Source organism: Balaenoptera acutorostrata, chromosome 1 (assembly GCF_949987535.1).
Source record: "Balaenoptera acutorostrata chromosome 1, mBalAcu1.1, whole genome shotgun sequence".
NCBI classification, from domain to species: Eukaryota; Metazoa; Chordata; class Mammalia; order Artiodactyla; family Balaenopteridae; genus Balaenoptera; species Balaenoptera acutorostrata.
Window position 1 is genome coordinate 10,071,815 of NC_080064.1, and position 71,752 is coordinate 10,143,566.

Sequence of the window (71,752 nt, forward strand, 5' to 3'; positions counted from 1 at the left end):
TTGACAACACCTAGTTTCATGAAGACATTTGCTTCCCCAAACCTACGACTCCATTAACTTGGACATGCTTGTTTCCTCCTAGGTTTTGGCCAGCTTGCCTGGGGCTCACCCAGCCCTTTGGGGTACATTTTGCAGCCATCCCCAGTCCTCTGACTTGGGGCCAGTCAGTCCTCTTCTTTTGTTCAAGTCAAACAGTTCTTCTTCTGACGTTTCTCCTTGCCTGTTTCCTTTGAGGAAAGACACCTCTGTTAAGTCATTATTTGAGCCAGAAACATGCAATTTGTTGGCCCTGATCACTGGACTTCCACCATGGGAGGTAGATGGTTGGTTCTGGGAGGTTAGTTTAGGATGAGAAAGGAATGCCTAACATTGTACATATTCAGTTAAGTGTCAGAGTCATCAACTGACATCGTCGTTAAACTTGGACTTGCCCTTGAATTCATTAGGATCTTTATTGTGTTTATATTAGCGAAACCAGACAAGATCCAGGGAGTTTTAGGTGTGCCAGGGTCTCTCTCTCTCTGTTTATTCAGATGGAAGAGTGCAGGACCTTCTATGGTCCTGGTCCTTACTCTTAGTTCCTCCTTCTAGCGCTTTTCTGTTGTTGTTGTTAGGGGTCTTCCGTGTCCTCTCCTTCCTTTCCAGCCTCCAAAGTCTTGTCTTTCCCTCCTCCCTGTCCAGCAGACCACCCTCCATAGAGTTGGGTCAACAGGGATAAGCTAGTATTTATAATTTTAATAATTATAATAATAACTCAAGTATGGAAAGACAACTTCGGAGAGGGATTTGAAACATAGTAACAGTTCCTTTTAAAATTATAGCATCTTTTAAATCAATGAAAATGTATATGGCACCCTGATGTATAAAACAGAGAAAAGCAGAGTTGTCTGGTTGAGGTAGAGAGGGGAGGTCTATCCACGTAGCCTCTCCCTTGAACTCATGGTGTATAGTCACCAAAAACATCTATCCCCAGGACAAGGTGAAGCTAGGGGCACTCAGTTCCATTTCTACTCATGGAAGAGCAAAATTCTTTTCTGTTTAAGTCTTAGGTCCTTGTCTTTGGGTTTTCACTGCAACTACTTTCTCTACAACCATCTAATCACGTACTGGCCAAGAGTCCCTGTGCTCTACGCTTAGATCCCCGGTCATCTCCCTCTTTTCACTCCTTCATGGATGGAAAGAATAGACATAGCCACACTTGAGGCTTGACTGCCACTTGGTGGCAGCATACTCAAAACAATAGGTTTAAATTTCTAAGAAGCACATGCTTTTTTTTTTTTTTTAATTGTATAGCTACTTTATTTATTTATTTATTTATTTATTTTTGGCTGTGTTGGGTCTTCGGTTCGTGCGAGGGCTTTCTCTAGTTGCGGCAAGTGGGGGCCACTCTTCATCGCGGTGCGGGGACCGCTCTTCATCGCGGTGCTCGGGCCTTTCACTATCGCGGCCCCTCCCGTTGCGGGGCACAGGCTCCAGACGCGCAGGCTCAGTAGTTGTGGCTCACGGGCCCAGCTGCTCCGTGGCATGTGGGATCTTCCCAGACCAGGGCTCGAACCCGTGTCCCCTGCATTAGCAGGCAGATTCTCAACCACTGCGCCACCAGGGAAGCCCGAAGCACATGTTTTAAAGGTTGACTCTTCAACCTCAAACTAGTGGTAATAGCGGCACGATGATAGATGAAATGAGACACAAAGCAGACAAGTTTTGGCAAATGAGACAGTGTATAGAGGAAAGAAAATTTCATCACCTGAGGAAGGAGCCAATTTTGATGGAGGGAATCCAGGTGACTATGGGGCAGCGTACAAGCATAACAAAGAAGGCAAAAGGTCATAGATAAGTTTCTAATTCACAGTTTTGTTCAAGATCAGCCATGTGTGCTGTGGGTTATTACACTGATGCAATAGTAGCCCCAAATACTACCAGGCAAGGTATTCTGAAGGTCACTGAACAGAAAGGCTCACAGACCAAATTAAGATGGTCTAATCACAAGGCTTAAGTCCATTTTAAAAACAGCAAGAAGCAAGGGGAAAAGTGATGAGGAAATTAGACCATGTAAAGTAAGGTGCCAGGGGGTGGAAGGTTCATACCTGCTCCATATAGGATTGGCAATATTGACATGTCCTCTCTCCTCTGTTGCATGCACCTTCCCCTCTGTTGGTGTGTTTAAGAAGACCAGAGGGGTTCCAACAGATGGAGGGTGTCTGGAACCAACACACATGCTTACTTCATCAGAGAGACACTGGAGCAGGTACACCTGGCCACAGCAGCGGTTCACCTATTAGCCTGCTGGGTATCTGTGAATTTTATCTGCATTCTTTGGGAGACGATGCCTAGGGCCAGAATGGGGCCATACTGGGTGTTACCAATGGTTGGCCAATTTAGGATGACATGGCTATCAGTGCACACATGGCATGCTCATGACTTCTGACTTAATCTTTCCATCACTTTCTTTCTATAAGTGGTACTCTGTTTGTTTCACTAAATATTGTTTCATAAATACTCTATTTTTAATATGGTGTGCTGTTAATATCTTACTGTATATCTTAATGCATGATATAATTTCTTTCTTTTATTTTAACATCTTTATTGGAGTATAATTGCTTTACAATGATGTGTTAGTTTCTGCTTTATAACAAATGGAATCAGCTATACATATACATATATCCCCATATCTCCTCCCTCTTGTGTCTCCCTCCCACCTTCCCTATCCCACCCCTCTAGGTGGTCACAGAACACCCAGCTGATCTCTCTGTGCTATGCAGCTGCTTCTCACTAGCTAGCTATTTAACATTTGGTAGTGTGTATATGTCCATGCCACTCTCTCACTTCGTCCCAGCTTACCCTTCCCCCTCCCTGTGTCTTCAAGTCCATTCTCTACATCTGTGTCTTTATTCCTGTCCTGCCCCTAGGTTCTTCAGAACCATTTTTTTTTTTTAAGATTCCATATATATGTGTTAGCACACGGTATTTGTTTTTCTCTTTCTGACTTACTTCACTCTGTATGACAGACTCTAGGTCCATCCACCTCACTACAAACACCTCAATTTTGTTTCTTTTTATGGCTGAGTAATATTCCATTGTGTATATGTGCCACGTCTTCTTTATCCATTCGTCTGTCGATGGCCACTTAGGTTGCTTCCATGTCCTGGCTATTTTAAATAGTGCTGCAATGAACATTGTGCTACATGACTCTTTTTGAATTATGGTTTTCTCTGGGTATATGCCCAGTAGTGGGATTGCTGGGTCATATGGTAGTTCTATGTTTAGTTGTTTTTTTTTTTTTTTTTTTAATGAGGATCTTGAATCAGATGCGTATGTTTGATTGATTGATTGATTGATTGATTTTGGCTGTGTTGGGTCTTCGTTTCTGTGCGAGGGCTTTCTCCAGTTGTGGCAAGCGGGGGCCACTCTTCATCGCGATGCGCGGGCCTCTCACCGTCGCGGCCTCTCTCGTTGCGGAGCACAGGCTCCAGACGCGCAGGCTCAGCAGTTGTGGCTCACGGGCCCAGCCGCTCTGCGGCATGTGGGATCTTCCCAGGCCAGGGCTCGAACCCGTGTCCCCTGCATTAGCAGGCAGATTCTCAACCACTGCGCCACCAGGGAAGCCCCTATGTTTAGTTTTTTAAGGAACCTCCATACTGTTCTCCATAGTGGCTGTATCAATTTACATTCCCACCAACAGTGCAAGAGGGTTCCCTTTTCTTCACACCCTCCCCAGCATTTATTGTTTGTAGATTTTTTGATGATGGCCATTCTGACCGTTGTGAGGTGATCCCTCATTGTAGTTTTGATTTGCATTTCTTTAATGATTAGTGATGTTGAGCATTCTTTCATGTGTTTGTTGGCAATCTGTACATCTTCTTTGGAGAAATGTCTTTTTAGGTCTTTTGCCCATTTTTGGATTGGGTTGTTTGTTTTTTTGATATTGAGCTGCATGAGCTGCTTGGATATTTTGGAGGTTAATCCTTTGCCTGTTGCTTCATTTGCAAATATTTTCTCCCATTCTGAGGGTTGTCTTTTCGTCTTGTTTATGGTTTCCTTTGCTGTGCAAAAGCTTTTAAGTTTCATTAGGTCCCATTTGTTTATTTTTGTTTTTATTTCCATTTCTCTAGGAGGTGGGTCAAAAAGGATCTTGGTGTGATTTATGTCATAGAGTGTTCTGCCTATGTTTTCCTCTAAGAGTTTTATAGTGTCTGGCCTGCATTTAGGTCTTTAATCCATTTTGAGTTTATTTTTGTGTATGGTGTTAGGGAGTGTTCTAATTTCATTCTTTTACATGTAGCTGTGCAGTTTTCCCAGCACCACTTATTGAAGAGGCTGTCTTTTCTCCATTGTATATTCTTGCCTCCCTTATCAAAAATAAGGTGACCATATGTGCGTGGGTTTACCGCTGGGCTTTCTATCCTGTTCCATTGATCTATATTTCTGTCTTTGTGCCAGTACCATACTGTCTTGATTACTATAATTTCTTTCCATGTCTCCAAACTCCCTGTTTATTCATGATCTGTATTTGACACTTCCTATGTGTTTTGTCTATGTCTTGAGCTACCAGCTTACTTTACTTCTATGCTTAACACTTATTATGAGTTTCATTCATCCTGTTTTTCTTTCTTTCTTTTTAGGATTAGAATTGAATATTCTTAAATAATGAAGCAAGCACCCATTACCTCAGGCTTCTGCTTTCCCATCTTTACAATGAGTAAGAATTTTTGCCCCATCTTTCTCTCAGGAATGCAGCTTCAGGTATTTTCAAGAACCATATGATTGGAAATCATTAAAGTGTGAGTGGGTCAAGAGACGTAAAGGGAGAGATACTCGGGGGTTGCTATAAGCTTTGTGATATGTGGACTGTGGTGGTTTGTTGACAAGGGATGAACTTGGCCTTGGAGTCAGATTTGAATAGACTTGGATTTAAACAAAATTGGATTTGAGTTGAATTGGATTAGAACCCGAGCTCTGTCTGCCACTGAATGTGGGCAAATTGCTTAATTAAATGCAGCTTCTGTTTTTTCATCCATAAAAATAGAATTAATAGTGTTTCTGTTTCTGGAACTCTCCCTACCCAGCAGTCAAGCGCTCTTTGGGACCTGGGATAACATAGTGGAGACAGAGGCTGTAGAATCTGAAGAGATTGGAGTCCAAGATGGTTTCAAAGAAATAAACTTCACACAGATTTCATGTGTGTTTTCTCCAGACTTTTTGCAATTCCATCCCCTCTCATTTCCACCAGCACCTGTAACCAACAATACACACAACCAAAGCAGCAAGAGAACGAGTTGTCTATATTACCCTTGTGAAAAAAATGAATACACAGAAACCTCAATTAAACAGAGTCAGGAGACCAGAAGGGGAAGCTCTCACACCCTGTGATGATAGTAGAGCCCAATAAGAAGAAGGAGTGCTTTTCTTTCCTGGCAACAAGCCATAGACTCTTTGTTTACTATAGCCCTCCCAACTTCCTTTTCCCTGCTCTAAAATTTTGAGTTCTCTTTCCCTTGTTGTGTGGAGTTTTGCTCATGGCTCACCGTGGTTGCAGACCCTGAGTTGCAATTCTTTGCTGATCCTGAATAAACCCACTTTTGCTGGGGAAATAACTGGCAGTCTATTTATTTTGGTCAACAGTATGGTGGCCAGTATGGGGATCCAGAGAATATCCCTGATGATTCCAGGGCTGGTGGGTAAACTGGTGCAGTACCCACACTGAGCCCATTGTTGCTCTCTGCTTTTCTCACCAACCCTGGAGTTGGAATGCTCCTCTTTCTCCTGAATCTGAGCTTCTGCCCTCTTTGTGTTTGGAAGCTCTCCAGGTTTAATTCGAGATCTATTTTAAGATTATGTCTTTTCTGGTCAAGGTCTTGTTCTGTATGCAAGTACTGGTTTGGCACTTTGGTCTGATTTTGAAATCAGACTGTTTCATTGGAACTGGCTGGCCTTTGACCCATTCCTTCAGGAACAGGGGCTGTTTCATTGGAACTGTGCTGGTTCAGCCTTGGGCCCATTCCTTTGGAATAGGAGCTGGTCTGTGGGAACTGGGCTTAGAAACCTTCAGCCTGGCTCCTCAAGGACCACGTTGTTCCCTTAGAACTGGCTGGTATTAAGCCTACAGTTTGTTTGAGGTATTTGAGCTACTGGAGTTGCACACTATTTCTCTTATTTGAGTTGTTTAAACTGTTTTGAGATGTAAGCTATTTATGCTGTTTGAAAATTATTCTCTTTCTCTAGAGAAAGTCTTCTGAGAAATGGGATCCCAGTTATCTACATATTTTGAGGGTACCCTCCCTACAGGTACTCTAGCCTATTATATATTTAATAACCACCATCCTTCCTCATTCACATTTCTAACTAAATGGACTGACCTAGCCAAAGGCAATTTAGACTATCAATGGCTATTACGGGGAAGTTGTGAACACCTCAAAATTACTTTTCTTAAAACTGAATTGGGGACTTCCCTGGTGGCCCAGTGGTTAAGACTTCGCCTTCCAATGCAGGGCATGTGGGTTCGATCTCTAGTTGGGGAGCTAAGATCCCACATGCCTCACAGCCAAAAAACCAAAACATAAAACAGAAGCAATATTGTAACAAGTTCAATAAAGACCTTAAAAATGGTCCACATCAAAAAAAATCTTAAAAATAAAAACTGAATTGGACTACCATAGCTCTAAAATTTCCAAAACTGAATGGAATGCCTATTTCAGTTGGTATTTTGAGGATTCCATATGTTATCAAAACCCAAAATTGCCTCTCTGCAAAATTAGATTTTAAGATTAACTGAGGCAAACAAACCATGAAAGAAAGATAAATGGCTTCTAAAGTCTCAGGCTCCATTTCATTGGCTTTTAAATCTCAGGCCACACCTCCAGCGCTGTCTTCCTCCTTCCCTTCTATGCTGCCTACATCGCCTCTATACCCTCATCTCCCATTACTAATTCTCTCAGCCAGCCCTTCTTTTTCTCTGAAACTCTTCCCATTCCATTTTCCTGTGAATTTATCAGAGCCTGTCCTTTTTTTAAAAAATATTTTTATTTTTTAAATTGAAATATAGTTAATTTACAATGTTGTGTTAGTAATGTAATATTTTTATTAATTAACTGCCAAACATACATCTTTGATACTTTTTTCTTCTAAATTTCTTGACTGCATACTCTTTGTTTTTTTTTTTAATTAATTTTTATTGGAGTATAACTGCTTTACAATGTTGTGTTAGTTTCTGCTGTGCAGCAAAGTGAATCAGTTATACATATACATATATGCAGTCTTTTTTAGATTTCCTTCCCAGTTAGGTCACCATACACCATTGAGTAGAGTTTCCTGTGCTATACAGTAGGTTCTCATTAGTTATCTATTTTATACATAGTAGTGTATATATGTCAGTCCCAATCTCCCAATTCATCCCACCCTCCTTACCCCTTTGGTAACCATAAGTTTGTTCTCTACATCTGTGACTATTTCTGTTTTGCAAATAAGTTCACCTATACCATTTTTCTAGATCCCACATATAAGCGATACTATACGATATTTGTTTTTGTTTCTGACTTACTTCACTCTGTATAAGAACATATAGGTCCATCCACGTCACAGCCTGTCCTTTAAAATGAAGCCTTCCAAGGATACAGAGGCTAACCCCTTAATTTCTTATACTCCCAGGACTAAAGCTGAACTCCAACCATAGTCAAAGATTTTCCCAAAGTAACCAAAGATCCTCACAGATTTGCTGAGGAATTTAATATAGTTTTTCAAACTATCAATCTGGTTTCTCTGACTTATATCAGCTAGTTCATATACTTGTTGGTGAAGGCCAGGCCAAGCATTGGATGAAAACCACTAATGGCGAATATCCTGAAAGGTCTGTAAGTACAACCAAAAGACCAGCCCACTAATTTATATGATCAGGCTCAGGGAATTGCTAGGCAACTTCACTGGGAAATTCCTGGGGATTTTCCAAAGCCTGTGGATTGAAACCAGATTTAGACTTCCTCATAAAAATCTGATGAACCCGTTCATGACTATTACAATGGATGTCAGATTATTTTAAAAGTCTGGTCTTCCTTCAGATATTGATTCCACCTGGATAGCTTTTAACCCTGTGTTTATTGATGTGCTGAACTGGGACCTTTTCCTTCTAGTAAAAAGGATCAGGATGGAATGGAAACTATGTCCATACCAGGTTTAGTTAATTTGTCAAACCAGCTCTCTCTCATTCTAGATGAATCACCTCAAAGGAAGACTACCAAAATTCTTAATCTTCAACACCAGCAAATGAAGGCACCCCCCCCCCCCCAAACCCAAAGGCTTCTAGTTTCTGCTATTATTGCAAAGAGCCAGGGCATTGGAAAAGAGATTGTTATAAATTCAAATGCTTCAGACACTTTCAGTCTTCTAACCGCACTTTCCAATGTCCTCCCAGTTCTCAATAATGGGGCTCTGAGGAACTACAGGGGCTCTTTCCAGTCCTTCATCTTAATCAGCCTGGAGAACATTTCTCCAAGTTGAAGATGAATCTCTTCCAGTCCTAACTGACAGTAGAGCCACACTATCAGTGCTCAACCACACTACTATAAAACAGTCCCTGCCATGGAGTCCTAAAAGAGTTCAAATAGTGGAGATCTCTAATAAATCTGAAGAGGTTCCTGTCTCTGAACCTATTCCCTTTGGTTTAGCCCTTTGAGAGATGCACACCCTTTTCTCCTTAGTTCTTCTACCACTTTCCATTTACAAGGCCAAGACTTCTTAGAGAAGTACCATGCCAACATTTCTTTCTCCCCAAAGGGGGAAATAATTCTAGAAATTGACAGTAGTCATAAAAGCATCCAACCAGGTAAATTAAATGACCCTTTGATATCTTTTATTTGCTGTCTCTGACGGTACTAGAGCTGATTCTGGAAACACTGCTCATTTGTCCCTAGTGCATCAGCTACCAAGGCAAAATCTCCAACTGATTTTGGCACAATGCACAGCATATCTCCCATAAAAATTCAAAAAGATCTCTTCAAACCTCTTTCCAGAATTAATCAATACCCAATACATAGGGAGCACTTCAAATCCTAACATCCATAATTTATTACAACTCTCAAGGTCTCATTATTTTGCACTATTCCCTGTAAGATTCCTATTTTACTGGTGAGAAACTTAAGGACCAAGGATGGAGGTTTTTCAGGGACCTCCACTCAATAAACATCATTGTTATCACTTGAAACCCTGTCGTTCCTACCTCCCCGACACTACCGACATCTATTCCTACTGGAAACAAATTCTTTACTATAATTGATTTATGCAGTACATCCTTTCCTATTCCAGTTGATAAGGTTAGCCAATACATTTTTGCCTTCACCTGGCATAGACAACAATGCACCTGGACAGTAATGCCTCAGGGTTTTACTGAGAGTCCTTATTTCTCACAAATCCTGAAGGCTGACCTATGATATAAACCTCCTTAGGAGTTCTATGCTATTGCAATATGTGGATGGTTCCTTTCTTTTTTTCTTCTTCTCAAGCTTCCTCACAGGAAGACAGCATCCGCTTGCTAAAGCTTTTAGCCATAAAGAGATATAAGGTCGCCAAAGGAAAATTGCAGCTTGACCAAAGCCAGGTTCAACATTTAAGGTTTATGATATCAGAACAACAGATACACCTAGATCCAGACAGACTTCATGGTGTTTTAAGTTCCCCCAAATCCAAAACTAAGCACCAATTGTGAGATTTTCTTGGGCTGGTTGGTTATTGCTGAAATTGTATCCCAAATTTCTCTCATGGTCAAAACTTTGAATGTTTTACTAAAGAATAACAACCCCAACTTATTTTTTAATGGGAAAACCAGACAACATAGCTTTCAAGGTCTTAAAGGAAAGTTTGATGAACCCACCTTCCCTTTGGCATCCCAATTATCAGATTCCCTTTTCCTTTTTGTATATAAAAAGGAAGGGAGGACTTCCCTGGTGACACAGAGGTTAAGAATCTGCCTGACAATGCAAGGGACACAAGTTCGTTCCCTGGTCTGGGAAGATCCCACATGCTGCGGAGCAACTAAGCCTGTGCACCACAACTACTGAGCCTGTGCTCTAGAGCCCACGAGCCACAACTACTGAGCCCGTGTGCCACAACTACTGAAACCCACACGCCCTAGAGCCCGTGCTCCAAAACAAGAGAAGCCACCACAATGAGAAGCCCACACACCACAACGAAGAGTAGCCCCCACTCACCACAACTAGAGAAAGCCCGTGCACAGCAACGAAGACCCAATGCAGCCAAAAATAAATAAATAAATAAATTTATAAAATAAATAAACAAATAAAGGTCTGAGCCTTTAGAATGGGCTATCCTGTATATTTAAAAAAAAAAAAAAAGGAAGGGAATGCCCTTGGGGTACTCACCCCAAAACATGGAGACCATCACAGACCCATATGGTATCATAGCAAGCAACTGGACCCTGTGGCACTGGGATACCCCTTGCCTTGGAGCCATCATAGCCACTGTGCTTTTGGTTAGGACCATGGAGAAAATTGTTCTGGGATTCCCTTTAACCATTTTCGTACCTCATGCATTAGAAGCTCTCCAGAATTGCCATCACACTCAACATTTCTCTTTCAGCCTCCTCACCTCCTATGAAGTCCTTTTGTTAACTGCTCCTCACACAACTCTTTTACGTTGTAATAACCTTAACCCTGCTACTCTTCTCCCCTCTGTCACTGAGGAGGTCCCTCACAACTGCTTGATGCTGATGGATCATATTCTGGCTCCTTGTGGTGATCTACAAGAAGCTTCTGTGGGTAGCACTGAGTTCTCATGGTTCACTGATGGTTCTTATTTAAAGGTGACGGTATTGTGCTAGGGATGCTATTACAGCTCCTTTTGATGTTGTTGAGGCAGCATCTTTACCTATGGCTGCTTAAGCCCAACAAGCTGAATTACACACTGTTACACAGGCTTGTACTTTAGCCAAGGATAAAACTGCCAATATTTATACTGATAGTAGTTATGATTTTGGAGTAGCTCATGATTTTGGAATGTTGTGGAAACAACATGGTTTCCTTACTTCCAGCAGAAATAAAATTAAAAGTGACTTCTTTGTTCAGGAATTATTAAATGCAATATTTTACTGACTGCTTTAGCCATTATCAAGATTCTGGGGAGTTTTAAACTTGAGTCTCTGGAAGCTAAGGGAAACAACTTGCTGATATTTCCACAAGGAATGCTGTCCTTAAAGGGACCAACAGCAGGCAAACCTCTGTCATGGTACAAAGGGATATCTCCCCAAAAGATAACTTAGAAAAACTGGCTAGAGAAGCCCAACAATTGGCCTGAGAAAAGGAAAAACAAGATTGGAAATTCAATTGTTGGTTTGATAAATAGAGAAAACTCAGATTTGGACCAAATAACCCAGTCCTAACTGGAGACTCTAAAATTCCCACTCCTCACCACTGTACCTGCATTAAACAATTGGTCTACTGGCAAAATGATAGCATTCATGAGTCAATATTGCTGAGGGAGTATTAAAAAGGCTGCAAAATTGCCTACCTCACTTGTCCCACTTGTCGAACAATACAACCTGGGGAAGCCTGTTCCTACTGCTCCTGGACATTTAAAACTGCTTAATGAACCATTCACAGTCTGGCAAAAGGATTTCATACAACTTCCTCCATCTCATGGATATAAGTATGTTTTAGTCATCATCTGTACGTTTTCACACTGGACTGAGAAGCCTTCCCTTACAGACAGGCTACTGCCTCTTCTGTTGATAAAGTCCTTTTGGAAAAGATTATCCTTACATGGGAAGTCCTCTAAAACTTCATAGTAATTGAGGAAACCATTTTACTGGTCAGGTACTTCAATAAGTTTGCATTGTTTGGCTGGTTATAAACATTTTCACTGTGCTTACCACTCTCAATCCTCTGGTTTAGTTTTATGCACTAATGGTGCTGTTAAGACACAATTGGCATTTCCTCTAAGATCAGGAGCAAAACAAGGATGTTGACTCTCTCCACTTTTATTCAACATAGTTTTGGAAGTCCTAGCCATGGCAATCAGAGAAGAAAAAGAAATAAAAGGAATTCAAATTGGAAAAGAAGTAAAATGGTCACTGTTTGCAGATGACATGATACTATACATAGGAAATCCTAAAGGTACTACCAGAAAGATACTAGAGTTCATCAGTGAATTTTGTAAAGTTGCAGGATACAAAATTAATACACAGAAATCTGTGGCATTCCTATACACTAACAACGAAAGATCAGAAAGAGAAATTAAGGAAACAATTCCATTTACCATTACATCAAAAAGAATAAAATACCTAGTAATAAACCTACCTAAGGAGACAAAAGACCTGTACTCAGAAAACTATAAGATACTGCTGAAAGAAATCAAAGATGACACAAACAGATGGGAGAGATATACCATGTTCTTGGATTGGAAGAAACAATATTGTGAAAATGACTATACTACCCAAAGTAATCTACAAATTAAGTGCAATCCCTATCAAATTACCAATAGCATTTTTCACAGAACTAGAACCAAGAAATCTTAAAATCTGTATGGAGACACAAAAGACCCTGACTAGCCAAAGCAATCTTGAGAAAGAAAAATGGAGCTGGAGGAATTAAGCTCCCTGACTTCAAACTATACTACAAAGCTACAGTCATCAAAATAGTATGGTACTGGCACAAAAACAGAAATATAGATCAATGGAACAGGATAGAAAATCCAGAGATAAACCCACACATTTATGGTCACCTGATCTATGACAAAGGATGCAAGAATATACAATGGAGAAAAGACAGTCTCTTCAATAAGTGGTGGTGGGAAAACTGGACAGCTACATGTAAAAGAATGAAATCAGAACATTCTCTAACACCATACACAAGAATAAACTCAAAATGGATTAAAGACCTAAATGTAAGACTGGATATTATAAAACCCTTAGAGGAAAACATTGGCAGAACACTCTCTGACATAAATCACAGCAAGATCTTTTTTGATCCACCTCCAAGAGTAATGAAAATAAAACCAAGAATAAACAAATGAGACCTAATTAAACTTAAAAGCTTTTTCACAGCAAAGGAAACTATAAACAAAATGAAAAGACAACTTACAGAATGGTAGAAAATATTTGTAAACAAAGCGACTGACAAGGGATTAATCTCCAAAATATACAAACAGCTCATGCAGCTCAATATAAAAAAAAACAAGCAACCCAATCAAACAATGGGCAGAAGATCTAAATAGACATTTCTCCAAAGAAGACATACAGATGGCTAAGAGGCACATGAAAAGATGCTCAACAGAACTAATTATTAGAGAAATGCAAATCAAAACTACAATGAGGTAGCACCTCACACCAGTTAGAATGGGCATCATCAAAATCTACAAACAACAAATGCTGGAGAGGGTGTGGAGAAAAGGGAACCCTCTTGCACTGTTGGTGGGAATGTAAATTGATACAGCCACTATGCAGAACAGTATGGAGGTTCCTTAAAAACTAAAAATAGAGCTACCATATGATCCAGCAATCTCATTCTTGGGCATATATCCAGAGAAAACGATAATTCGAAAGGATACTTGTACCCCAGTGTTCACTGCAGCACTATTTACAATAGCCAGGACATGGAAGCAACCTAAATGTCCACCGATGGAGGAATGGATAAAGAAGATGTGGTACATATGTGCAATGGAATATTAATCAGCCATAAAAAAAGAATGAAATAATGCCATTTGCAGCAACATGGATGGACCTAGAGATTGTCATACTAAGTGAAGTAAGTCAGACAGAGAAAGACAAATATCCTATGATATCGCTTATATGTGGAATCTAAGAAAAATGGTACAAATGAACCTATTTACAAAACAGAAATAGAGTCACAGATGTAGAAAAGAAACTTATGGTTACCAAGGAGGAAAAGGCGGGGGGATAAATTGGGAGATTGGGATTGACATATACACACTACTATATATAAAGTAGATAACTAATAAGAACCTACTGTATAGTACAGGGAACTCTACCTATATGGGAATAGAATCTAAAAAAGAGTGTATGTATGTATATGTGTGATTCACTTTGCTGTACAGCAGAAAATAACACAACATTGTAAATCAACTATACTCCAATAAAAATTAATTAAAAAAAGACACAATTAGCAAATTTTTTTTTAAATGAGAAAGGCATTGGGCTAGTTGTGGGGGAAGCATAGAGATTAATAAAACATAGCTCTTTCTCTCGAGGAGATTATAACTTATCAGGAAAGAGAAGCACTTACTCAATAACAGTAACACGAGGTTGAAGCAAACATAGTCCATCCTCGTTATTCATGGATTCTTGATAGAATTATTTATTGAAATCCATACTCATGGTGCTTTCACAGTCATTTAAGGCCACGTACACAATGGTGAAAATTTTTTGGTTGCTTGACAAGCATGTTCCCAGCTGAGGTTTTTCATAGCCTATTTAGTATCAATGTATAAAGACGATACTACTTAATATTCATGTAACAGTAAACACTCTTTTAACTAATTTCGTATCCAATACCTCAGAGAAAAGATAATACAAGAAAATCAGCTGAAGTACAGGAAGGTTTTTGTTTGTTTGTTTGTTTTTAATATCTTGATTGGAGTATAATTGCTTTACAATGGTATGTTAGTTGCTGCTGTATAACAAAGTGAATCAGCTATACATATACATATATCCCCATATCTCCTCCCTCTTACATCTCCCTCCCACCCTCCCTATCCCACCCCTCTAGGTGGTCACAAAGCACTGAGCTGATCTCCCTGGTGCTATGCGGCTGCTTCCCACTAGCTATCTATTTTACATTTGGTAGTGTGTATATGTCCATGCCACTCTCTCACTTCGTCCCAGCTTACCCTTCCCCCTCCCGTGTCCTCAAATCCATTCTCTACGTCTGCATCTTTATTCCTGTCCTGCCCCTAGGTTCTTCAGAACCTTTTTTTTTTTTTTAGATTCCATATATATGTGTCAGCATACGGTATTTGTTTTCCTCTTTCTGACTTCACTCTGTATGACAGACTCTAGGTCCATCCACCTCACTACAAATAACTCAGTTTTGTTTCTTTTTATGGCTGAGTAATATTCCATTGTATATATGTGCCACATCTTCTTTATCCATTCATCTGTCGATGGACACTTAGGTTGCTTCCATGTCCTGGCGATTGTAAATAGTGCTGCAACGAACATTGTGCTACATGTCTCTTTTCGAATTATGGGAAAACTACAAATTTTTAAAAGGTGAAAATACCATCAACATCACAAAAATCCAGAAAGTATTATTTAAATGCCTGACACAGCTCTATCCTACAGGCAAGGGACCCCGCTGCTAGCGTGGAAAGAAATCGGTATGGTGATACACCAAAATGAATGCATACTACTTGCAGAATTTAAAAAAAAAAAAGGATGTTTTAAAAAAATCAGTAAGTCTGAATAGCTGATAGACTTCTTTACCTTTGTCATAAAGTAATAAATCTTAGGCCTGACAGATTTTTTTAAAAATTTATTTATTTATGGCTGTGTTGGGTCTTCGTTTCTGTGCGAGGACTTTCTCTAGTTGTGGCAAGCGGGGGCCACTCTTCATCGCGGTGCGCGCGCCGCACCTCTCACTATCGCGGCCTCTCTTGTTGCGGAGCACAGGCTCCAGACGCGCAGGCTCAGTAATTGTGGCTCACGGGCCCAGTTGCTCCGCGGCATGTGGGATCTTCCCAGACCAGGGCTCGAACCCGTGTTCCCTGCATTGGCAGGCAGATTCTGAACCACTGCGCCACCAGGGAAGCCCTGACAGATTTTTAACGTGGCTGCCGGTTACGCAATGAGCTGGGAGTTCCTGCTGAGTCCGTTGCTGTTCAGCCACGTTTCCGCAGCGGCTGGATGGGAGACTGGTTGAGGCGTAGGTGAGGTCTGCTGAGCGTTTTCTTTATTCCTTGAAATTTTGGCAGCGCTCAAATTAAGGGCCTGAGAAGAACCTTGCTTGGTTATGAGGCTCCCCTACAACTTAGGTTTATGAGTTTTGTGACCTTGGGGAAGCTACTTAGCCTCACAGAGGCTGAGTTTCCTTTTCCATAAAATGGGGACAAGAAGAGAGTCTACCTAAATAAAGGGTTGATGGGAGAGCTAAATGTATTAACACACGCAGAGGGTTTGGCTCAGCACCGGACACAGAGCTGGGACCCCAGCTTTGCTTTATAAGTGAAGAAGCTGCCAGCAGAGAGGGGGTGAGTAAATTGCCCAGTCTTATCGTGCTAGGTCAGAAGCAGAGGTGGAAGAGCGCCTGGGTGTCTGCCAGTCTGGGTTCCTTCACTGCTCACCTCAGATGGCGGTGGATGCAGGGTTCAGGTATCAGGATCAGTGGCTTTCCTGGGAGTGAGCTCAGTGTCTTGCAGTCGAAGGATAAAAGCGCAAGGAAATATGCAAGAGTTACGCAGAATTAAAGTAAATTTAGACTTTGGCGTTGCAGAAGTCCTTCCCAGCTTTCATGTTGCCACTGCAGCAATACGACCCAGGAGAGGCTAGTAGCCATGACAAATGATCCTGTATCTCAGTAGTTTAACACCACCAACCTGCATACCCCGTCAGGCAACACCTGACAGGTGATCCCGCTGGGTCCCCTTTCCGGCATCTCACCTCCAGGACTGACACGGAGATCCAGGCTCTGACACTGTGAAGCTTAGCCATCAGGAGTCCCTCCTTTCTGGAGAGAGCGAGCATGAGGGATCACATGAACATTCTAATAGCAGGCTTGGAAGTGGCGGCAGCGTGGTGACTCACAGCCCCTGGCCAGAACACATCATGTGGTCACTCCAGAAGCAGCAGGGGCTAGATTAAGAATTATCACCTGTGTGCCTTTCCCTCCACAGGGGAGTGAAGGGGTTTGGAGAACACATAGAAATGTCTTGGCCTTGCTCCCTGACATCTATTAAGGGTTCCCACACCCAGACTCAGGCTAGAGGCTTACAGACACCGTGCCTTTGATGCACCCAACAACCCCATGGGGATACTATTATTATCCACCCCATTTCACAGATTTGGAACTGGGGGATTAGAGAGTATAACTTGCTCATGATCAGAATGCTGGCATTCGGCAGGATTCAAATCCAAGTCTTACTAACTCAGGGTTTTTCAACCTCGTCACTATTGATACATTGGACCAGATAATTCCTTGCTCTGGGGACCATCCTGTGCACTGTACAATGCTTCCCAACATCTCTGGCATCGACCGGCGAGATGCCGGTGCCAGTCCCTGCCCCCATGGAGTTGTGACAACCAAAAATGTCTCCAGATGTGTCCTGGGGTTAAGTCCCCCTGTGTAAAAACCGCTGCCCTGACACCACGGTGGGGAGGTGAGAAAGATAGTAGACATCATCATTATTACAGAGGATGAGGGACTTTGTTGTCAGGGAAGACTTGGAACACTGATATCAATCTCTGACCCAACCTGGAAAGGCAGATGAGCTCAGTTTTTTTTTTTTTTTCTGCTTTATGATGAAAAGGACAAAGCCTGTTTGTTCATTCCTTCATTCAATAGACATTGCTGAGCACCTACTATGTACCAAACCCTGATCTAGCCTTTGAGGACAAAGCAAGTAAGAAAACAAAAATTCCTGTCCTCACAGAGGTTACGTTCAAGGCAGTAAGTGAACAAGTGAAGCACGTGGTATCTCAGGCAATGATAAAGGCCACAGAGACAGAGTATGCAGGTGGGACCAGGGTGGGTATAGGAAGGCTTGTGGGGACTTACAGTGTTAAATAAGGTGGCCAGGGATGGCCTCACTCAGAAGGTGGCATTTGAGCAGAGTCGTAGAGTCGCAGTAGGGGAGGGGTTGAAGTGAGCTGAAGTCTCGGAAGAATGTTGTACAGGGAACTGTAAGTGCCTAGGCCCTGGGGCCTCCTTGGCAGGCTGAGGAACAGTAAGTTCAACCAGAGTGGAATTAGGAGGTGGTGATGAGGTCACAGGGCTGGTGGAGGGAATAGTGTTTGTGAGGTCCACAGTGACTTATCCAAGGCCATTTCTAGTAGCAATTCCAGGATGCAAGCTCAGACTTCGGAGCTCTCCTTTCCAGCTGCAGCAGGTTGCACGAGCCACTTTCTCCTCCACACGGGCCCTGTCCTGGAACCAGACCCTCACCTGAGTCTGTGACTCACCTGGCTGGACCAATGCTTGCAGGACATGGGGAGGCGGTGAGGGCAGGTTGTGATGTATAAGTGGAGGAGGTCTGCTGGCTCCCATCCGAGTCCGAAATAGCCTGTCCTGAGCACAGCCTCCTGAGCACAGGCCTCTCCCGTGGTGGCATCAGCAAGACGTTCTTACTCCTGCTTCCGGTCCTTGCTACAGCCTGCGTGTTCTCCGCGGGGATTGGGCTGTGGGCTGTCGGCAACCATTTCCTCACCGCAGACATCCCTGCAGCCGTTGGCCACCCCGTGAAACTTCAGGTCCTCTGTTGCTTCTTCCAGCTGTTGGTGACACGGGTGAGTTTTGTGTTTTATTTGTCTGCTCCTTCTGAGGATTAAGGAGGGAGTTGGGGAAACACGCACCAGAATCTTCTAGTTGAATTAATAGTCGTATCATGGCGGTGGAGGCTGACAGCGTATTTCAGAGCTGAATAATTCCTATTGGGTAACATGGTCCTTAACCTCTTCCTGGTGTTCCTCAAGCTGGACTGGGCTAAGAGCCACAACATTCAAAAAACGATTCACTTTCTCAGGTAACAGAGAAATTCCATCCTGCCTCCTGTCTTACTTTCTTCACGGCACCCACCACTCTGTGAAGCTGTGACGATAGGAATAATCTTCACAGGGCCCTTGTTACTACCTACCTGCTACCTAGAAGCAGCCAACAACACAATAAAGAAATGTAGCAGATGGGTAAATTAGGACAGATGAGCAAAACTACAGAATGTGACTTTTTAGAGAAATATTTTGCTGCTTTTGAGAGATGGAAAACTGTTTCTGTCCTATAGTCAGATCCCGCTCATTGTTGCTGGTGTGTGTAATTTAATCAGATCCTTGGAAGCAGATCACGGTGAGGATCGAGTACATGTTGCCAATAAGGATTTGCTGTACTTTTCCAGAAGGGCTGACAGAGACTGAATATAGAAAATATGTTTCTTTTTTTTAAAGATAGTAGTCATCTTTTCTTTTTTTAAAAAAATTATTTATTTATTTATTTATTTTTGGCTGCGTCGGGTCTTCGTTTCTGTGCCAGGGCTTTCTCTAGTTGTGGCGAGCGGGGGCCACTCCTCATCGCGGTGCGTGGGCCTCTCACTGTCGCGGCCTCTCTTGTTGTGGAGCACAGGCTCCAGATGTGCAGGCTCAGTAATTGTGGCTCACGGAGCAATTGTGGGCCCAGTTGCTCTGCGGCATGTGGGATCTTCCCAGACCAGGGCTCGAACCCATGTCCCCTGCATTGTCAGGCGGATTCTCAACCACTGCACCACCAGGGAAGCCCTAGAAAATATGTTTCTTAAGTCTCTTACTTCATGAAAAGTGATTGCAAGCACCTGTTCTCACTGCAGACCTTGAGGGAGGAGAACCCAGGACCCAGTTTTCTTACCTGCAGGGTCAGCTTTTACAAGACGGGATGGTTCAGTCCTGTGGTTTTTCTGGCCTTGACTCTCATAGTCTACACTCCAGGTTGCCAAATATAGTGACTCGGTTTCCTCATCTGCAAAATCAGGGAAAATAAGAGACCCCACTTCAGAGCATTTGGTGGGGATGCAACGAGTTAATCTATCCAGAGTGGGCTTTACATGCCTGGCACAGAGTAAGCGGTTCATAAATAGTAGCCTTATTGCTATTTTTTTGATTTGTTTTTTTCTACAAAGTTGTGTTGTGTAACTGCTATGTGTCATTCTCCCTTTCCAGCTCGGAGGATCAGTGATGGGCAAGAGAAATAAAGTCCCAGACAAGAGTCGGCCTGCAGGGAGTTTGGACACTCGTGGCGGTGGGAGGTGAGGAGGCAGCAATAAATAAGCAAACTCACTACAAATAAACCAAGTGACCGAGTGGCAGGTGCTTTGAGGAGAGTAAAACAGGGCAGCAGAGTGCAGGAGGGCTTCTTAACTTGGGGTTCCTAGAACCCCCCCAAGGGTAACAATGCAAAGAGCCCATGAATTTGGATGGGGTGGAAACTGCCCCATTTTCACTAACCTCTAATGCAAATGTAGTATTATTTCCTTCCATTATGCATGAAGGGGACAAACTACCACTGGGATAGCAGAACCCTCGACTTTGTCACCAAGAGGAATCACGGACATCTTCAGAGCATATTATAGCTACTGCAGAGATTGCAAAAAATCGCATATGTGCCTCATTCCTTTGAAATTATGATAGTATTAGACCAGCCACTAGATCTTCTATTTAGTGTGCTAATAAGGAAGCATATAAGGTATATTATTACAGCATATTTACTCTAGTATTTTGATAACCATATTTCAGTAAAATGTAATAATCCCATGTATTTTATTTTATGTATTCAAAGGTATTCTGCGAAAAGGTCCACGAGCTTCACTAAAAGCCAAAATGGCCTTGGTACAGAAAGAGTGAGGAACCACCGGAAAGAGAGTGCCTGGGGGAGAGCCCACATTACTTGTTTATATTTATTTTTTATCATGCAGACTTACAGACATAACTCAAAGGAGACAGAATAATATAAAGAAGCCCCAGGCACCCAACCCATAGCATTTGTGATTATTGACTCCCAGCCAATCTCATTTCATCTGTGCTCCCACATTTACCCTCATTCCCATTTTCTCACGAGTGGATCCTGGACATGGTATTACTTTATCTAAAACTATTTCTGTAGGTATCTCTAAAAAATAAGAACTGTCTCCCCATCCCTTTTAAAAAACGTAACCACAATACAGTCATCACGTCTTAAAAATAGCAGCAAATGCTCAGGATGGCCATGATGACTAGGGTGGTCCAGAGGGCCTCCCTGGGAAGAGACGTCCCGTCCAGGCTGAGGTGGGAGGCGTTCCAGGTTAGAGGGACCCTCGAGGGGCGGCCAGAAACCTGGTTTGTGGGGCTGGGTGTCCGGTGTCTGGGGCGAGAGGATGGAGAGGGGCTGGTGCTGGGGCAGCGTGGGCCTGGGCGGGGGCGGATTTTCTGCAGGCGTGGTGGAGGTACAGCGCGGGGACCTGCAGGGCTGCGGTCCAGTCTGCCCTCCAGCCGCTCTGCGGAGGGAGCCGCGGTGGCAGGGCCCCGGCACGGCACGCGCTGAAACCCTCCGCGCCCCATTTCCTCTTCTCTCGCCAACAGGGGACGATTTTTGAGAAACTGAGAATCTGTTCTACGCCCCAGTTTGTCCGTTTCATTCACGATCTGGCGCCGCTCAAGAAGGATCCGGACGGGATAGTCAAGGACCTGTGGTACGGGACGATCCCCGTGAAGATGTACCAGCCCAAGGCGTCCTCAAGCACCCGCAGGCCTGGCATCGTGTTCTGCAAGGCGGCGGGGGCATCGTAGGGAGCTTGAGTAAGAGTCCTTCCCTCAGACCACCCCGCCCCCTGCGCGGAGTGTGATCTTCTCAGAGCGGAGCTGGGTGGACACCCACCTTCCAGTGGGCGGTGGCGCTCCTGTCATCTCCCCAAGGTCTCAAAGCTGCTATTATGACCAGGACAGTTAGCGGGGCCCAGATCATTCAGGCTAAGATATGGAGTGTGTTGACCACTTTCTGGAGGTGAGGATATATATATATATATAGTACCTATAGTACCTATGTATATATATGCCTGTGTATGTGTATCTATGTATGTGTCTGTGTGTATATATATGTGTCTGTGTGTATATATGTATATAAATACATACAATTCACGTAACATAAAATTAACCATTTTAAAGTGTACAGTTCAGTGGCATTCAGTACATTCAAATGTTGTGTGTGTTGTGTGTGTTCCACCTCTATTTAGCTGGAAATAAGGATTTCAAAAAAAATAAAAATAATTAAACACACAATTGTGTTTCACAGTAGCTATTGATTAAGACAAATTCTGGTACAGACAGACAGTTTTTCTCAACTCTTTTTTTTTTCTCAACAAAGAGTTGAGAAAAATTAATGAGGGAAAAAATGCAAAATTGAGACAATGTTATTGTTTTAACTTTTTTCCATCATGAATTAGGGAGAAAAACCACCTTTATATAGTGCTTTCTAATCTGTGGAATGCCAGGGTCGTGTAGTCTTTGAGAATAAGAGATTTAATGCGACCATGGTTTTGATTTGGTCTGCCTTATTAATGATAGTAATAGCCAATATTTATTGGTTGATCTTTATTAATATTAATGTTTACATGGCAGATACTGTGGAAGCCGTGTATATGTAGGATCTCATCTAAGCCCCCAACAGCCCTATCACTGTCTTTATCCCCATTTTACAGAAGAGGAAATGGAACCCCAGGGAGGTGAAGGGACTTGCCCCCTACCACTTCAGGTCAAGCTAAAAGGAGGCAAATTTGGGATTTGAACTTGGGTCTGAATCCAGAGCTCACCCCCTGAACCACTGTGCTCCATGGCCGGACAGCTTCTCAGATGCTGTGAATGAATTGTAGAATTGATGGGGTTGGTGGGGGGGGTGAGTCTTAGGGAAAGTTGTTGAGACAGTGCCACAGAGGAGAGCTAGTGAGAAGGTTGAGAGAGGAAGGCTGCTGAGAGCTAGAGGAGAGTCAGCAAAACCTTGTTAGAATCAACCTAGGCACTCCGTCTGTCATGGCTGTTAGTGAGAAGGGGCAGTTGAGGATGGCTGGCAAAGGAAACCCACTAGCCTTCCTAGCTTGAATGTTTCAAACCTTTCATTTTCTAGAAACTGACCATGGCTTATGCTGACATTTGTGCAAAGAGAGTGACTCAGTGGTTCTAGCAGTTGGGTGAGTAAGGGGAAGACAGGGAGGTGCTGGGATTCCAGGAGTGCCAGGGCAATGATGGGGAGGAAGGCTGAGGGTGGAGGGACAGCAGGAGTAGGGGACGGGCTGGGAGAAGCCAGTGAGCAGGAGGGCAAGGAAGAGGGAGAGGAAGGGAGAGACAGGGAGAGGCAGAGATGGGGCACTCCTTCCTGCGGGTGGCCCTTAAGTATGTTTAAAGGATGCCTTTTGAGCACTGCATCATCTGGAAACTGGACGGGGTCGGGGGGTGGTCTTGTGAAGCAAATACAGTGCAGAGCTTCACAACCAGTGCACATCTCGGTGGAACACTCTTCACTGAGCAGAACAGCCCTGCGCATTCCAAACTCTTAGCACCTCCCTCCACTAAATGTCCACAGTGCCCTGTGCCGTATGCCCGACAACTTCAAACACTGCTACATCATTTCCAAGTGCTCCCAAGAGGGAGGTCCACCCTGGTGAGAGCCACAGAAGGAAGCAGGAAAAATTAAAAAGCCACTGTCTCTCTTAACCAATCTGGGAGTGTCACCACACAATCTGGAACCTCGAAGGGGCAGGAGAGACCTGGGACGGGCCCTCCCTGGATCTCCACATCAGGCAAACTGGACACATGTGAGAGCATACTGAACACCATAGTGGTGTGGGCTCGCCCTCCTGCCCTGCTGCCTGACACATCGTCGCCAGGGCCAGGGTGCTTCCTCCTGATCAAGCACTTCCTGAAGTTTCATTTAAATGCAACATGCCATAAAGAAATATCCACTGCCAACGTCTTGGTGGGAATACAGCCAGTGGAGTAAGTAAAAATTACAGAAGTCAGTCCTGGATGAGAGAGAGAGACCTGGAGAAACTCCTCACTTTACAATTCTTGGCTCCAAAACCATTTCTACAACGGGATGGAAATCTTGACCCAGTTGTTGGCCACTATATGTCTTACCGTTCTGGTTGCGCTGAACCAAGAGATCATCAGTAGAATATACTAGCAAATCCCTGCAAGAAAGTTATTTTATGACTCCAGGGGAGATGGCGCTTCGGAGTTGAAAGCATTGTTGTCCCAGCCTGAACCTAGGGTATCTTAGAACAGGGAGCATCAGAATAGAAATGGCTGACAGAAGATTTGTTGAGTCCATAAAGAATTTCCTTTTCTTAAAAAAATTAAATTAAAACAAAAAGTGAGGTCAGCATTTAAAATGGTGAAATTTCTTGCCAACCCCAGATTTCTGGAATCTCTTGAAAGATGAGGCGGTCTAGCACTGCCAAGCTGGCGTAGCCTCATGAACATGGAGCCATGGTCTGGAGTGGGCGTGGCTGATCTGGAGGGACCGTATGTTAGCTGCTAGCCCCTTCTGGTATTTAAGTCTTCAAGATCCTCCCACAAAACTTGTGAGCCTGGCAGGATTACTTAGAATCTACACCCAAGCAAGCCTTATAAAAGAATAAAAACAGGTGTGAGTCAGGGAAGCAGCATCAGGTAGGTTCAGAGAGCTGGGGATCATGTTGGTGATAGCTGAGCTGTTGACCATTAGGTGGATGTCAGGGCTCGTGTGGTCACAGACTGTCCCCCCAGTTGGCATTGAGACAGTGGGAATAGCATACCACTTTCTGAGCCTACATGTCTGGCACTGAAGGCTTTATGTTTGTCACCTAGTTTAAGCTTTCTACCTTAACGTCACCTGCCCAGGCTTCAGAAAAAGAAATTAATGGAAGAAATCTGGGCTGAAGAATGTTAGACACAGGTGTTTTTGGCTCTGTGGTGAGAGGAAACTGTGTTCCTTACTTCCTTTTCTGATATCACAGGATGCTCAAGCATAGGTTTCCGGTGATAGTAAGAGACTCCATGGTGGCTACCATCCACTTCTTGAAGTCCTTGAATACATATGGGGCAGATCCAGCCCGGGTCGTGGTCTGTGGTGACAGTGTGGGTGGGGGCATGGCAACAATAATTTGTCAAAACCTTGTGGACAGTTCTGATCTCCCCAAGATCCGTGCTCAGATCCTGATCTACGCTGCTCTCCAAGCCCTGGATTTCCAGCCTCCTTCTTATCAGCAGAACAAGAACGTTCCACTGCTCAGGCAGAATTTGGCCTTCTACTGTTGGTGTGGTTACCTGGACATCAGCCCCTCCTGGAAAAGCACCATATTGAAAGGAGCCTACTTGCCTGCCGAAGTCTGGGAGAAGTACAGAAAGTGGTTGGGTGCAGAAAACATTCCGGAGAAGTTTAAGAAGAGAGGCTACATGCCCCATGAGCCCCTGAATGAAACTGCCTATCTGGAGACAAACATCATTCTAGATTTGACGAACTCACCCCTGATTGCAGATGCTGAAGTAGTGTCTCAGCTCCCCAAAGCTTGCATCATGAGCTGTGAGTATGATATTCTCCAGGACCATTCGCTGTTGTACAAGAAGAGGCTGTAGGACCTGGGAGTCCCAGTGACTTGGCATCACATGGAGGATGGTTTTCATGGGGTGTTGGTCACCCTTGACCTGGGCTGCTTGTACTTGCCCTGCTCCACGAGGATTCTGAATGCTGTGGTCCATTTTATAAAGGAGTTGTGACCATCTTTCCTTCCTGCTGCAGTTGCAAGCGTGTGAATTCTGCCATCATCCAGTTCCCATTGGAGCTCCTTGTTGCTGATGTAGGTGATTCTGAGTAGGGCTGGGGAGAGTGTTGAGGATGCCATCTCCTCTTGCTTCAGGTTCTAGAATCCTAGAATGCATGTTTCTGATATCTAGAAGGAGAGCAGTAGAAGAGACAGGTTTGGGAGGAGGGTGGGGCTCTCTAGCCATGTTCACTGTAGGGAAAATTTGAGCTGACATTCTTCAGTGACCATTTGCAAGAGTGAATGAGCATATAAAGACTGCTCATGGCCTCCCCGAGGGAGAGTTCAGTCTGCTCAGGCTGACCAGGCTGTGGGCAACAGGAGTGTCTACTTGGCTGGGCCTTGGAATAACCCAGAAACATCATGGGCAGTCTCATGGGCCTCTTCCAATCTGGCTCAGAGGGCAGGGCTCTGATGTCCTAATGCTGGGTGGATGTGGAGAAACTGGTCTCACCCTCTTCCTCTGGGTACACGGTGACACTTCTCCCGCCGTTCTTCTGCCTCTGAGCTCAGAGTCTCAACTGCTGGGCTGGAAGAGTGAAGACGGATTGGGTAGGTTTTCCATGATGGTGGACACCTAGTGGCACATGAAGACTGGAGCCATCTGACTGACGGAGCTCTGGAGCTCTTGGAGTCAAAGTCAGGCTTCCAACCAAGGCCCCGGAAGCAACATGTTCGAGGACCAGAGTCCAGAGGGAAGCTGAGTCCCGAGTCAGAGACCCATGAAGACAAAGTCTGACCAAACTCAACCATGTCCACAGTGGAAATCAAAGGAGGGCCCAAAGAACTGAAGACGTGTTAGTGCGAACTGTATCTGTTTTAAGACACAGAACCAACTCAAACTGGCCTAAATCATAGAACGTATTGGCTAATGTAGCTACAAATTCCAGGGATAAATCAGGCATGGTTTGATCCAGGAACTCAAACAGTGTCACCAGCTGCCTTCTCTTCTTTTCTCTAGTCTATGCTCTTCTGTGTGAACTTCACCTTCCTCTCTCTATACTGTGGCCCTGAGTACCTCCATGCTTGTATTCTCCCAGAGTCAAATCCATTATTAATGAACTTGCCTAATTCTCAGCAGTCCCAGTGGAAATCACATTGCAACCCGATGACTTTCTTGGCTTTCTGAGTGGTGTACCTAGTTGCTAAAACCAAGAGGATGGAATGTTATGACTGACTAGCCCCAAGTCCCATGTCATCCCTGGGGTGGAAGGTGGGGTCAACTCCACCTGGTGCTTGGATGGGCATGGAGGATGGAGTGAGTACTCCCTCACATTAACACTTACTCCACTATACAAGCTAAATTGAAGCCTGAGTCAAGGCCCTTGAAAGTGGCAAGAGATGTCAAGGACCACTGGGCAAGTTGACCACCTGCCACTTAGGAATAAAAATTCCTTTGAAAGGGATGGCCCAGGCTCTCATGCTGGCCCCATCTGGCCTTCAGGAGGCTCTGCTCCTGGTTGGCCAGTGGCTTTTATAGGCCAATATCCAAGTCTACTGCACAAAGGACCCCATGTTTGCCCTTACCTTGCTTTCAGTTGAAAGTTCATGCTGAAACATGGGACAGAGAGGAATCCCATTGGATGGCTTCTTGGTCCATTCACAGCAGGAGGACCGGCTTTGTTGGAGAAATAGGAACCACTCATTGAAAGCACATATTTTGGTGGCCACTCAGCTGTTGGGGAGCACTGTCCCTTCTGAGACAGGCCTCCGAGTTGAGTCTGGGTAGGTTCCCCTCCTGGATTGTTGTCTTGATTCACCTCTGCCTCTGGAGATAGGTAGAGGGACATGAGCTGGCCTTCTGGAAATTTGGGTGGTCAGCTCTTCTTCAGTGGGGTGGTGAGGAGTGGGTGAGCCACAGGAAGATGGTGCCCAGTGGAGATGAGTGGGTTACACTTTAGTGTCTGGAAGAACTGTTGGGTGGGCTCATTTCTGAAGCTGCTTCCTTCTGCAGACCATGGGAGAGATAAAGCACTTTCACCCCCAGTGGCTGGTTTGATCTGGAGACCCAGCGCTCATCTCTTCTCCTTTACCGATTCATTGCTATCCTTCCTGCAGCCCGTTATGAGGCTCAGGGAATGGAAAAGGGATAGGAATAAACGTTCACTGAGAGCCAGCTGCATGCTAGACGCCATACTGGGCTGTTTAAATCTACCACCTCATTGTGAGAAACAGATGTGCTGGGTTGCTGCCTAAGCATTTTATAGTACGACAGCCCTGCTCACATCCAGAGTCTGGACATCTTGATAAAGACCCGAGCTTAGGATTCCTACCACAAGTTCCTGCTTTGCTTTGCCCTGGTCACCTTTTAAAATAACCACTTAGAGTTGAGCCTGTGAAAAGTTAGTGACCTCCACCCCAGTCACCTTAGAAGGAACAGGTGCTTGCTTGCTGCCCTGCTGGCCGTATCCTGCTCACTCATGACCTGGAACAGAGGACTGCTCTCCCCACTGCTCATTAATAATAATAAATCCTGTTACTTTACCTCCTTTGTGTGAGTGTATTGAAACTGCACCTTCAATTGAAATGACCCCTGGGTTTTCGCTTCCCCAGAGCAGGAGTTCAGATGCGGGGCGGGGGAGCTCCCTGCTGACCCCGTGTGGGTGGCTTGTGCCCCCTCATTCATCAGGCCATCATCTGCATAGTCTTAATTTAATACACCAGCTACACCGCCCCCCGCCACCCCCCGCCATATGTGCCTCACATGAATTCTACAGAGTGGGTATTCTTTTTCTTTTTAAAATTATTTATCTATTTTATACATATTAGTGTATATATGTCAATCCCAATCTCCCAATTCATCCCACCCTCCCCCAAAGTGGGTATTCTTAAGCCCACTTTACAGATGAGGAAACTGAGGCCCAGAGACATTAATAACAATACTCATTTCCTGACCCTTTCCAGTCAAGCTCAAGGCCAGCTGATTCAGTAGTTTACCCAAGACTGTGTAGTTGGCCGGGCACTGAGCATTGCAGCCCTGGTCTGTCTGACAACAAACCTTTTTTGCTGAGCCCCATGGTCCATTAGCTCTTTTCTTTCCTATCATTCAGAATAAAATGAGAGACACGACTGAGCCACATGACCTTATGTGAGTCATTTCCCATCCAGCTGGGTGTCAGCCTCCCTCTGATCTGAACTAGATTGATAGCGTCAAGTCTTTTTGCCATCATTTTTGTTTGTTTGTTTTGCTTCCTTGACTGTAGCTTTCTCTAAGTCTGAATGGCTTTGGAATTGGTAACTGTAGCCCACTCCAGGAATGCACAGCTGACGTGCCCCACTAATACGGCTCAGGAGAGATGGACACCCCCATACCTTTAAGCCCAGGTGCTCCGGGAGTGTTTTCTCACTAAGTTCCCAGGACTTTCGCTGGAAAGATCTGCCAGTTAGCCCAGGGCAAGTGCCATCAGATAGAAAATAACGTGTTGCATCCCAGATTACTTTCTTTTGTCAGAAGGCAATCGAGGACAAGCTCTCAGGGCAAAGTAGAAAAAAACTGTGTCCTCCCCAGGGTACTCCTCACCCCCACCCAGGAACTCCTTGACTGCCTGACCCCAGACCTTGTCTCCCTTTACCCCTGCATCCTCTGCTCCAGAGTGCCTGCCTGCTCTCTCCTCCTGTCCTAGTACAGGTTAAGCTCCACTGCAGTGACAAATGGCCCCACAGTCTCAGTGGCTTATGACAGTAAAGGTCTATTTCCTGCTCAATTACCTATTACATGACCCTCAAAGGTCAGCGACAGCTCTGCTCCACGTTCGTCTACTCCTGGATACAGGTTCTCTTTGAAATATCTCCAGTCTCATGGCAGAGGGAAAAAGAACATGACAAATCACACACTGGCTCCCCAAGCTTCTGCTCAGAGGTGATGCTCACCTTTTCTGCTCACCTTTCGTTGGCCAGAGCAAGTCCTATGACCAAGCTTGATGTTGACAGAACAGGGAAGCGTAATCCTCCCCGGAGAGGGGCGACAGTTACTTTTGGACAATATTACAGCTTTTCACACTCTCATTCATAATATTTTCATTTCCATTCTACCTTAAAATTTAATTTTAAATTATGTAAGTGATACACAAATATATTCTCCTTTTATTTATTTATTTATTTTGGCCGTGCCACGTGGCTTGCGGGATCTTACTTCCCAGACCAAGGAGAGAACACGCGTCCACAGCAGTGAAAGCACAGAGCCCCAACCACTGGACCACCAGAGAATTCCCTTTTTAAAAAAAATTCTCCTTTTAGACATAAGGCTGAAGTGTCTTTTTACCACTCTCCCTCAACTCTATTCCTTTTTATCTGGATTCATCCACTATTACCTTTTTTAGGGGGTGGAGGGTAGGTTTTCCAACCCTTCAAAACCTGTTTCTATGCTTTAACACATGCAGATATGTACCCACAGAAAATATAGAGGATTATTTTGTGGAATGACTTTGACACATATTGTATATAACAGATACTATTCTGTACATGTTGTGCCACTTGAGTTTTTTTTCACTCAACAACGTATCTTAGAAATCTAACCTAGTAAACAACATAGATATATCTTGCTCTTTTTAGCTACTGCATGGTATTCCATGGTATGGCATATTACAGTTCTTAGCCATTCCCTAGTGGTGGACACATTTAGTCTCTTTCCAGTTTTTCACAAACAATTCTGTAGTGAATATTTCTGCACATGCCCCCTTCTGCACTTGTGATTCTCTGTGATAGATTCAAGAAGGACATTTGATCCTGCACAATTTTACGTGTTGATAGGTGCTACAAAGAAGCCTGTCCCATTCCCTTTTTTTCCTAGCAGGTCTCAGCTTTGGGGGAAGTAGTTGTATCGTAACCACCAATCCCAAAGGCAAAAAGAAAATTGATTGGCTTGACAACTGGTCGAGTGGGATGGAGTTGGCTGGCAGGTCTGTATTTGAAAGGGAAAATTTCTTAACTCAAATGAACCTTTCCAAGAATCATTTGAGGAGTTTGGGCAGGCTGCAATATTACTGGTGTGTTGCCTCTAACATCCTTGTCTCCATCTAACAAAGCAAAGGATGGCAGAGTCAGCAGATTGGCTCCTCGTTCCCAGGTTGCCAAGGCTTGCTCTTGGCTAGAACACCCCTGCCCCAACATTGCAGCTGGTTTCTTGCAAATTGCTGTGCAAGGTTGAATCAATTAAGGCAGTGCCTGGGGCTCGGTTTTCAAAGCACTTATCGTAGGAAAAACCCAACAAGGGTCTGACCTCCTTACAGTGAAACAACTCCTTGCTATGTCATCACCAAAGGATAGAACAGTTTTAATTTTAAGTTGAAGAGACACATTCTGGGTTTGTTATTGCTGCTTGTGCAAAGCCGCTTGTGCAAAGCCGCTTCCGGGAGGCAGAGTGATGGAGGACACATGGTCTGGAATCAATTAGAGGCCCAATATTTAGTTAACCTCCTAGTCCCTCAGTTTTATTGCCTTGAAATGGGGAATAATCATATTGAATGCATAGGGGTGTTTGTGTAAAGCAGGCTGAATCGATGTAAGTTGTGATTAGGCATCTGCTGTTCAACAGATACCGTTACAGAGGTGCTGGTTATCAGGCTCACAGCATATCCTCTGATGGGGATAACAAGCTGCTTTTGTGTTCAGGAATCCCCTCTTCAAAGAGAATCTAGAATTGTTCCCTTTGGGATATTTCTGCCCCAATTTCCCAAATTTACTCCTCTAATATAGGGAAAGGAATGGATTTTGTTACTAAAATAAACTTGGTTTAGGCACAAAGGGAAGAGAGGGTTGAACATTTATTGATCCCTTATATGTGATAGGCATTTTACGAAGTGCTCTGTAGGTGACATTTCACTGAATTCTCATAATCTTCTCTTATGAAGTACATGATGTTTACTCCCAATTTACAGATTAGGAAACCAAGGCTGACTTAACCCAGGAAGTTGGCCAAAGTGAAACAGCTGGTAAGAGGTGGGACTGGAAGTGGAAGCCAAGTTTGCCTGAGGACCCAGCAACCCCCCACCCCATCCCGTTCCTTGTGCAATAACCCAAAGCTGATTGCCCACCTTTAAGAAGTATTTCTGGGATGTACTAGACCAGGAGAAGAGAAGTCAATTCATTATCCATCTTTGGGGTCTCACCATAGAAGGGTGCCACCTTCTCTGGAACTAGACCCTCGTCCTATGGGCACAGAGTCTGCTGTAGCTCCTCCAGTGTGGTGCTGAGCACACAGTATTGTGATTATTCAGTGACCAAAAGTGTCTGCTCCTAAACTGGATTAAAGTGATCCCCAGTTTCTAACATGCACAGGTGATTGGAAAAGCAAGTGACAATCATCTCTGAGGGAAGCTAATATCATCCTAGACCTTACCATTTAGTTTTTCAGATACCAGGCATACAAGAAGAGAAGAGCTAGCAACAGAAACCCACAGAAACAATGGTTAAAAAAAGCAAAAGGAAGCCTTTGTAAAATAGCTCTCTTTATTATGTAGATAAAATAGCTGTGCTGAGAATTTCCTAAGATGATTGAATGATTAAGTATTAAAAAGTATTTTATACTTTTTCAACATACTTATCTTTATATACTTTTTAAAATATATTTTGGCAAAATATATATATTAAGGCAAAATCCTTAAACCATAAAATATTGACACAATAGAGGTGATCAACAATGCCACATTTTGGTTCTCTAAAAAGACTGATAAAATTGATCAATATCTGATGAGACCAATAAAGAAGAAAAGGAAGAATCACAAAGAGTAAATACTAGGAATAAAAAGGGACTTCAGCACAGATCCTAGAGATATTAAAAAGATGATAAGAGGACATTATGAACAGTGTATGACCCCAAATTTGAAATTTAGATGCAATGTGTAAATTCCTAGAAAAATACAACTCATGAAACTGACACGAAAGGAAAGAGAAAAATCTGATTAATTTTGTAACTAATAAAAGATATTAAGTCTACAATGAAAAGCCTTCAAACAAAGGTAAACAAAAGAGAAATCTCCTGGCCCTGATGCCTTGACTTATTTAATATTCAGGGATGAAATACATTAATCTTATGTAAACTTTCCTAGAGAATATAAAAAGTAGGCATATTCTTTCTATGAGGTTAACAATCTTTTAAAAAATTTTTAAAATTTTTATTTATATATTTTCTTATTAGTCATCCATTTTATACACATCAGTGTATACATGTCAATCCCAATCTCCCAATTCATCACACCACAACCCCCACCCACCTGCCGCTTCCCCCCTTCGTGTCCATATGTTTGTTCTCTACTTCTGTGTCTCAATTTCTGCTCTGCAAACAGGTACATCTGTATCATTTTCTAGGTTCCACATATATGCGTTAATATACGATGTTTGTTTTTCTCTTTCTGACTTACTTCACTCAGTATGACAGTCTCTAGATGCATCCATGTCTCTACAAATGACCCAGTTTCGTTCCTTTTTATGGCTGAGTAATACTTCATTGTATATATGTACCACGTCTTCTCTATCCATTCATCTGTCGATGGGCATTTAGGTTGCTTCCATGGCCTGGCTATTGTAAATAGTGCTGCAATGAACATTGGGGTGTATGTGTCTTTTTTTTTTTTTTTTAAAGAATTGAGATATCTTTTTTTGTTGTTGTTGTTGTTGTTATTTATTTATTTATTTATTTTTATTTATGGCTGTGTTGGGTCTTCGTTTCTGTGAGAGAGCTTTCTCTACTTGCGGCAAGTAGGGGCCACATTTCATCGCAGTGCGCAAGCCTCTCATTATCGCGGCCTCTCTTGTTGCGGAGCACAGGCTCCAGACGCACAGGCTCAGTAGTTGTGGCTCACGGGCCTAGTTGCTCCACGGCATGTGGGATCTTCCCAGACCAGGGCTCGAACCCGTGTCCCCTGCATTGGCAGGCAGATTCTCAACCACTGTACCACCAGGGAAGCCCCAGTGTCTTTTTTTTTTTTTTTTTAATATTTATTTATTTATTTATTTATGGCTGTGTTGGGTCTTCGCTTCCGTGCGAGGGCTTTCTCTAGTTGTGGCAAGCGGGGGCCACTCTTCATCGCGGTGCGCGGGCCTCTCACTATCGTGGCCTCTCTTGTTGCGGAGCACAGGCTCCAGACGCGCAGGCTCAGTAACCGTGGCTCACGGGCCCAGTTGCTCCGTGGCATGTGGGATCCTCCCAGACCAGGGCTCGAACCCGTGTCCCCTGCATTGGCAGGCGGATTCTCAACCACTGCGCCACCAGGGAAGCCCCCCAGTGTCTTTTTGAATTATGGTTTTCTCTGGGTATATGGCCAGTAGTGGTATTGCTGGGTCTTATGGTAATTCTATTTTTAATTTTTTAAGGAACCTCCACACTGTTCTCCATAGTGGCTGTATCAATTTACCTTCCCACCAACAGTGCAAGAGGGTTCCCTTTTCTCCACACCCTCTCCAGCATTTACTGTTTGTAGATTTTTTGATGATGGCCATTCTGACTGGTGTGAGATGACATCTCATTGTAGTTTTGATTTGCATTTCTCTAATGATTAATGGTTTTGAGCATTCTTTCATGTGTTTGTTAGCAATCTGTATATCTTCTTTGGAGAAATGTCTATTTAGGCCTTCTGCCCATTTTTGGATTGGGTTGTTTGTTTTTTTGATATTGAGCTGCATGAGCTGCTTGTAAATTTTGGAGATTAATTCTTTGTCAGTTGCTTCATTTGCAAATATTTTCTCCCATTCTGAGGGTTGTCTTTTTGTCTTGTTTATGGTTTCCTTTGCTGTGCAAAAGCTTTGAAGTTTCATTAGGTCCCATTTGTTTATTTTTGTATTTCCATTTCTCTAGGAGGTGGATCAAAAAAGATCTTGCTGTGATTTATGTCAAAGAGTTTTCTTCCTATGTTTTCCTCTAAGAGGTTGATACTGTCCAGTCTTACATTTACATCTCTAATCCATTTTGAGTTTATTTTTGTGTATGGCATTAGAGAGTGTTCTAATTTCATTCTTTTACATGTAGCTGTCCAGTTTTCCCAGCACCACTTATTGAAGAGACTGTCTTTTCTCCATTGTATATCCTTGCCTCCTTTGTCATAGATGAGTTGACCATAAGTGCGTGGGTTTATCTCTGGGCTTTCTATCCTGTTCCATTGATCTATATTTCTGTTTTTGTGCCAGTACCATATTGTCTTGATTACTGTGGCTTTGTAGTATAGTCTGAAGTCAGGGAGTCTGATTCCTCCAGCTCCGTTTTTTTGCCTCAAGACTGCTTTGGCTATTCGGGGTCTTTTGTGTCTCCATATAAATTTTAAGATTTTTTGTTCTAGTTCTGTAAAAAATGCCATTGGTAAGTTGATAGGGATTGCATTGAATCTGTAGATTGCTTTGGGTCGTAGAGTCATTTTCACAATGTTGATTCTTCCAATCCAAGAGTATGGTATATCTCTCCATCTGTTGGTATCATCTTTAATTTCTTTCATCAGTGTCTTATAGTTTTCTGCATACAGATATTTTGTCTCCCTAGGGAGGTTTATTCCTAGGTATTTTATTCTTTTTGTTGCAGTGGTAAATGGGAGTGTTTCCTTAATTTCTCTTTCAGATTTTTCATCATTTGTGTATAGGAATGCAAGGGGTTTCTGTGCATTAATTTTGTATCCTGCAACTTTACCAAATTCATTGATTAGCTCTAGTAGTTTTCTGGTGACATCTTTAGGATTCTCTATGTATAGTATCATGTCATCTGCAAACAGTGACAGTTTTACTTCTTTTCCAATTTGTATACCTTTTATTTCTTTTTCTTCTCTGATTGCCGTGGCTAGGACTTCCAAAACTATGTTGAATAATAATGGTGAGAGTGGACATCCTTGTATTGTCCTGATCTTAGAGGAAATGCTTTCAGTTGTTCACCATTGAGAATGATGTTTGCTGTGGGTTTGTCATATATGGCCTTTATTAAGTTGAGGTAGGTACCCTCTATGCCCACTTTCTGGAGATTTTTTTTATCATAAATGGCTGTTAAATTTTTCAAGCTTTTTCTGCATCTATTGAGATGATCATATGGTTTTTATTCTTCAACTTGTTAATATGGTGTATCACATTGATTGATTTGTGTATATTGAATAATCCTTGCATCCCTGGGATAAACCCCACTTGATCGTGGTGTATGATCCTTTTAATGTGTTGTTGGATTCTGTTTGCTAGTATTTTGTTGAGGATTTTTGCATCTATATTCATCAGTGATATTGGTCTGTAATTTTCTTTTTTTGTAGTATCTTTGTCTGGTTTTGGTATCAGGGTGATGGTGGCCTCATAGAATGAGTTTGGGAGTGTTCCTTCCTCTGCAATTTTTTGGAAGAGTTTGAGAAGGATGGGTGTTAGCTCTTCCCTAAATGTTTGATAGAATTCGCCTGTGAAGCCATCTGGTCCTGGACTTTTGTTTGTTGGAAGATTTTAAATCACAATTTCAATTTCATTACTTGTGATTGGTCTGTTCATGTTTTCTGTTTCTTCCTGGTTCAGTCTTGGAAGATTGTGCATTTCTAAGAATTTGTCAGTTTCTTCCAGGATGTCCATTTTATTGGCATAGAGTTGCTTGTAGTAGTCTCTTAGGATGCTTTGTATTTCTGCGGTGTCTGTTGTAACTTCTCCTTTTTCATTTCTGATTTTATTGATTTGAGTCCTCTCCCTCTTTTTCTTGATGAGTCTGGCTAATGGCTTATCAATTTTGTTTATCTTCTCAAAGAACCAGCTTTTAGTTTTATTGATCTTTGCTATTGTTTTCTTTGTTTCTATTTCGTTTATTTCTGCTCTGATCTTTATGATTTCTTTCCTTCTGCTAACTTTGGGTTTTGTTTGTTCTTCTTTCTCTAGTTTCTTTAGGTGTAAGGTTAGATTGTTTACTTGAGATTTTTCTTGTTTCTTTAGGTAGGCTTGTATAGCTATAAACTTCCCTCTTAGAACTGCTTTTGCTGCATCCCATAGGTTTTGGGTCGTTGTGTTTTCATTGTCATTTGTCTCTAGGTATTTTTTGATTTCCTCTTTGATTTCTTCAGTGATCTCTTGGTTATTTAGTAACGTATTGTTTAGCCTCCATGTGTTTGTCTTTTTTACGTTTTTTTCCCTGTAATTCATTTCTAATCTCATAGCATTGTGGTCAGAAAAGATGCTTGATATGATTTCAATTTTCTTAAATTTACTGAGGCTTGATTTGTGACCCAAGATGTGATCTATCCTGGAGAATGTTCCGTGTGCACTTGAGAAGAACGTGTAATCTGCTGTTTTTGGATGGAATGTCCTATAAATATCAATTAAATCTATCTGGTCTACTGTGCCATTTAAAGCTTCTGTTTCCTTATTTATTTTCATTTTGGATGATCTGTCCATTGGTGTAAGTGAGGTGTTAAAGTCCCCCACTATTATTGTGTTACTGTCAATTTCCTCTTTTAGAGCTGTTAGCAGTTGCCTTATGTATTGAGGTGCTCCTATGTTGGGTGCATATATATTTATAATTGTTATATTTTCTTCTTGGATTGATCCCTTGATCATTATGTAGTGTCCTTCCTTGTCTCTTGTAACATTCTTTATTTTAAAGTCTATTTTATCTGATATGAGTATAGCTACTCCAGCTTTCTTTTGATTTCCATTTGCATGGAATATCTTTTTCCATCCCCTCACTTTCAGTCTGTATGTGTCCCTAGGTCTAAAGTGGGTCTCTTGTAGACAGCATATATATGGGTCTTGTTTTTGTATCCATTCAGCAAGCCTGTGTCTTTTGGTTGGAGCATTTAATCCATTCACGTTTAAGGTAATTATCGTTATGTATGTTCCTATGACCATTTTCTTAATTGTTTTGGGTTTGTTTTTGTAGGTCCTTTTTTTCTCTTGTGTTTCCCACTTAGAGAAGTTCCTTTAGCATTTGTTTTAGAGCTGGTTTGGTGGTGCTGAATTCTCTCAGCTTTTGCTTATTTGTAAAGCTTTTGATTTCTCCATCAAATCTAAATGAGATCCTTTCTGGGCAGAGTAATCTTGGTTGTAGGTTCTTCCCTTTCATCACTTTAAGTATATCATGCCACTCCCTTCTGGCTTGTAGAGTTTCTGCTGAGAAATCAGCTGTTAACCTTATGGGAGTTCCCTTGTATGTTATTTGTCGTTTTTCCCTTGCTGCTTTCAATAATTTTTCTTTGTCTTTAATTTTTGCCACTTTGATTACTATGTGTCTCGGCGTGTTTCTCCTTGGGTTTATCCTGTATGGGACTGTCTGTACTTCCTGGACTTGGGTGGCTATTTCCTTTCCCATGTTAGGGAAGTTTTCAACTATAATCTCTTCAAATATTTTCTCAGGTCCTTTCTCTCTCTCTTCTCCTTCTGGGACCCCTATAATGCGAATGTTGTTGCGTTTAATGTTGTCCCACAGGTCTCTTAGGCTGTCTACATTTCTTTTCATTCTTTTTTCTTTAGTCTGTTCTGCGGCAGCGAATTCCACCATTCTGTCTTCCAGGTCACTTATCCGTTCTTCTGCCTCAGTTATTCTGCTATTGATTCCTTCTAGTGTATTTTTCATTTCAGTTATTGTATTGTTCATCTCTGTTTGTTTGTTCTTTAATCCTTCTAGATCTTTGTTAAACAGTTCTTGCATCGTCTTGATCTTTGCCTCCATTCTGTTTCTGAGGTCCTGGATCATCTTCACTATCATTATTCTGAATTCTTTTTCTGGAAGATTGCCTATCTACACTTCATTTAGTTGTTTTTCTGGGGTTTTATCTTGTTCCTTCATCTGGTACATAGCCTTCTGCATTTTCATCTTGTCTATCTTTCTGTGAATGTGGTTTTTGTTCCACAGGCTGCAGTATTGTAGTTCTTCTTGCTTCTGCTGTTGGCCCTCTGGTGGATGAGGCTATCTAAGAGGCTGATGGAAGTTTCCTGATGGAAGGGATTGGTGGATGGTAGAGCTGGCTGTTGCTCTGGTGGGCAGAGCTCAGTAAAACTTTCAGGTTAACTTAATCTTAATAATAAAATCCCACAAAAACTGAGGAAATGAAAACTGCAGGCTATGAAAATCTTACTCATGTATACAGAGGCAAAAAAATTTTCTAAAAAATATTTGGCAAGCAGAATCCAGAAATATTAGAAAAAGGATACTGTATCATGATCATATATACTAGAGTTTATACTAGAAATGTAAGATCAGTTTAACACTGCAGAATTAATGAATACAATTTATCACATTAATGGATTCAATGAGAGAAAGTTTGTGATTATCTTAATAGATGCAAAAAATTAAACAGTTATTTATGGAAACTGTCTAAGCAAATTTAGAATAGAAGGAAACTTCTTGAACTCAATAAACGGCATTTACAAAAACATCATACTTAATGGTAAACATTAAACATTTTTCCTTTGGTATTAGGAACAGGACAAGAGTTGCTCACTACCATTTTTAATGAACATTGTTCTGGTGGTCTTAGCCAATGCAAAAGACAAGTATAAAACCAGTTAGAATTAGAAAAGAAGAAATAAAATAGGTATTATTTGCAGATGCTATACTCCTGCATGCAGACTCTCAAAGAATCTACAGGGAAATTATTAGAATTAATAAGATAATTAACAAGATTGATGGACATAAAGTTATTGTTTTAAAAAATTAATTGCATTTTAATACATAGGCAAGAATCAGAAAATGAAATAAAAAATAATTCATTTAAGTAGCATAAAATACAAACTACATAGGAATAGATGATATAAAGAGAGTGAAAAGACAACTCACAGAATGAGAGAAAATATTTGCAAATCTTATATCTGATAAAGGATTAATATCCAGAATATAAAGAACTCCTACAACTCAACACACACACACATACACACACACACACACAATTAAAAAATGAGCAAAGAAGAGGGAAGAGATATGGGAACATATGTATATGTATAACTGATTCACTTTGTTATAAAGCAGAAACTAACACACCATTGTAAAGCAATTATACTTCAATAAAGATGTTTAAAAAAAAAAAGAGCAAAGGACTTGAATAGGCATTTCTCCAAAGAAGATATGCAAATGGCCAGTAAGCACAGGAAAATATGCTCAATATCATTAGCCATTGGGAAAATATAAATCAAAACTACAATGAGATACCACCTCACACCCATTAGGATAGGCTATTACAAAAAAAAAAAAAGAAAGAAAGAAAAATAAAGTGTTGGCAAAAAATGGAGAAACAGGAACCCTGTGCATTGCTGGTGGGAATGTAAAATGGTGTGGTTGCTGTGCAAAATAGCTTTGTGGTGCTGATTCCACTCTTAGGTGAATACAGAAGAGTGTAGCTCAAACAGCCAGCTGTAAACCAATGTTCACAGCAGCATTATTCACATAGCCAAAAGGTGGAAGCAAATCAATTGTCCATCCACAGATAAAGTGTGGTATACATATACACAGTAGAATATTATTCAGCCGTAAAAAGGAATGAAATTCTGACATATGCTACAACATGGATGAACCTTGAAAACATTTGGTTAAGTGAAATAAGCTATAAGGTATCTAGAGTAGGCAAATTCATAGAGACAAGAAAGTAGAATAAAGGTTACCAGGGCTTGAGGGAAGAAGGAATGAGGAGTTATTGTTAATGGGTACATAATTTTTGTTTCGGACGATGAAAAAGTCCTAGAAGGTGTGGAGTAATGTAAACAAACACTCATACACTGTTGGGGGAGGACGTAAATTGATATAACTCTTTGGAAAATAGTTTGGCATTATCTAGCAAAGTTAAGACACACATACCGTATGACCCAGAAACCCCACTCCTAGGTATAGAGCAGAGGTTTTCAAAGCATAGTCCACAGACCCCCAGAGATCCCCAAGCTCCTTTTAGGGGATCTTCAAAGTCAACACTATTTTATTTTTTTTTGGTGTGTATGATTTTTTTTTTTTTTTTTTTTTTTTTTTAGTAGTGTTGCCAAGGGTTTGATTCCTTGAGAGAAGAGGGAGTATATCTGGGATTTGCTTTCTTCTTTAAACTTTGGGTTTATTTTATTTATTTATTTATTTATTTGTGGCTGTTTTGGGTCTTCGTTTCTTTGCGAGGGCTTTCTCTAGTTGTGGCAAGTGGGGGCCACTCTTCATTGTGGTGCGTGGGCCTCTCATTATCGCAGCCTCTCTTGTTGCGGAGCACAGGCTCCAGACACGCAGGCTCAGTAATTATGGCTCACGGGCCTAGTTGCTCCGCGGCATGTGGGATCTTCCCAGACCAGGGTTCGAACCCGTGTCCCCTGCATTGGCAGGCAGATTCTCAACCACTGCGCCACCAGGGAAGCCCTATGATTGTTTTTTTATTGGGGTATAGTTGTTTTACAATGTTGTGTTTGTTTCTATTGTACGGCGAAGTGAAGTAGAGTTCCCTGTGCTATACAGCAGGTTCTCATTAGTTATCTATTTTATACATATTAGTTAGTGTAGATATGTCAATTCCAATCTCCTAGTTCATCCCATCCCCCAACCCTTTGCCCCCTTAGTGTCCATATGTTTGTTCTCTATGTCTGTGTCTCTATTTCTGCCTTGCAAACAGGTTCATCTGTACCATTTTTCTAGAGTCCACATATATGTGTTAATATATGATACTTGTTTTTCTTTTTCTGACTTACTTCACTCTGATGACAGTGTTTAGGTCCATCCACATCTCTACAAATGACCTAATTTCATTCCTTTTTATGGCTGAGTAATATTCCATTGTGTATATGTACCATATTTTCTTTATCCATTCAATCTTGATGGAGATTTAGGCTGTTTCCTTGTCCTGGCTATTGTAAACAGTGCTGTAATGAACACTGGGGTGCATTTGTCTTTTTGAGTTATGGTTTTCTCTGGGTATATGCCCAGTAGTGGGATTGCTGGGTCATATGGTAATTCTATTTTTAGTTTTTTAAGGAACCTCCATACTGTTTTCCATAATGACTGTATCAATTTACATTCCCACCAACAATGTAATATTAAGATGTTATTTGCCTTTTTCCATGTCAAATGTTGTTGACATTTGCACTGATGGTGCAGAAGTGATGGTGGGTAAAACTGCCAGAGCCTGTGCATAAATCAAGGCAGTGCCATTAACATTTGTATTCTTCGCCACCACACACTCGCAGTTTTTTAAAAAAATTGCTAGGTTCACTTCGTCCCAGCTTACATTTCACCCCTCCCCCATGCCGTGTCCTCAAGTCCATTCTCTACGTCTGTGTCTTTATTCCTATCCTGCCCTTAGGTTCATCAGAGCCATTTTTTTCCTTTTTTTTTAGATTCCATATATATGTGTTAGCGAAGTGAGAGAGTAGCATTGACATATACATACTACCAAATGTAAAATAGATAGCTAGTGGGAAGCAGCTGCATAGCACAGGGAGATCAGCTCGGTGCTTTGTGACTACCTAGAGGGGTAGGATATGGAGGATGGGAGGGAGGCGCAGGAGGGAGGGGATATGGGAATATATGTATACATATAGCTGATTCACTTTGTTATACAGCAGCAACTAACACAACATTGTAAAGCAATTATACTCCAATAAAGATGTTTAAAAAAACTGCTAGTTTCACATAGAGTGTCCTTGATGAAGAAGTAAAAATTATTAATTTTATTAAATCTTGACCCTTGAGCAGATGTCTTTTTCACATGCTATGTGATGAAATGGGAAAGACGCATGAGAAAGTTCTGCTGTTGCGTGCCCAAGTTCAATGGTTCTCTTGAGAAAGAATGCTCTGTGTGTGATTGTTTGAGTTGTGAGTGAAATTAGCTGGGTTTTTTTTTTTTTTTTCAGCTTGTGGGATCTTAGTTCTCCAACCAGGGAATCAACCTGGGCCCCCTGCTGTGGAATCTCAGAGTCCTAACCACTGAACTGCCAGAGAATTCCCAGGTTTTTTTTTTTTTTTTTTTTTTTGAATGAAACACTATTTTTACCTGAAAGAACGACTGGTAGACAAATCATGGTTATTCGAATTGGAACATTTGGCGGATGATTTCTCAAAAATGAATGATGGAAGGCTGTCACTTCAAGGAAAACAATGGTTAGTAGTTGTTGCCAATGACAAAAATTTTGAGCTTTCAAGCTAAAACTAGAATTTTGGAAAACCTGTATCTACCACTGCGAGCTTGTCAACTTCCTAATAGGTTCTTTTCTGATGATATCAGTAGGGATATTAGCAAATGTGATTTTTTTGGGGATATAGTATAATGAAACATGTCAACATTTGGAAGATCTGCTCAGTAAAATTATCTTTTCCAAATGACCACCATGACGTTACAAGCTTACAAATGGGTTAAAGATCTATCCAAAGCACAAGATCAACCAGTGGATTTTAATGTAACAGAGCTCAAAGAGTTCACTGAATAGCTTCAGATTCCAGACTGCAACTAAACTTTAAAAACCGCCACTTGTTGAGTTTTGGTGTAGTAGCAAAGAATATCCATGATTAACTGCAAAGGCTAGTAAAATATTTCTTTTTCTTCTAACTACATATCTATGTGAAACTGATTTTCTCCTTTAAACAAAACAACATTTACAACAGATTGAAAGTTTGTTGTTACTTATAAATTAATAAATACTAATTAATATATAATATAATTCATTGGGTTGGGTAATTCTGTGGTGTAATATTCCTGTCATGACTGATTTCAAGCTACCAACGTGACTACAGAATGTAGTGTTGGCTCTCACGAACTGGTATAGTCTGACTCCAGACCACTAATATAATCCACATTTTAGAAAGCCCTTTGGGTCCTCAATAGTTTTTAAGAGACTAGAAATTTTGAGAACCACTGCCCTAGAGAAATGGCTATATCTGGCTACTAGGAGACATGTTCTGTGTCCAAAAATATTTAGGAACCACAGCTACGTGCAACATGGATGATTCTTAAAAACATTAACCATATTGAGGAAAAGAATTCAGACTCAAATGAATACATGCTAGAGGATTCCATTTAAATCCACAATCAGGCAACACTAAGCTTTAGTGTTTAGGAATGCATCCTTTGGTGCTAAGCATATACAGAAAATCAAGGAAAAGATTGCCACAGAAGTCAGGTTGGAATGGAAGAAGGCATATGGGAACACTTCTGGGGTGCTGGGAATGTTTTATTTCTTGACCTACATGCTGGTGGGGTTTTGTTTACTAGAATTCAATTTTCCTGTACTTTTATTTTTAATGTAATTTTTCATGTTTGTGTTACATTTTACAATAAAAAGTTTTAAAAAATGGAATTAAAGAGAACACGTAGCTCTCTTGGGTTTTGATTGAAAGGATAGCCCATCTTCCTGGCTCAAGACTTGCCCAAACTATGGTACCTGCCAAATAGAAGTTTGCTCTTCTTTATCTTCCATGCCCTTTCCCTGCCACGTAGTTAGTTTCAATATGGAACAAATAATTTCCTGGAGTTCCTCTATTTGTGTTTAAAGGCCATTGGAAAACACTTTCTCTGAATTGCCTGTTTGAAATGGAATGTCTTCATTTTGTGGCAAGCAAGACTACAGTGTACTGCTTCTTTAACTTAACCATATACTGCAGGCATCTTCCTATGTCAGCATTTTTTAACAGCTACAGGGTATTTGTTTACATGATGTACCACATCAGCTCTCTGTTGGTAGATATCTAGGTGGTTCCTGATTGTTTGGCTTAATGAATAAGCAAGATCATGGTCTTTATCCCATTGGACTGAGCTCTATAGGGATGGGGCCCTGGCCTAGCCACTGATGCATTGTAGCCCCAGCTCAGTGCCAAGGATGTGGCATATGCTTGCTAGAATGACTCTGGAATGAATGAATGGAGATGATCTGAATGAACAATATTATTAGTTTGACCACAAAGATAGGATTCTTCCTCAAGCCCCTTAGGCAAAGGGGCAGATGGGCAGTGAGTAGAGCCCAGTGGTTTAGACCTGAATCAGAGTGGATTTAAATCCCAGCTCTCCACGTGTGTGACTTGAGGCAGCTACTTAATCCCTCCTTGCTTCAGTGTCCTCATCCATAAAATGGGTACAATCATTGGCACCTGCTTCATAGGGCTGCTTTGAGGATTAAACAAGTGAGTACAGGTAAAAGTCTCAGTATGGACCTAGCACATCAGCACTCATTAAGTAGTAGAATGTGATCATCTCAACTCATTCTAGTTGTAAAAATGCAGCAAAGATGATGCCTTTTATCAGGTGGTGACATAGAAACCAGATCCTTCTGCCTCTTGCTTTTGTGGTGATTGTTGTTGGTTTGATTTGCTTTTGTGGTGTCAGTTTTGCTCCTGAAGAATCAGCTGCCCCCTTAAGGAGAGTATACTCAGAGTCTATCATCACCATGGAGACAGTCAACAGTAGGGAATCCAAGATCACATCACCTCTCCCTGGAGGCTGAAAGTGGACTCTCAGGGCCATTTTATTCTGTGAAGTTAGCAGAGTTTCATCTACTACCACTCCTTTTGACTGCTGAAAAGAAAAAAAAGGCATCCCAAACTCAGCAACTTCATAACATCTCCTACCCCCGAAACCGTAAACTGTGTTAAGTCAAAGAAGCTTGGGGCAAATCCTTACCATGCAGTTTCTTACCTCAGTAAGTCCACAGTCATTCTCCACTCCAAGCTGGAAGATTGAGGCCAAGTATTCAACCAGGGTGCTCACTGGAAACTGGTTGGAGGAGAGGAGGAAGGTAAGAAAAGAGAAGGTGGGCAGAGGGCTCAGAGGGAGACCTGGCAGGGAGAGGGAGGAGTTAGGGCATTATTATTTTCAAAGGGCCATAGGCGACTGCATCTTAAGAAGGTGGCATTAGGGACTCTGTGCTATACATAGAGGAGTTACGTTCAAGCAATCATCAAGGTCCCTATTACATCTTGAAACCATCATAGCACAGGTGTCAATATGGTTGTGCCTTGAAGTTCTGTATTCAGTGGAGTGTTTCTAGGCATCCAATGTTCCCTGTCCCTAATTCCACCGCACCTTGATTTGAAGAATGAATGTCTGCTCTCCCTGGGCTGGTCCTTCCCAGAATGTGTTACCTGCCAAGGCAGGCTTGACACTCCTTGTGTTGATGTCCAGGGATGAACTGCTGCTCTCTGGCACCTGTTGCACAACCTTGCCCTGCCTGTGCATTTCAGCTTTCACTTTCAAAACAGAACAAATGGGCTTTTCGTGTTCCCCTGTACCTTAAAGGTCATCACAAAATACTTTGCCTGAATTGGCCTACTTAAAATAGAATATCTCCATTCGTGGCAATCAAGACTGACCCACTTAAATTTCTGCAGAGACGTCTAGACATCTTCACGTCTTCTTGGAAAATAGGCAAGGGGAAGAGGGTGAGATAGAATTGGCAGCTTTGATGCAAGTGCGGGGAAGGTTGACGGTGGTTTCTGAGAACTGGTAAAGGCTGTTTTCATGGGGGAACATTAACATTTACCACCTCTCTGGCCAGATGTGGCTTTTGGCCATTTTTAGCTCTGACTGCACTTGGCTTTGTTTGGGGAGTAGGGGTGTGTAATCCAAGGGCCAATCCCTTCAGGCTCCTGTGGGCAAGGCAGTACCCAGGGATATTATGGACTGGTCCAACACCTAGAGGAGATTGAGTAAAGAGAGCAGAGTTGGAGTGATGTCAGAAAGATGGCAGACTAAGAAGCTCCAGGTTCCTTGTTCTCCCATGGAAACACTTAAAAAGCAACTATAGCCTAACTGAAACAACTATATGGGATCTCTGCAAAACAAAGGTCTATAGCAAAAAATCAAATGCCCAGTAGAAAAAGCCACGTTCAAAATAGTAGGAGATTCCATGGCATTTTTACTTGCCCTTTCTTCATTCCCTCCCCAGCACAGTGTGGTGCATGCAGTGTGGGGGAAGCAGTGGCTCAGCTCCCAGTTCCCTCCCTGGAACCCAGAGGGAGCGGAGCAACATTGTAACCTGTCTGGAAGCTGCCTGAGGGATTGGTCTCTGTTCTGCCTAACTCGAGAGATCAGACAGGGAAAAGTGGGTAGTTCATATTTTAGGCTAGGAAGAGCTTGAAAAGCAGCAGTGGTCACAGTTAATGAAAGCTGCCATGGGACTACAAACTTGCAAATGTCTGGGGGCAAGAAATTATAGGTAGAGGAATGCAACAGAACATCTAAGGCTCTGAGAAGAAGCCAGGGAGAGACTCCTCAGATAATTAAGGCATTTTAAAGCAGCCACGCACACAGGGGAAATAAAAAGCATGCGCATGCACGCGCACACACACACACACACACACACACACACACACACACACCACACAGAGGCCTAAGGAGGATGCATGCTCATGTTCAGAAAAGTCCTGAGAAGAACTTAAACCTTCATACCTGGCTGATTCCAAGGCTCAGAACATGCCCTGCTACTTAGTGGAGAACTTTCCTTGAGTGGAGCCAGTCTGCAAAGACTAGGAGAGATGGCTGTTTTTTTCAAGTGCTCAGTGTTCAACAAAAAATCATAAGGCATACAAAGAAACAGGAAAAGATGGCCCACTAAAAGGAAGAAAATAAAGTGCCAGAAATGGTCCCTGAAGAAGCACAAGCAATGGAAGTACCAGAGAAAAACTTTAAAAAACCTGTCTTAGGGGCTTCCCTGGTGGTGCAGTGGTTAAGAATCCCCCTGCCAATGCAGGGGACACGGGTTCGATCCCTGGTCCGGGAAGATCCCACATGCTGCGGAGCAACTAAGCCCATGTGCTACTTAGCTTGTGTGCCACAACTACTGAAGCCTGCATATCTAGAGCCCCTGCTCCTCAACAAGAGAAGCCACCACAATGAGAAGCCTGTGCACCTCAATGAAGAGTAGCCCCTGCTGGACGCAGCTAGAGAAAGCCCGCGCACAGCAACTGAGACCCAACACAACCAAAAATAAATAAATAAAGTAAATAAATTTAAAAGAATTAAAAAAAACCCCACCAGTCTTAAATATGCTTAAAGACCTAAAAGAAAATATGGACAAAGAATTAAAGGAAATTGGGAAAATAATATATAAGCAAAATGAGAATATTAATGAAAGATAGAAATTATAAAAAGGAACCAAACTAAAATAATGGAATTGAAAAACACAGTAACTAAATTGAAAAAAAATTCACTAGAGACATTCAACAGTGGATTTGAACAAGCAGAAGAAAGAATCAGAGAACTTGAAGACAGATCAGTTGAAATTATTGAGTCTAGGGAGCAAAAAGAAAAATGAATTAGAAAAGTGAACAGATCCCAAGGACTTATGGGACATCATCAAGCTGACCAGTATACAGATTATGGGATAAAAGAGAGAGAGAAAGGGGCAGAGAGATTATTTGAAGAAATAATGGCTGAAAACATCCCAAACTGGAAGAAAAGATATGGATCTACAAATCCAAGAAGCTCAATGAAGATCAAATAAAATAAATCCCCAAAGAGACCCACACAGAGACAATTATAATCAAACTGATGAAAGTCAAAGAAAAAGAGATCATCTTTAAAGAAGCAAGAGAAAAATGAATCATCACATACAAGGGAGCCCTAATAAGATTATCATTAGATTTCTCAAAAGAAACCTTGCAGGTCAGAAGGCAGTGGAGTGATATATTTAAAGGGCTCAAAAACAGCAACAACAAAAAACCCCCACCCCACTATCAACAGAGAATACTGTTTTAGCCAGCAAAACTCTACTTCAAAAATAGAGGAATTAAAACATTCCCAGATAAACAAAAGCTGAGGGAGTTCATTACCACTAGGGCTGTCCTACAAGAAATGCTAATGGGAGTCCCTGAAGTTGAAATGGAGAAATGCTAGACAGTAACTTGAAGCCATATGAAAATATAAAGACCTCTGGTAAAGACAAACACACAGACAAATATAAAAACCATTATTATTATAATTTTGGTTTGTAATTCCACTATTTTCTACATGATTAAAAAACCCGTGTATAAAAATAATTATAAATCCATGTTAATGCATACATGGTATATCAAGATGTAATTTGTGACATCAATAACATAAAATGGGAGAGGGCAGAGCTGTAAAGGAGTGGAGTTTTTATTAATGAGTTAAGGCAAGTTAGTATCAATTTAAAATAGATTGTTACAAAGCACAGCTAACATCATACTCATGCAAAAGAATGAAGTTGGACCCTTACCTCACACCATATTAAAAAATTAATTCAAAATGGATCAAAGACCTAGATACAAGACCTAAAACTATAAAACTCTTAGAAGAAAACATAGAAGAAAAGCTGCATGACCTTGAATTTAGCAGTGATTTCTTGGATATGACACCCAAAACATAGGCAACAAGAGAAAAAAATAGATAGATTGGACTTCATCAAAATTAAAAACTTTATGCATCAAAGAACTCTATCAACACTATCAACAGAGTGAAAGCAGGATCTTGAAGAGAGATATTTGCACATTCATGTTCTCAGCAGCATTATTCACAGGAACTCAAAGGTAGATGTAATCCAATGACGAATGAATGGATAAGCAAAATGGAGCATGTACATACCATGGAATATTACTCAGTCTTTAAAAGAAAATTATGACACATGCTACCGTGTAGATAAAACTTGAAGACACTATGCTAAGTGAAATAAGTCAGTCACCAAAAGACAAGTACTGTATACTTCCACTTATCTAAGGTACATAGAGTAGTCAAATTCATAGAGACAGAAAGTAGAATGATGGTTGCCAGGGACTGAGGGAGGGGAGATTGGGGAGTTGTTGCTTAATGGGGACAGAGTTTCAGTTTGAGAAGATGAAAAAGTCCTGGAAATGGAGGGTTGTAGTGGTTGCACAACAGTGTGAATGTACTTAATGCCACTGAACCACACACTTAAAAATAGTTAAAATGGTACCTTTTATTATGCATATTTTACCACAATGAATTTCAAAAAAAAATCAACCACAAAAACGTAATATAATGGGTGAAAGAAAGAGTAGAGTTGGGAAGAGTGAGGAACAAAGGAGGAAAAGAAAGGGAGGAGTCAAGCAGGAGGGAGGAGCAGGGAGAGAGAGGAGAGAACAGAAACAGGTGCGGACCATGAGATATGGTCAGGTGACACCAAAACAGCTTTCCCAGGGGCTCTTGGGGGGGTGCCAAGTCCCTGAGCACACTCCTTTTCAAGTACTGGAAGGGAGGGGGGCACAGTTAAGCCTGTGTTGAGCAGGATGCCCGGGGCCCATATTTACCCTTTTTCTGCCCAGCTGCCAATGGTTGGGAGCGGAGGGGATGCAGCAGAAGTTTGAGAAGGGGCATCACAGAAACTGTCCTGAATATTTGGTCTTTTTCAGTTCACCAAAGCCACTGAGAAAACACCCCAGACCATTTATAGAAAAGAGTATACCCCCTTCCCAGGCCACAGACCGGACCAGATCTCCAGGTGGTACAGCAAGAGGAGAGTTGAGGTAAGAGGGCTCGGGACCCCTCACTCAGGCCTGACTCCCTCCCAATGCTCAGGAGACACTAACAGCCAGACTCTTTCTAGACCCATTTCCCTCTTAGAAACTCAGGAGTAACCTCATTAAATACCTTCCCCAGCCAGGGGCTGCCAATGTCATTTACCCTTATTTACTGGGTGGACAGATGTCAATCTAATCTCAAGCAGGTAGCATTCCCCTTGGCTGGTACCCCAGTACTTTACTGGGCCATTTCCCCCATTCCTTCACACTTTTCCAACAGGGTGCAGGCAAAGAATATGGGAAACAAACAAAGGTAAGTGTTCAATTAAGGTAAATGTAGTCAGGAATCACACAAAGTACTCCAAAAGTTAAGTGATGGTGAAGTTTAAACAGACAGTGCTTGCAGTAGATATGCCCAAGCATCCTGTTCTTTTGTATGAAAAGTCAAGGACCGTTCAGTGCACCCTCACTTGTTGGGTGCCTGTTTGTGAGTGTGGCTGTGTTCCAGGCTTTCAGAACAGGGAGCAGGGCACTGCAACCTCAGAACATGCCTCCCACGCCCAAGACCAGACATTTGAGACCTTTATCAAATTAAGGTGCCAGAGGCTCAGAGATCCTGGCCCTTCCAGGAACAGGGGGGAAAGCCTCTTCCTATATCAGCCCTCATGGGTACTTCCCACCAGGCTCAGCCTGGAGAGATTAAGCTTGTAGGTGCTCACCCACTGGGTGCACAACTATGCCGCGTCCCCACCATGATCTGGGTGCTCCCCCAAGTTATTTCTTCTGTCAACCTGCTGCTCATAGAGGTGATTTCTGTCCGCTCACTCCCACCCCACATAACCCTACCTTTGCCTAAATTCAGGGTGGGGGCATGGAGGCACAGAACGAGGGATGGACATCCTTCAGGATGGAGCATTTTAGAGCTGGAAGGGACCCAAGGGATTGTCCAGCTCAGCACCCTCATTTTCAGATAAAATGTGCCCAAGGGTGGCGAGTGTCTTGTCTGAAGCTGTGTAGCTTGTCGGTAAGGGACTGAGCAGGGGACTGCTCAGCAAATCAAGAAATCAAGCAAAGAGTCTCCTCAGATCCCTTTTTACCACCTGCCAGAGTTGACTCTTCAACTTCTACTTTTGGGGATTCATGTCAGTATAAACAGTGCCAGATTTTCAGTTCTGTGCTAGCATCCCTGGACCCTGTTGGCACCTCTGGTTTGTGCTGTCATATCTGGGTCACGCTGCATGGTCCTCGGACCATGCTGATGCTTTGGTGCTGCCAACCATTAGCATTAGTGTGCACTGAAGACACAAACATATTTTAATACAAGGAAGTCAAAATTAGAACCCACAATCCTAACCATCCCCTAACCATCAATGTACATGAGGTATTTAGCCTAGCTCTCAACACACCTTTGGTGCCCTTTCTTAAAGACATTTGTTGTCCCATCACAAACCCTGATGAAGGGATAACCACACATACATAGAGTCTGGATAAAATTAAGATACCTCCTCCAACACACACACAAAATAGAACCGAGCAATTGGATATTTGTTCCTAGGGATTCTGTTCAAATAGCCTGTTTGTGTGCTGAGGACACTGGACACAGCATCACTTCCACGTGGCTGCTTCAGTGCTGTCAGCTCCTCTGTGTGCTTCACCCTGTGCTCCCCTACTGCGACAGCCTCCAGTTCCATCTCCCTCCCCACTTTACTCTTCTCCCTTTGTCAAATGCTGCACCTGCTCTTCAGATTGACCATGGATCAATGGAGTTTTTATCCCCTAGGCAGGTGTTTTAATCATGTTTTTTATTTTCTGTATTTTACTTTGATCTTTTAGGGGCCTTGCTAATCCTGGAGAGGCTGCCCCTCCCAGGGCTAGCTAATTCCCAGGGACAGTAAACAACTTGCCTGCCATCATGCCTTTCAGATGCAAACCAACCAATCCAGAGCCCATCCCTCCAATCACCTCCTTTATCTAATGCTCACATGCGAGGCCAATATTCCCCACTCCAGGACCAGGCAGTGACAACCAGAGACACCCTGAATTTATGCAAACTGTGCAATCCTACACTTCTCAAACATGCCTACCTTGCTTTGCCCATTCCTTTGCTGGAAAGCACAACGAAGGCTCTGGGCCATGTTCTATCTTCAGTCCTTCTGCCTCCTGACTGACCCTTGTGCTTCCCATGTGGTCCTGTGTGATGTGACATGCCCCTCCTCTTGGGAATTGTAAGTGATAAACTCTTCTTTCAAAGGCAGTTGGCTCTATGTCTGTCAGCGTACCGTACCTGATCAAAACAAAAATCTTGTGTACATGGTCAAGATAGCAGAACTGTGCCCCAAACCAAGAGAAACAGCAAGAAAATCCCTCTTGGCCTCTCTCCTTTCCCTGCTGTGTTTCCTCCTCAGAACTTCCCTTGGCTGATGAGAACCCCTCCAACTTGCTTTCCCTGACCTTGGAAATATACTCCAGACACCTGGTGATGCGGATCTTGGGAACCCGTGCTTAATGTCTGTGCCCATCCCCCTTCGTCTTCTTCTGCATTGTGATCTGACTGATTTACGGAACCACCACTTGAAATATTTGGTGCAGCCAGTGTTTTTAGGCCATGGTAGGCACAGACCTCCCCACTACTCCAGACAAGAGGACGAGCATGGAAATCCACATTATCCTCCCTGTAAATCAGCCCAGTCCTCTAGGATTCCCTTTTAGGGCCAAGAGGATTTTCTTAGGAAAAGCACTGATTCAGGCAAACGTCCCAGAGTCGGGAGAACACGGCTTTCTTCTCCCTGTAAATAGCTCCCCACCAAAGAAATCACTCCCTGAGTTGCCAGCTGAGGGAGACATAAATCCTCTGCAGGAGGAGGCAATTCATGGAGCATTCTCTGACTCTTCCCATAGTAACTGATTGAAATAGAAGGTGCAGACGTCAGGCTCAGCATTTAACATCTTTCACTTGCCATGGAAATCGGCACTTGGAAGGATGAGACTTGAGACAAATCAAAGGGAGTAATTTCAGATCACAAGTGCATGCAATGAGATGGCTCAGACTCTCCCTATTCAGCTGGGTATCCTGACTTTCTTTTTAACGCATCCCCCTAGCTCAGTCTCGGGATGAGTTGTCTTGACGTAGGCTGGGAGCTCCTCACACAGAGAACTGACTGCAGCTGAGGTGGGATGTGTGTTTGAAGGTGGACTGCGTCATGGTGGGCAGACAAATGTGTTTCCTGTTGGTGGCTCCCAGGGCTCAGGCAGGCACACTCCCGTGGGGCCCCCCCCCCCTCCATCAGCACCACAGATCTCCGTGGCGGGCAGATTCTGTCTCCAGCCACAGCCAGGTGGATGCCTTCCTCCAATTGGTAACATGTGCCCTGTGTCTGTCCTTCCAGGGGCTCCCGTACAAACACCTGATCACCCATCACCAGGAGCCCTCGTGCCGCCATCTGATCAGCACGTACGACGACCATTACAACCGGCATAACTATAACCCCGGCTTGCCCCAGCTCCGCACGTGGGATAGACATAAGTTGCTGTGGATCCCAGAGAAAGCTGACTTCCCCCTTCTCGGTAATTTTATAATTCGAGATCACCCCTTTATTGGGCTCTAAAGGGTTCATAACTGCATAGGGCTGAGGTGTGCCCACCTTATGCGGAAGAACCTCACAGGTGACTCAGACTCCAGAAGAGCATTAGAATGAGAAGATAGGGAAAGAGTCCTGTTTACCCTCCAGGCCACCTGCCCTCTCCCTGTGTTGCTGGATGTTGTTGCTGTGTGATGAAACTGTCACCTGCAGCACCATGTTTACCTGGAGCACAGGTGGTGGGGGGCAGCGTCACTGCACACTCAGATCCATCATCCATTTCATAAATACTGACTGAGTAATCCCCAGGTGCCATGCCCTATGGTAGCACCTGGGGACACAGCAGTGACAGACAGGGAGGAATTCCTGCCCTCAGGGAATTGACACCCCCATGAAGACACACAGAAGACATCATTAATGAATAAGATAACCTAAGATCCAGTACACTGCACCGGGATATGTGGTATGAAGAAAAGAAAACGGGTAGTGGAGAGAAAGTGAGGCAGGTATATTGATTCTCATTTGGATGGGATGACAAAGGACGGTCTTTCTGGGGGAAATAACTGAGTTGAGAAGGAGGGAGCCATGCAGGAATTGGAGGGAAGAACATCCCAGGGGAGGCAATAGCGAGTGACAAACCTGCAAAGCAGGGGTAGAGGGAGTCCAGGTAGGGGCTCATAGGCCACAATAAGGAGTGTGGATTTGGTCCTTCCCTCAGTAACAAGACTTTGCACAGATTTACCAGGAGAGTGCCTTGGTTTGATTTGCATTTCAAGCTGCCCCTAGCCTTTGCACTTATCTTTTTGTGGAGAGTGAGCGGCTTGTCACAATGCATTACTTTGCAAGGGTTTCTCGCAAGGTCACTCTCGCAAGCTCACGCTTCGTCCTTCCCTACTGGGGTGGGGCAGTTATTATCCAGGAGCTGATGGGGCCACCCTCAATCAGGTCATGGGGCTGAATTTTTCAAGGCTTCTCACAGTGCCTGGTCCCTCCTAGGTCCACAGGGAGAAGGCCACACCCTGAGGCTCCCGGGGGTTGGCAGGACCACCACTCTCCTGCAAACCTCCTTCTCCCCTCTGGTGCACGGCCAGCCTAGCTCCCTGGTACGGCAGCCTGGGAGAACCTGCAGGGTCCAACCAACCATTCTCCTGTCCCATCAACACTGGTGTCCTCCTCTAAGCCCTGTTCACTCAGACTCTGGTTTGCCTTGCAGCTCCCCCTACAAACTACGGACTCTATGAGCAGTTGAAGCAGAGATGGCTCCCATCACCCGAGGCCACCTGGAGGGAGAGTGTTTACACTTCTTCCTGCCCCAGACCACCTTCTGGTGCTGTGTCTCAGCGGGAGCATGCGATTCCGGGGCCTCCCCCTCGCCTGCAGCCTGTCCCACACTCCTGAGAACTGCCACCCCATCACAGCCCAGGTGGGATCACATGGAGACCCACCGCCGGGGTCATGCACCATCGGACCTGCCAGACAGCAGGCGGCTGCAGATACTTCCAGAGTTTTAAATCAGGCCCATCTGAGTGGCCCTTGGAATCATGGTCTGTGTTTTCCACTTTCCACCCCTCCTCCAAACCCACAGGTTCCTTTCTTTTCCAGCCCACAAATAAAGCCCTTTGACACGAGGAGTGTCACGTATGTGCAGAAGACAGACTTGAATGTCAAGAGTAACTGGAAGAACCCATAAGTTCCCATATTTCACACAAGGGGAAACTGAGGCCCAGAGAGGTAACGTGACTCCAAGTTCTCACAACTCGGTCCATATCCTCCAGGAATAATGTTTGTTGAATGAATGAGTGACATGAGGAATGGGGAACAGAGGAAGGGTGGGGTAGAAGACATAAGTGACAGGTGACATGGAGCCAGCTGGCCTCCTCACACCTCCTGCACCATCCATTCATCCCACAAACATCCACTGAGCCGTGGTCAAGGCAGCCTCTGGCCTCACAGCCTTCTGTCCAGCAGGAAAGGGAGGTTGAATGCATCCCTTTCCTGCGTTCAGAAGAGGGTGATGTTGGGGGACAGGCTTACAGAAGTGAGGACCTTGGAGGCCAGTAGGTCATAAGGGAGATCACTGGGGTTGTGCTGAACTAAAGGGGTGCATGAGAGCAGTAATGGAGGCATGGAGACATGACCTAGTGAGCAAGGGCTTCCCTGAGGAGGGGACATTGAGGCTGAGACTAGGATGCAGGGACAGGTGGGGAGGGAGGACAGGGTTGTTCAGGCTGCAGGGATGGCATATGTGAGGCTTCGAGCTGGGAAGGAGCTTGGCAGGTTTGTTAAAGGTCCAGAAAGATGGTGTACTAGTTCTTATGGCTGCTGTAACAAATACCACAAACTCACTGTCCTAAAGTAACACAAGTTTCTTCCCTTACAGCTTTAGAGGTGAGAAGTTCACAGCGGATTCTCGGGGCTGTGTTCCCTCTGGAGGGTGTAGGGGTCAATTCTTTCCTTGCCTTTTCCCGCTACCAGGGGACACCTACATTCCTTGGCTCGTGTCCCCTTCCTCCATTTCCAGACGCAGCAGTGTAGCATCTTCTTTCCTCTCTGTCTCCCTCTCTAAGGATCCTTCTGATTATGTGAGGCTCACTGGATAACCCAGTGTCATCCCCCATCTCAAAATCCTTCATCACAACTGCCAAGTTCCTTTTGAATATAAATGATCGTATTCATAGGTTCCACGGATGAGGATGTGGACACTTTGCGGGAGCATGAATCATCTGCAGCCTGGATGCCAGGCAGGAGTTCTCTGGGCTCAGTACATGTTCCATCACTTATCCCTCCATCCCTCTAATCCTTTCCAGGCAGTTGAGACGGTGGAGGGACAATGGTTAGGGGTGGAGGTGGGACTGAGTGGATCCCAGAGCCCATGGCTGCCCATATGTGGTCAGCGTTCCATGACCTTACACACACACACACACACACACACACACACACTCACACAGAGTCTAAAAAGTGGCTGTTAACACTGTAGTGACCGGAAGTAGTTGGGCCGGATTACTAAGCGCTCAAAAGTCAGATGAAAACATTGCTATCAGATTAACAATTGGGCTGCACAACCAATAGCAGTAGCCTGATTGGTGGGGGGGTTTCGCTACCTTCTGAAAATGAGTGGAAAGGAGGGAGGAACCCAGCCAGAGAGGATGTTTTTCCTACATCCCTGCCTCACGTGGATGCTCAAGGTGAAGCGGCTCAGCATCCCTGGCAGATGTGGTGGGCGTTTGGGGAGGTGCTTATTAAAACACCAATGTTGGTCCCACCCTCTGAGTTTCTGGATCAGTAGGACCGGGGTGGACCCAAGAAGTCACTTTTAGAACAAGTTCTCAGGTGACGCTGATGCTGCCGGTCTGGGGACCCCACATTGGGAACCACCGTAGTAGGTGGTGCTACTCCACTTTTATTTTATCTGTGCAGTTTTTGGAATAACATTCTGCAGAGAAAACAACATGGTAAACATCTGAACCTCATGTTCTTTCACGCTTCCTCCTGTAAGAGAGGAGCCTAAGGCTCCAGTATTTTATTACGAGGCTTAAAGTGGGCGCTGGCATAGCATAGGGCAGTATTCGAGAGCACTGACAGAGCTTCCAGTTCTACCACTTACAGGCTGTGTGCCTTGGAAGAAGTTACTGCTCCTCTCTGAATCTATCTGTCGCTCTATTGAATGGGTACCATAGAATCTCTAACTCAGATAAAAACACTGAGTCCCAATATCAAAAAAACAAACAACCCAATCCAAAAATGGGCAGAAGCCCTAAATAGACATTTCTCCAGAGAAGATATACAGATGGCCAACAAACACATGAAAGGATGCTCAACATCGCTCATCATTAGAGAAATGCAAATCAAAACTACAATGAAGTATCACCTCACACTGCTCAGAATGGCCATCATCAAAAAAATCTACAAACAATAAATGCTGGAGAGGGTGTGGAGAAAAGGGAACTCTCTTGCACTGTTGGTGGGAATGTAAATTGATACAGCCACTATGGAGAACAGTATGGAGGTTCCTTAAAAAACTAAAAATAGAACTACCATACGACACAGCAATCCCACTACTGGGCATATACCCTGAGAAAACCATAATTCAAAAAGAGTCATGTACCACAATGTTCATTGCAGCTCTATTTACAATAGCCAGGACATGGAAGCAACCTAAGTGTCCATCAACAGATGAATGGATAAAGAAGACGTGGCACATATATACAATGGAATATTAGTCAGCCATAAAAAGAAACAAAATTGAGATGTTTGTAGTGAGGTGGATGGACCTAGAGTCTGTCATACAGAGTGAAGTAAGTCAGAAAGAGAAAAACAAATATGTATGCTAACACATATATATGGATCTAAAAAAACAAAAAACAAAAATGGTCATGAAGAACCTAGGGGCAAGATGGGAATAAAGACGCAGACCTACTAGAGAATGGACTTGAGGATATGGGGAGGGGAAAGGGTAAGCTGGGACAAAGTGAGAGAGTGGCATGGACATATATACACTACCAAACGTAAAATAGATAGCTAGTGGGAAGCAGCCACATAGCACAGGGAGATCAGCTGGGTGCTCTGTGACCACCTAGAGGAGTGGGACAGAGAGGGTGGAAGGGAAGGAGATGAAAGAGGGAAGAGATATGGGAACATATGTATATGTATAACTTATTCACTTTGTTATAAAGCAGAAACTAACACACCATTGTAAAGCAGTTATACTCCAATAAAGATGTTAAAAAAAAAATAGATACAACCACTATGGAGAACAGTATGGAGGTTCCTCAAAAAACTAAAAATAGAACTACCATATGGGGCTTCCCTGGTGGCGCAGTGGTTGAGAATCTGCCTGCTAATTCAGCGGACACAGGTTCGAGCCCTGGTCTGGGGGGATCCCACATGCTGTGGAGCAACTAAGCCTGTGCTCCACAGCTACTGAACCTGTGCTCTAGAGCCTGTACTCTGCAACAAGAGAAGCCACTGCAATGAGAAGCCCGCGCATCACAACGAAGAGTAGCTCCTGCTCGCGGCAACTAGAGAAAGCCCGCGCATAGCAACGAAGACCCAACGCAGCCAAAAATAAATAAATACATTTATTAAAAAAAAAGAGAAATACTGTATGTTCTCACTCATATATGAAATCTAAAAAAAGTCAACTCATCTTTTTTCTTTCTTCAATGGAAGCTTCTTAAACTCTGTCTCTTTATTTCTCCAATTCACTGTATGATTGCTCTTGATTTTCTAAAATGATGATGCCTTTATTTTCATCACTGGTCATGGAAAAGAATCTGATAATAGAAAAAGTTCAATAAAATACATAAAAGTTGAGTGGAAATATAAAGAAAATTCCTAGAACTTTATGATCACTGGTGCTTTCATCCTAATGATCACCTTCTGGACATCTCAGCATGTTGATCTAAGATGATCACAAATATGAATTACATCATTCTGTTACTTACCCAGTTTCATTTGCCCCATGGTCAGCAAGCCAAAGGCCAAGATTCTGAGGTTTGCAGTTGGGAGAGGCCTTATTTACAAGGGAGCCAAGAAAGGAGACAGGAGAACAAGGCTGAGATCTTCCTCTTCATAGGCAAAGGAGCAGGGATATTTATGGGTGAACAGTATAGGGAGGTAGAGATGCAGGGAAAGTTGATTCAAGGCAGGAAAATGGTGAGGTAATAGATGCTCTGTGCATGCTTGTCTGAGTTACATGCCTTTTCATGGAATACATGTTCAGAAGGCGGTGGCTTTAGCATGATCTGAGGATGGAGTTTTTGGCCCTCTCATGTAAAAATGTCATACACTGTACACTCATGCAGGTCCAGTTGAACGGTCGCTGGTCTTGACTGGTTTGAACTGGGCAAGACTAGATCCGTGACCTGAAAAAAACAACTTAAAAAATTATTAATATAGTGAACCATATGTCAGAGATGTTATCTTTAGAGGGTGGTTAAAGGAATCTTGTAATATATTGTCTAAGGCATGGGAAGCTTACAGGGTATGCAATTTGCAGGAACAATGAAGGCGAGCTTGACAGGTGAAGACAGGTTACAAGAGGAGGGTTTTAAACAAGCTGTTCCCTTCTCTGCTGTTCTGTGAGACAAACTCAAGTTAACAGTTTCTGTTAACCCTATGAGTTGGGTTTCAATTCCATAAGGATGGAGCCCATGTAACCTTTACTTCCTAAACTCCATCTAGGCCTAGTGGAATCCCAGGAATATAATAATCATTTGTAAGACATGACCTGAAATAATGAATGAAAGGGTGATTGCTATAATCATAGGAAATTTTATACAAGAATAGATTACATTATAAAGTCAATCATGTGACCTGTATGTATTTTACTTTAACCTACTACGTTCAGCACCGCCTTCTTATTGTGTTTTGTGTGACTTGTTCAAAAAAAAAAAAATCAGGAGCCTACAAAGACATTAGCCTCCTGTACACTGTTTCTATCCCATGCACCTGTGTTTTAGTTGATTCAGGCTATTATAACAGAATACCATAGACCAGGTGGCATAAACAAAGAAAATTTATTTCTTACAATTCTGGAGCCTGGAAACCTTAGATTATGGAGGCAGCATGGTGGGGTTGTGGAGGGAGCTAGCTTCCTAGTTTCCTCACATGGTGGGGCGTGGGGGAGCTCAGGTCTCTTCATTCCCTTCTAAGGGCACTAAACCTATCATGGGGCTCCACCTCCATGATGTCCTCCAAACCTAGTTACCTTCTAAGGGCCCACCTCCAAATCCCATCACATTGGGGATTAAAGCTTCAAGATATGAATCTGTAGGATGTGCGTGTGTTTGGGTGTGGCAGGAGGAGTAGGGGATGGGGAACAAACATTCAGTTCATAGCAACCCATCACCGTACAGAGAACAAGACCCCAGTGGACCAATCAGCATTCCAGCGGCCATCCTCCTCTGGAGGCCACCCTCAAGCCTCCTGCAAACTGCCAAGGCTATGGGGACTCCTGTGTCTTTCCACCTCTGTGGGTCTCCAACACGACTGCTCTGTCCAGGCCAGGATGTGGGTCGTGTTCTCTCCCTTCTTGCTCCTTTGTCCACTGACAACGTCATCTCCAGGCACCCATCACAGTGGGTGTGAGACCGTGAATCAGAGCATGGAAATCTTTCAAAGGATCCCCTCTTCATTCTAACTCCCACGTGACCTGCCTGTGCCCTCCCTGCCCAGCATCAGTGACTTTCACCTGTTCCCAAATTGGCCACACACTTCACTAAATCAGCATTTGCACCGTCCACCCAGTGCCCCAACACAATCCCCTCAAATGAAAACGTTCTTTGTTTCACCAAAATTTATTCCGGCTCCTGAATCCTCTCCTGGGATTGTCTGTGTACTTCCTTGTAAAATCTAGTTTCAATAAGAACCATAAGTCAGTTCAGCAAGAATCCCCATGCTTGATATCTGATGACCCCAAAAATCTGATCAAATTTCCTCACTGCCCACTATTGGTATCAGATCATGCTGGGTTGCCTTTAGCAAGAAATCTGTTACATTGGTTCAGCCAGAATCCCTCCCAGACTTTATTAATTTACCAGCCAGTAACCCCCCTGCTTTTTGGATGTGAATCCCTATTTCTATCTGTTGAAGTTTGAATGAAGCCAAGTCACAAGCTGGGGTATCTTTTCCTCTATTGTCATAGTCCTGAATAAAATTTGCCTTCACCATGTAAACCTGTGTCTGTCTCTGATTTTCTTCTGACACATCTCCCTCAACAGATTACTGCTCAGGCAGAACATCTCCTTCTGATTATCCCACAAATGCCCACAAATCTGACAATGACCAACCTGGAGTCTACCCACTTTTGCTATTTTCCATATCAGCCGTTGAGTTTTTTTCAGAGAATTAGTTTCAACTTCTCACTTTAAAACAATGGTCTTTTTGGACCTCATAGAAACTGCCATCCCATAGAAACATCCCCGGCTTAAACTCTGCAATTTCCGCATTTCCACTAACATCATGTGAAGGTTCTCTGTCAGTCCTTTGCAACATTTAGGTTGTCTGACCATTTGAGGGGTCCTTCTGATCCTGTCACCTAATTATTCACTGCACAGAAATGGGAAGATTCCTCTACCTGGAAGAGACCTTGATTCACCAGCCTAAAAATGGGGAAAATAGCAGTGACGTTTAGATTTTCTCTGAAGGTGATCTGAGGTAGTGAATAAAAAGTGTCCGCACCATTCTTACCCAGTTTTTGTTCAATAAACAGAGATGGTTATGATTATCATTGGTACTAATCTCACTCTACCGCAGGTCTTTGGGACGGTTGGCCTGGGAGTTAAAATGTCTATTGAGTAGAATCCAATTTAACCCTATTTTATGCAAAGGCCATTTATACCCATGGCAGAAATGTGGCGAAAGGTATCTTCCGGAACGTGACCCAGAGGGAAAACACCCTTAAAGAGTCCTTGACTTGGTGGCCAGTGCTATATAAGAATTGTTTGGGCATCAAATAAATGGGGTGGGAGAGAGACATGGAAAATTCTTAGAGATGGAGAAAGGGTCTCCCTTTATTTGTGAAGTTAAATTTCAAAAGAATCTCTGTGTGATGCAACCCAGGTGGGAGTCATCCCTGAATGTGGTAGAACCTTAAACACCAAATAGAAGAGAAAAAAATTTCTCTCTTTATGAAGAGAAAAAAACTTTATTTCTGTACCTAATGGTGTCTCCTTGTTCAGAATCTGTCTTGAACTTAGCTAAGTTTGAGAAAGCAGTAATTATCTAAATACATTTGCAAAGGGGCCAATAGGATTATGGTTCGGCTTCCAATACCCAGGAAAATGTCTGGGGCTATTTGCCATCTGGAAAGTCTCTTCAGTGAGAAAAAAAAAGAAAACCTCTCCTGGTAGCACCTGCCCCTGGATGACCGTGTTATTTGTTACTGACCCACGTTTATTTCTTCCCTGGCTCCAAGTTCCCAAAAAGCCCACAGTGCCCACCCTCAGTGGCTCTCAGTCTTGGAAATGTCTGATCCCAGGACTCACGCCTCTCTCTCTTCTCATATTCTTAGATTTAGTCTTTTCACCCTCAAAGGTGACACTGTTTCCTCTGAGCCACTCTCTTTTACTTTCTAAATATCACCCAGAGAAATGTCTTTAAATCTCCATCCTCCTTAAGAGAATAAGAACTCTTTATTTTCAACTGTTGCAATCATTCAGTGGTCCCTTCAGGAATACCTAGCTCCAAGAGGTGAAGCCCCCACCCTTACTTCTCACTGTGATCTTGACATGCCCACCTTCACAGAAGGCTTGGCTTAAGGCTGGAAAACCAACCACATCCACAAAAGCTCTTCCCTTGCTCCCTGAATAGGCTCATCATCTCCTATCCTTGCTACATAACATCCAAGTGACAAGTTGATACAGAAACACGTTTATTTTGTTTTCTTTGGGAACAATGTCACTGTCCTAATGAAGCTGTTTTAATTCAGAGACATTTTGATAACTTTGATATGGCCAAAGATCCCCCAATAATGATGCTTTCAAGTTATGTTTTTTTCTTGTCTGATGTCAGGAAGCAATAATCCCTTTCCTGTTTGACCCCCAGGAATATAACTGTCTGTATTGGTAGAATTCAGTCAATGTTTGTGGAGTGAATCCATGAATGGGTCCTTGATTCCCCCTCCATCATTCTTTCTGTTTCCTGAATGGATATCTGATTCAATCAAGTAATCTGGAGAAGAGTGAAGATCCAATCAGGATCAATCCAATGGGCAGTATGGAATATAATCAAGGATCCTTTTCTGATTGAGTTAGTAGTTGGCCAGAGGGATGATGGGATTAGAAAGGTGTATAAAAGCCTCAGCCTCTGAAGAAGGAATGCAGAATCTTCTGGCTCCAGAGTCACTGGCTGGGGTCTCCACATGGTCTGAGGTCTGAGCACCCCGCCAACCTCATCATAGCGGTAAGTTACCAACCTCAGCTAAGGACACCCTATTCTTACCCATGGTTAGCTAATCTTGAAGGGTAGCATGGATCTCTGGATGGCACAGAGAGTTTTTGAAAAATCATTTTTTTCAGATGAACACATTTCAGGTTTTGGTTTTGTCTCTCAGTGTAGTTTTGCCTAAATCTCAAATATTCTGATTTGTTCTTTGGCTTATCTCATTTTTAAATGTCCCCACCAAGCAGATATTATTTTTTAAAATATTTATTTATTTATATTTTTATTTGGCTGAGCCAGGTCTTAGTTGCAGCACGTGGGATCTTCATTGTGGTATGCGGGATCTTTAGTTGCAGCATGTGGGATCTAGTTCCCTGATCAGGGATTGAACCCTGGCCCCCTGCATTGGGAGCACAGAGTCTTCCACTGGACCACCAGGGAAGTCCCGGAAGCAGATATTCTTAATAAAAAACATCTGTTTGGAATGTTATTTCTTGAAATTTAAATTTAAAATATATATTTTGTGGACAAATAGCATTCATTGTAGGAGTATCTCCTTAATCTTTACCTGCCAAGTTAACTGAGGTAACTGAGGATGTAGGCTGTGTTGGTCCACATGACACTCCTCTTCCCATAGCTTTAGGGCTCTAAGTCATGGTCTGAAAGTCTTTCCCAAATAAAGATTGGAGTCAGCTTTCAGGCTCCTTGGTATCCACTTCCCAGTAGGACAGGAATTAAGCAAAGCTGTGGATGAAACTGAATGAGCTAGTGGTTGCCTTTCCTCCTCATTGGTACTTGCGAGATGCTTGTTCTGGATCCAGTAGGGAACATGTTATAGTTTTCTGCCCCCTGAGTCCACAGTGTAATATGGGCTAATTGAGGCACTTCCATCTCTGCCAGAGCAGTGACCTTGGCCTGAGTAGGTACTTCTGAAGGTTTGGGAGACAGTCTGAGGTGTGCTCCTGCTTGGCCTGAAATCGATGCCTTGTTCCCTGGCAGCTTCCACAGGATTCCTTTTGGAGCAGAGTCAGGATGAGTGTCCAGACCCCACCCAGACTCCTGGACCTGGCGGGAACAAGCCTGCTGAGGGATGAGGCCTCAGCCATTTCTGCTGTGGAAGATCTGCCCACTGAGCTCTTCCCACCACTGTTCATGGAGGCCTTCCATGGGAGACACATCGAGACCCTGAAGGCCATGGTGCAAGCCTGGCCCTTTGTCCGCCTGCCTCTGGGGGACCTGATAGACATGCCTCATGTGGGGCCCTTACAAGCAGTGCTGGAAGCACTTGATGTCCTACTTGCCCAGAAGGTTCGCCCTAGGTGAGTCTGATTCGCATAGCCTGGTAAAATCCTGGGCGTCCTGGAAGAGACAGGTGGAGTGAGGGAAGGTAGATGGACAAGGGATGGACCAGAGGGCTCTGATGATGCCAGTGAGGGAGTTCAGAGGCCTTGGCTCACTATGGGAAATGCCTTCCTGATATGTAAGTGTACCTTAGATGCAAGGGGGGTTGAAAGAACATGCCCCATCTCCTTCCTGTGACGCTTAACAGTACTAGAAGTGAAGAACTAGAAAGGGGCAGAGGGGAAAGGGAGACGGAGGAAAGTGAGGCAGAGAGAGAAGAGGGGGAGTCAGCAGGTGATGACAGAAATGTGAAATAAAAACACAGGTGGACAGTCTGTTGTCAATTCTGAGACAGTGGTTTTATTCTGTGTGGATTTTAATGCACCCCCACTAATCTGTTCCCCATAGGAGGTGCAAACTGCGAGTGCTGGATTTACGGGATACTGGCCAGATCTTCTGGAGCATGTGGTCTGGAGCCAGCACTCACGGGTGCTCAAGCTCAGGAATGGTACCAGTGGCTGAGCACAGGTCAATGACACAGGAGCCCTTGGCTTCCTTGGAGGTGTTCATAGAACTTTGCCTGAAGAAAAGGACCCTGGATAATTTCCTCACCTACCTCATCAGGTGGGTGGAGCAGAGAAAAGTTTCCATACACCTGTGCTGTAAGAAGCTGAAGATCGTTTCAATGCCCATGGAAAATATTATGACGGTCCTGAGTATGGTGCAGCTGGACTGTATCCAGGAGGTACAAGTGAATTGCACCTGGCATCTGTCCACCCTGGCCATGTTTGCTCCTCTCCTGGGCCAGATGGGTAATGTGCAGAGACTCCTTCTCTCCCCCATTCTTGTGTCTGCTTTTGAGGAGCAGGAACAGCAGCACGTTGTCCAAATTACCTCTCAGTTCCTCAGGCTGCACCACCTCCGGGATCTCTATATGCACTCTCCCTCCTTCCTTGAAGGCTGCCTGGACCAGATGCTTAGGTGAGAGTGGGCCACTGACCAGGTAACAGTGAACACAACACTAGAATGTCACGTGAACTGTGTCCTTTGCTGCTCTATCCTGAAGTGTGGTATCCCATAACCACACAAATCAAGGTAGAGGAACAAACTGCTATAGAGATTCTGTAATGGGACACCTTAGTAGAAAGCTATAGATCATGGGGTTAGGATCCATTGAGGGCGGACATGGGTTCTTCCTTAGGAAGAGATATCTATGTCAGATGACTTAGGAAATTAGGTAAGTGAAGAGGGCATTAAAGAAGGGAAACCACCTCAGACCCCAGCAATTCTAAAGAGAAGCTCTGGGGAATTCCCTGGAGGTCCAGTGGTTAGAACTCTGCACTTTCATGGCTGAGGGCTTGGGAAACTACCATCCCACAAGCTGTGCAGCAGAAAGAGAGAGAATCTCTGTGCTTACCAGGTTTGTGAACACAATGAGTTTGTCTCAAATTCCCAGTCTCTAAAAGACTGTCTTTTGCTCCAGAAAAGTTAATTAATATTTAAGAAATGCATGATTCTGAGAGGATGGTAGTGGAGCAGGAGCCACAGAAAATAAAAAGTGGTAGATGGTTTGCAGATGATGCAGGGTTGTAAGTGAGCCCTTGCAGACTGGCAACCCCTGTTGATGATGTGGGATCTTGTCCCGTTTGATTCTCTATACATGTCTCCCACCAGCCTCAACTGGCCCAGAGATACAGGTGCCTAGGGCTTAAGCATGGTCTGAAAGAAGCCTGAGTTGAAAGCATTTTCTGTTTTCTCTCCCAATATTCAAATTCAGTAATGCCCACACTTGATTGAGACTCAGTGTTGGGCTCTCTGCTGAGCAGGTTCTAGTGCATTTCATTATCTTCATTCATCATTTAAAAGAGGTGAAGTAAGTTTCACTCTGTTTGACCCATGAGGAAAGAGAGCTTTCAAGGTACTGTAAAGTTGACCCACTCACACAAAGAAGATGACAGGAGTCAGTCTAAAATGAGACTGGTCATTCTAGGTATTGACCTTCTTAAGGCAGTTAGTAGGACCTTGGCTTTGGGCAAATCAACTACCTGCCAACTTTAGCTCATGCCACCCTGGTTTCTCAGACCTAATTGCTTGTTTTCTCCCCAGATGCCTGAAGACCCCCTTGGACAACCTCTCAATAACTAACTGCTGGCTTACAGATTCAGACTTGATCCATCTGTCTCAGTGCCCAAACATCCGTCAGCTAAAAGGTCTGGATCTGAGTGGTGTGATGCTGACCGACTTTAGTCCTGTGCTCCTCCAAGTTCTCCTGGAGCAAGTTGCAGCCTCCCTCCAGGAACTGAACTTAGAGCAGTGTGGGATCAGTGACTTTCAACTTGAGTCCATCCTGCCTGTCCTGAGCCACTGTTCACAGCTCAGGACCTTTAGCCTGTGTGGGAACCTCCTCTCTATGACCATCATGGAGAAGCTGCTGTGTCGCACCACTGGTATGCCCCATTTAAGTGATGAGTTTTATCCTGCCCCTCAGGAAAGTTACAGCCCTCATGGGGCTCTCCACCTGGGCAGACTTGCCCAGCTTTGGGATGAGCTAATTGAGATTATGAGGAATTTAGGATGTCCCAGGGCCATCTGGCTTAGCTCCAGCCCATGTCCTCGCTGGGGCAATAAGACATTCTATCAAGAGGAGCCCTTTCTATACCACTGCTATATCTCTGCCTAGTTGGGTGCATCTATCAAAAGCTTTCTTCTGGGCATTTGGAAACTAAAATCTAGACAATAGATGCATCATGAAAGGAAAACAGACCTATGATTTCAGATATCAGCTCAATGTGAATGGGAAAAGGAAAGGTGATCCAGCACAGGTGCAGGATTGCACTGGAAATGTAGATGCTGGGAGGTGAGGGTACTTTCAGGGACATGTGCTTATAGCATCAGACATATGAATCTAAATTTCTGGATGGAAATTTGGGCTGGAGACACACATGTTGGCGTTATTCCTGGGGGTGGTGATTGTAAAGAAATGGTCAGAAATAAAGAGACCTTCAGTGTAAATGGACTGGTGTCCTCCATGGTATATTATCCTGTTTTCTCTGTTTTCACCTCAGTAATCTCCAGTTATGGATGAAAGAAAATGCACCAAATTGTCTATGATCGGGAACCCTACTATTCCCATCAGTTCTCTATTCTGTGTTGGACATCTTTGACCTCCTTACATACTTCTGTGGCTGTTCAGTGGGTTAATACACACAACAAGGGGAAAATACTCAGTGGTCAATGACGAGCACTTGACAGGGCCCTCACTGCTGACTCAGGCCATGACCCTGGACATGAGCAGTCCTCATAGTTCTCTAAGTGGGTCCATTAGTCCCAGTTCCTGGCCTTCGTGTGTGCTGGGAAAGGGCTTCACTACACAAGTCAAGACCTCCAGTTCTGGAAGGGGTTGTCCACACTGCAGATGAACCAGAGTCTCTTGTCTTTGTCAACCCATGCTTGTCATGAGGGAGTAGTGGTCCTCCTTGAATTAAACTAGTTGTGACCAGTGAAGACATACAATTTCCTTTTAGCATAATACTTAAATCATACGGGCATATAACAGGGTTTTAGTATTTCCAAACCACATTAAGAAATTATATCCTGGGGTTTCCCTGGTGGCGCAGTGGTTGAGAATCTGCCTGCTAATGCAGGGGACACGGGTTCGAGCCCTGGTCTGGGAAGATCCCACATGCCGCGGAGCAACTAGGCCCGTGAGCCACAATTACTGAGCCTGCGTGTCTGGAGCCTGTGCTCCGCAACAAGAGAGGCCGCGATAGTGAGAGGCCCGCGCACCGCGATGAAGAGTGGCCCCCGCTTGCCGCAACTAGAGAAAGCCCTCGTACAGAAACGAAGACCCAACACAGCCAAAAATAAATAAATAAATAAATTAATTAATTAATTAATTAATTTAAAAAAAAGAAATTATATCCTTTTGTAGGGTTACGTCATGTCATTGAAAGACTGACATTAATCCTATACTACCTACTATCTCTCCCTATCAGGGAAGACTAGTATAGCATGCTTTATTATCAACATATCAGCATGTATAAAAAAACACCTCCTATATACATCTTATAACTCATAGTCAACCCTCCCTACCCTAAGTTCCACATCCTCAGATTCAACCAACTGCAGATGGTGTAGGGCTACATTTACTATAGAAAAATATCCACGGGTAAGTGGATCTGAGCAGTTCAAAGGTATGTTGTTCAAGAGTCATCTGTATATACAGATATATATTAGGAGGGATTTATTATGGGAATGGATTTACACGGTTACAGAGACGGAGGAATCTCACAGTCTGAAAGCTAGAGTACGAGCAAAGCCAGTTTTATAACTCAGGCCAAAGCTTAGGACTGAAAACTGGGGGAGCTGATGATGTAACTCCAAGTGGGAGGCTGAAGGCTTGAGAACCAGGGGACCACTCATGTAAGTCCTGGAGTCTCAAGTCTCAAGAGCCAAAAGCTGCTATGTTTATGGTCAAGAAGAGAAAGAGGGAGAGAAGAGTGTCTTGTTCACTCAGGCCCCCAAGATATTGGATGATGCCCACCCACATTGGTGAGGACAGATCTCTTTACTCAGTTGATGGATTCAAATGCTAATCTCTTCCAGAAACACCATCTCAGAAATACCCAGAATCAATGTTACATAAAATTAACCATCACAGAGACCATAAACAAAGGGCACCCAAATGAAGGTTCCTTGCTGAGGATTCAGGGGCTGGTATTGTTGGCTCAGGGGATGGAGTGGATATTGGGCTGGGGGGATCTTAGGCAAGAGGCACAGCTTCTCCATAAAATGGAGGTAATCATGCACAAAGAGCATATGGGGTTCCTGTAGAATGAATGAGATAATGCATGTTGAGGCCTTAGCGCTGGACCTGGCATACAGTAGGAGCTCAATAAATGACTTGTTTCCTTCTTTTCCCCTGCTAGCAGATACCCCCAGGATTCTTCATTCCTCAAGCTTACCCTCTATTCTTACAACAGGAAGGAAAGAAGAAAGGACTCATCATTTACATGAGGCCAGCAATGAATCATCATTCACCCAAGCTGCTTTGGCAGCCAGCACTGGGAGGGGCAGGGGGAATGTCATAGGAAAGATTCCATTCCTCTCTGGTGATAGACATTCTGAGCCTCATGACTCCTAGGCCACCTGCTGGTAGATTAGACCAAATGGCAAAAACCAGTGTTGAAAGCAGGTCTGTAGTGTTCAGCATTCTAAAAAATCTGCTGTAATGCAAATGCTCATTTAGTATAAATATTTGTGCTGTAATTTATATAAATATAGAAGATATAAATTGTCTTTTAAAATTATAAAGACAATTCAGTACTTAAAAAAAATGCGTGTATAAATTTACATTTCCACCAACAGTGTAAGAGGGTTCCCTTTTCTCCACACCCTCTCCAGCATTTACCGTATGTAGATTTTTTAATGATGGCCATTCTGACTGGTGTGAGGTGATACCTCATTGTGGTTTTGATTTGCATTTCTCTAATAATTAGTGATGTTGAGCAGCTTTTCATGTGCCTCTTGGCCATCTGTATGTCTTCTTTGGAGTAATATCTATTTAGGTCTTCCACCCATTTTTTGATTGGATTTTTGTTTTTTTGATATTGAGCTGCATAAGCTGTTTGTACATTTTGGAGATTAATCCCTTGCCAGGAAGTTCCTTAAAAAACTAAAAATAGAACTACCATATGACTCAGCAATCCCACTCCTGGACATATACCCAGAGAAAACCATAATTCCAAAAGATACATGCACCCCAATGTTCATTGCAGCACTATTTACAATAGCCAGGACATGGAAGCAACCTAACTGCCCATCAACTGAGGAATGGATAAAGAAGATGTGGTACATATACACAATGGAATATTACTCAGCCATAAAAAGGAATGAAATTGTGCCATTTGCAGAGACATGGATGGACCTAGAGACTCATACAAAGTGAAGTAAGTCAGAAAGAGAAAAACAAATATCGTATATTAACACATATATTGGAATCTAGAAATATGATACAGATGAACCTATTTGCAAAGCAGAAATAGAGACACAGACATAGAGAACAAACGTATGGACACCAAGGGAGGAAAGAGGGGGTGGGATGAACTGAGAGATTGGGATTGACATATATACACTGCTACGTATAAAATAGATAACTAATGAGAACCTACTGTATAGCACAAGGCACTCTACTCAGTGCTCTGTAATGACCTATGTGGGAAGGAAATCCCAAAAGGAGGGGATATATGTATACGTATAGCTGATTCACTTTGCTGTACAGCAGAAACTAACACAACATTGTAAAGCACTATACTCCAATTTAAAAAAAAATGCATGTGGATATTTTTTAAAATGTTAACTTGATTTGGATCCTCAAAAGAAAAGTGTCTTTAAAACTGATTTTAAAGACCATTCAAAAAGAATTGTTTGTTCTTTAAAAAATATTTAGAAAAACAAAATTTCAGAACTGGAAGGATTACAATTATACTTTTTAAAGTAGACTTTATATTTTAGACCAGTTTTGTGTTCTAAGTAATATTGAGCACAAGGCAAGAGAGTTTCCATTTAAATCCTTCCCCCACCATGTGCATAGCCTCCCCAGCTATCAACATTCCCCACTGGATTGGTACATTTGCTATAACACATGAACCTACATTGACACATCATCATCAACCAAAGTATATAGCTTATATTGAGGTTCCCTCTTGGTGTTGTGCATTCTGAGTTTTGACGAATATATAATGACATGTATCCACCACTGTAGTATCATACAGAGTATTTTCACTGCCCTAAAAATCATCTTTGCTCTGCCTAATTATCCCTCATCCACATCAACCCCACCTCATCACCTCAACACCTCAACTGATTTTTTTCACTGTTCTCAGAGTTCGCCTTTTCCAAAATACCATATAGTTGGACTTATACAGTATGTAGCCTTTTTCAGATTGATTCTTTCAGTTAGTAATAGACACTGAGTGTTCTTCCATGCATTTTCATGGTTTGATAACATCCCATTTTCTGTATATATCACAGTTTATTGATTCTTTCATGTACTGAACGACAACTTGGTTGCTTCCAAGTGTTGGCAATTATGAAACAGCTGGTATAGCTGGTATAGCTTCCATGTGCCTGTTTTTGTGTGGATATAAGGTTTCAAGTCATTTGGACGGATACCAAAGAGTGAGAT

At 43.1% G+C, this 71,752-nt stretch overlaps 3 protein-coding genes across 5 annotated transcripts; all 3 read left to right on the forward strand.

Annotated features, from left to right (window-relative positions):
• Positions 1 to 2,172: 2,172 nt before the first annotated feature.
• On the forward strand, positions 2,173 to 27,862 carry AADACL3 (arylacetamide deacetylase like 3). The gene is given in 8 exon segments (XM_057530470.1): positions 2,173 to 2,290; positions 18,324 to 18,457; positions 19,853 to 19,938; positions 20,469 to 20,529; positions 21,248 to 21,428; positions 21,431 to 21,463; positions 22,785 to 22,848; positions 24,655 to 27,862. Coding segments are annotated over 8 exon segments (1,419 nt in total). The 5' UTR covers positions 2,173 to 2,190; the 3' UTR covers positions 25,415 to 27,862.
• A 17,090-nt stretch (positions 27,863 to 44,952) lies between these two features.
• CFAP107 (cilia and flagella associated protein 107) lies at positions 44,953 to 54,741 on the forward strand. The gene is made up of 4 exons (XM_007170064.1): positions 44,953 to 45,066; positions 49,658 to 49,771; positions 53,152 to 53,329; positions 54,557 to 54,741. The coding sequence occupies exons 1-4, from the start codon at positions 44,953 to 44,955 to the stop codon at positions 54,739 to 54,741; spliced, it is 591 nt and encodes a 196-aa protein (XP_007170126.1).
• An 8,376-nt stretch (positions 54,742 to 63,117) lies between these two features.
• Positions 63,118 to 67,558, forward strand: LOC103002058 (PRAME family member 15-like). Of its 3 annotated transcripts, XM_057555893.1 has the most exons (5): positions 63,118 to 63,246; positions 64,225 to 64,544; positions 64,975 to 65,190; positions 65,468 to 65,547; positions 66,673 to 66,808. In XM_057555893.1, the coding sequence occupies exons 2-5, from the start codon at positions 64,258 to 64,260 to the stop codon at positions 66,678 to 66,680; spliced, it is 591 nt and encodes a 196-aa protein (XP_057411876.1). In that variant the 5' UTR covers positions 63,118 to 63,246; positions 64,225 to 64,257; the 3' UTR covers positions 66,681 to 66,808. The 3 variants fall into 3 exon arrangements, with proteins under 3 accessions (XP_057411876.1, XP_057411868.1, XP_057411872.1); XM_057555885.1 differs by having other exon boundaries at positions 64,975 to 65,547; positions 66,673 to 67,558; XM_057555889.1 differs by lacking the exon at positions 65,468 to 65,547 and having other exon boundaries at positions 66,673 to 67,558.
• Positions 67,559 to 71,752: the final 4,194 nt, after the last annotated feature.

Bases quoted from the DNA above. Each gene is read 5' to 3' on its own strand.
- CFAP107 (XM_007170064.1), top strand. From the start codon at position 44,953: ATGCAGTTTCTTACCTCAGTAAGTCCACAGTCATTCTCCACTCCAAGC. The intron at 45,067-49,657 runs GTAAGAAAAGAG...GGTCTTTTTCAG, and splicing joins GGTTGGAGGAGAGGAGGAAG to TTCACCAAAGCCACTGAGAA. The intron at 49,772-53,151 runs GTAAGAGGGCTC...CTGTCCTTCCAG, and splicing joins ACAGCAAGAGGAGAGTTGAG to GGGCTCCCGTACAAACACCT.
- LOC103002058 (XM_057555885.1), top strand. From the start codon at position 64,258: ATGAGTGTCCAGACCCCACCCAGACTCCTGGACCTGGCGGGAACAAGC. The intron at 64,545-64,974 runs GTGAGTCTGATT...TGTTCCCCATAG, and splicing joins GCCCAGAAGGTTCGCCCTAG to GAGGTGCAAACTGCGAGTGC. The intron at 65,548-66,672 runs GTGAGAGTGGGC...TTTTCTCCCCAG, and splicing joins TGCCTGGACCAGATGCTTAG to ATGCCTGAAGACCCCCTTGG.